Raw genomic sequence first — 60,814 nt, forward strand, 5'->3', positions numbered from 1 at the left:
GCGTTGCCAAGGTGCCCGCGCGGGGGCCACCCTGCGCAGGCCGGGTACGTGGAGCGTGTGGAGCGTTCGGTGCGCTTCCCCGAAGGGCGCATCTGCCTCCCGAAGCCCCCTTCCTTCCTATCAACGCCATTCTCTCGCGCTTCTTTTTGCCGGGGAGCCACAGCATTCCCCATTTACCCGTGGCCGCCCTCGCCCTTTTTCTCTCCTCCTGACCCTCCCCCGGTTCGCCCCTCCCTCAGCAGCCCACCTTCACCCCGCTCCTCCGCGCGCTCCCGGGTCCTTGCCCCTCATCCCCAGCCTCCCCTCGCCGGCCCCGCGGCCCCCTCCCCGCCCCCCTCGAGGCGGCGGCGGCGGCGGCGGTCCCTTTCACAATAGCGCCGCCCGCCTCCCTCTTCTGCGCTCCCGGTTCGCTCCCGCCCGCTTCCCTCCCCGCGCATGCGTGCTCCGGTCGGCAGCGGCTGCGGCGGTGGCGGCTACGAGCGGCTCCGTTTTTTTAAAGGGAAACGCTGAGGCGCTGGGGGTGACTGTGGGGGAGGGGGACCCCGAGCCTCGGAGACCCCCGGGGGAGGCGACAGACCCCCTCCCCGAGTAGGAGGGCTTTGGGCGGACCCATCCCTCCCACCCCCTCCTGAGGAGGAGGGGGGGGAAATGGAGGCTCGGGGCGGCTGAGGCGAGCTCCGGGGCGGGGGGCCGGGGCGGGGAAGGGGGGGTGTGGGGTGGGGAGACGAGGCGGGCCCGGCCGGGCCAGGGGGGGCCGAAGCGAGCTCCGGGGATGAGCTCGGGGGCGGCTGGGTGCGAGCTCCTGCCTCTGAGGCGAAGGCGGCGGCGGCGGCAGCAGAGGCGGCGGCGAGGCCCCCATGGGCCGGCGGCGGGCCTCAGCCGCGGCCTCCACTTCTCCGCACGCCGGCGGGATGGCGCCCGGGCTCCGGAGGAGCCGCGCTAGCGGAGGCCTGCTGCCGCGCTGCTGAGGCGAGCCCGCCAAACTCCCCTCCCCCTCCTCCGTCCTCGACCCCCCGCACCTCGCCCCTTCCCCACCCCCTCCTCCGTCTCGGTCCCCGGCGCTGCTCCGGACCACTATGACCATGAGATCCGCAGTGTTCAAGGCGGCCGCGGCCCCTGCCGGCGGCAACCCTGAGCAGCGACTGGACTACGAGCGGGCTGCGGCGCTCGGCGGGCCCGAGGACGAGCCCGGGGCGGCCGAAGCCCACTTCCTCCCCCGGCACCGTAAGCTCAAGGAGCCGGGGCCCCCGCTGGCCTCCTCTCAGGGCGGGAGCCCCGCGCCTTCCCCGGCCGGCTGCGGCGGCAAGGGCCGGGGCTTGTTACTCCCGGCCGGGGCGGCCCCAGGGCAGCAGGAAGAGAGCTGGGGTGGTTCGGTGCCCTTGCCCTGTCCACCCCCGGCTACCAAACAAGCCGGCATTGGTGGGGAGCCAGCCGCGGCCGGAGCCGGCTGCAGCCCCCGGCCCAAGTATCAGGCGGTGCTGCCCATTCAGACGGGCTCTCTCGTGGCGGCGGCCAAAGAGCCTACGCCCTGGGCCGGGGACAAGGGTGGGGCGGCTTCCCCAGCTGCCACCGCCTCGGACCCGGCGGGACCCCCACCACTACCTCTGCCCGGGCCGCCACCCCTCGCGCCCACCGCCACCGCCGGGACCCTGGCGGCCAGCGAGGGCAGATGGAAGAGTATGAGGAAGAGCCCTCTCGGGGGTGGCGGCGGCTCGGGAGCCTCCAGTCAGGCCGCCTGCCTCAAACAGATCCTTCTGCTGCAATTGGACCTCATCGAACAGCAGCAGCAGCAGCTGCAGGCCAAGGAAAAGGAGATCGAGGAGCTGAAGTCAGAGAGAGATACGGTACGGGAGGGGTTAATCTGCATTCGGGACGAGGAGCGAGTTTTGCGCATGCTCGGGGGAAGGGGTGCTGTAGGAGGTTAAGGTACCCCCTGGTTAGGAAAGAAGGTTGGCCACAAGCAAAGGAGTATCTTGGGTGCTGGGTCTGGGAGCCAAGCTTACACACACGTTGAGTTGTAGGGAAGGGTTAAAGGGCAAGCTCCCAGTGGGAGGGGGAGGGGAGTTTCAGGTGCCAAAGGGTTAATTTAAAATGACAGTCCCAGACTTGTGGGAAAGACGTTTAGAGTGGGAAAAGACCTGATTTGTGAGGGGTTAAAAATGAAAGGGTGGGGTGCATATGTGGTGGCTTTATGGAAGGGGTTAAATTAAAGAGCTGTTGCGTTAGAAATGCATTGTGGAGCAGAGGGACAGAGCAGCTGTTGCTCTAACCACTGCTGCAGCATCTTTAGATAGGAGGGTAGTAGGCCTTTTAGTGGGCAGAGGGGTAGAGGTGTTTTACATGGAAGCCTATTTTAGTTTTCTTAAATGATATTAAGAGAATTGCTGCCTTTGATTTCAGACAGTTTTTAATAGGAATCTAAGTTATAAAACACAACCCACTGACCAGGTCCCTTGTATAAGCATGGTGTTTGAAGCTTGAAGATTTTAAGGTATCAGGGGAAAGTAAGCTTATTAAATGTTTTAAGTAGACCTCTCCCAAAATCTCTTTCAGAATCTTAAGGTAGTAGGGATGTCGTTTATTATTTCTTTGTATTTCTGAGGAGCGTGACTACATAGGATTATTTTTACTGCATCAGTAGTTAAGAGCACCTCCATGTTAAAACATATTCCTCAGATACCAGGGAAGCTGGGGTGGTGGGGTATTACTGTGCGAGCATACCTTACAGCTGCCTAAAAATAAACATGGTTTCTACAATTGTTGTGTTCAGGCTGCAGCAGTCTCTCTCTCTCTGTTTCTCAGTCTCTCTCTCTCTCTCTCTCTCTCTCTCTCTCTCTCTCTCTCTCTCTCTCTCTCTCTCTGTGCGCCAAGGGCTGAGCAAGGGAGCAGAGGGCTATTCATTTTGTTTGCTTTCCAAATGAATCGCATCAGGCAGCTGTCTTATTGGAGAATGCATTCTGCAAGGTGGAATGGGAGCTGGGGCAGGTCTTATTAAAATATCTCATGGTGTTGATTTGTGGAAGTTACTCAACATGGAGGTGGCATTGCTCAGCTACTGTACTGCAGTCTAAGGGTATGATGGTACTGTAATTACAACACATCATATCCTTACATGGGGGTATAGGTGGGAAGAGGAGGACCAGTGAAGGAGAAGAAATCAAGGAAATGTCACCCACAAACCGTGGTTAAGTAATGCTAACGCTGTGAATCAAAACAGATATAAGGAGATGAAATGAGAGTATGGCTGACAGGAGGGGCTCTCTGCTGGTTGTAGAGGTTTCTTCTCAGCTCCTGAGGTAATGGCCCCTTTGCAGGCTTTCCTAGGCAGAGAAAGTGGGGTGACTTAAGGATAGAGTGTCAGTCTGAACTTGGTATTTACTGCTTCTGTTGTGTATTGCAGTCTTTATGTTGGTTAAGCTTGTTTCTCTTATTCCAGTTGTTGTTTGGCCTTGACTGAAATCCATGCAATGAATGTAATGAAGGCAGCATTAATGTCACTGTCTAACCCAGATAGAATTCTTGTAATAGGGTATAAGTAGCACAGTGAGCACCTTTTCTCAAAACTAAACTAATGAAGTTTTCAATGATAATAAACTTCCATTTTCTGTTTTATGTAGTTCTCCCTTTTAATTAAATTGAAAGGACTTTGATTTTAATAAATATTTACATAAATAGGTGTAATTTTTTTCTGCTATTTCAAATGCAAAGCAATATGTATATGTCATGATTTATAGGTACTGATTTGTATTATAATTTATCCAAATGGAGTGTTCATTGTTTTAAAAGTCCCCCACCTCATCACTTTCAAATAACACTGCCATCCCTAATGGTACTATGATTTCTTAATTCTTTCTCAATGTATTGTTTGGACTTTGCCATCGTGTATAGAGTTTTGGAGTAGAAATAGAGAGGATAGAATTTGAACAACCTTAAGACCTCTTAAAAGAACATATATAAGGTTAATTCTGGAAACTTCCAAACCGACTTGGAGCCACATGGTTAGCAGTAACAGACACTATGCCATTAAAAGGCATGCCATGGCCATTTCTGGTGGAGAGGGTCTTCCTTCAGAAGACTGAACTGCAATTTCCCTTATGCCTCTTTCTATCTAGGTTAGCCCTTAAAATTAAAGTATATCTTATCTTCTCTATATTATTTAAAGAAAACTATTCAGATAATGCTTGCCTATTAAAAATAACTTGAATTGATGTGGTCCACAGAAAGAGGCAGAAGACTATACTCATTCCTAAATGGGGCTAAGTATCTGTGTTTAATTTTTTCGTATAAGTCTGCATTTTGCCACTCTCTCTTTTAGCTCCTTGCTCGGATTGAACGTATGGAAAGGCGGATGCAGCTGGTAAAGAAGGATAACGAAAAAGAAAGACACAAGCTGTTTCAGGGCTATGAGACTGAAGAGAGAGAGGAAACAGAGCTATCTGAGAAAATTAAACTGGAGTGCCAGCCGGAGCTTTCCGAGACATCCCAGACTTTGCCTCCCAAGCCTTTCTCGTGTGGGCGGAGTGGAAAGGGACACAAAAGGTGTGCTGATAACTTTGTTACACTGTCTGGACATAATGAGGACATGTTTTACCAATGACTAAGAGAGGGGATTGGGATTTATGAATTATTTTTATAGCAATATGATAATTCAACTACAGCCTGAATTATGAAGTCTTCTATACTGAGAAACTATCTTGAACATTCTTATGCAGGTTAAAAAAGTCTGTTAGGAACATTTTGGTCACAGTAATAATTACAGAGTGCAGAGTACATCATAAAGAGAATGGACATCAAATGTGACAGCTGAGTTTCTTACAGGAAAATGATAGCAGTTCACTTTAAGTTAAGAAGTGTTAAACTTCATTGTGTTGGACACTGGTAGACATGAAGTAAAACAGAACTGTCCTTGAACTCAAAGAAATTAGTCAAACTGTAAGGATGGGATTAATTTTGAAAACTCAGAATTCAAATGCAATAAAAAATATATATAAACTGATATAAACTAAGTTTATAAGATTTGAGGATATTAAAGATTATTCTGAGTTAGAACTGTGAAACTTTTAAGGAAGAGGTGAATCTTTGCCGAAAAACAAATATAAAGTTTAGGTTGGTAAAGAGGAAAGAAGCTGGCAGAGGGGAGAAGAGGGGAGGGAGAGGTGGCAGAAAGAGCCAGCAGACAGTAAGAAAAAAGAAATAGCCGGGCGCGGTGGCTCACGCCTGTAATCCTAGCTCTCTGGGAGGCCGAGGCGGGCGGATTGCTCGAGGTCAGGAGTTCAAAACCAGCCTGAGCAAGAGCGAGACCCCGTCTCTACTATAAATAGAAAGAAATTAATTGGCCAACTAATATATATACAAAAAAAAAAAAATTAGCCGGGCATGGTGGCGCATGCCTGTAGTCCCAGCTACTCGGGAGGCTAAGGCAGGAGGATTGCTTGAGCCAGGAGTTTGAGGTTGCTGTGAGCTAGTCTGACGCCATGGCACTCACTCTAGCCTGGGCAACAAAGTGAGACTCTGTCTCAAAAAAAAAAAAAAAAAAAGAAATAGAGATTGTAATTAATATGGCATAGGGTTGGGGGGAAAGTAGAGACTGATCTCTGGTTGACAGGAATGAAGTAGGTGGCAAAGAGTAGTGGCACTTAATGTTAAAGCACCTTGAATAGGAATCTTTTTAAATCTAGTAGGCAATAGGATACTATTAAAGATTCTTAATCATGGAGGCTCACTTGTTCCACAAACATTTACTAAGGGCCTCATATATATTATTAGTTAAGCAAGGGCTGTTTCTGCTCATGATTGCCAAATGAGCAGAACCAGATATTTAGGTACCTGAATACTGGTCATTTTGGGGCAAGAGAACAAGCTAGTTTTCTTGCCCCAAAATGTGTTCAGATTAGATTTTATTCAATAGTCAATAAATTTTTATAATGTTTTCTTCCCTATCTAATAGGAAATCCCCATTTGGAAGTACAGAAAGAAAGACTCCTGTTAAAAAGCTGGCTCCTGAATTTTCAAAAGTCAAAACAAAAACTCCTAAACATTCTCCTATTAAAGAGGAACCCTGTGGTTCCTTATCTGAAACTGTTTGTAAACGTGAATTGAGGAGCCAAGAAACCCCAGAAAAGCCCCGGTCTTCAGTGGACACCCCACCAAGACTCTCCACTCCCCAAAAGGGACCCAGCACCCATCCCAAGGAGAAAGCCTTCTCAAGTGAGATAGAAGATTTGCCGTACCTTTCCACCACAGAAATGTATTTGTGTCGTTGGCACCAGCCTCCCCCATCACCGTTACCATTACGGGAATCCTCTCCAAAGAAGGAGGAGACTGTAGCAAGTAAGGCATAGAGAACACTTGCTCTTATACCCTAGTGGTGGCGGTCAAGCTAACAAGTGTGAAAATGCCTTTGGCATTTTTTAAAAAGTGCAATCAATAAAGCAGAGTTCTGTCAAGAATGAGTAAGTTAACAGCCAGAGACAGACACTGTGCAGGCATTGCAAATAGATGGAATTACAGCAAAATGTGCTCAATGTATTTGCCTGCTTACAACACTGGGAGATGTGTTTGCCAGTAAGTTGCTCATCACAAGAGCACCAGACTTGGGGGTGTAATCTGCGGCAACTTGCATGCCCTCTGAAAGAAGGGTTTTCTGTGCTGTGAAATGCATAGAACTTATACTTTGCCATGCACGACTGTTCCTGCAATTGATATTGTGTGAAACCTGGGAGGGTGGTCTTTGGGTGTTCGCAGGGGCCAATGGTAATTTTTGGGTTGGGGAGCCAGCTTGGGGTGGGGAATTTCACCTGGGCCTCCGCTCTTTAACTATATAAACATTTATCTGTATCTCCATGTCCTGGTCTGGGGGGCAGGAGGAATCTGCCAAAGACTAACAGTCTTACTTTATCTTACTATAACTTCACAAAGGTTCTAAAATGTGAAGAGTTTACTTGGATTGCAGTAGCCCATTGGTTGTTCATATATTTAAATAAAATGGTCTACAAACTATTTTTCAAACAATAAGGACTATCTTGGGATATCTGAGCTGCTTGGGGAGGGTGTGGGGTGTGGGACCTTGGTCTTCATTCCCTTTTTTTTTCTTTATGGCTTCCACACAGAGATGCTCCCCTTATCTTCTACATCAACCAGTAACTGGAATGTGCCTTCAATCATGTAATATTAGTCTATGACAGTCACTGTGGGTACTGGGGTACTGGTGGGGGAGGCCTTCTTGGATAGAACCACAGTCCCGAGTTTCTACCACTGTGTCTTGCCCTAGCAGGATGGGGATGGAAATCTATTCCAATGAGACAAGAGTATTCTCCAGGCTTTGTTTGGCTGTTCTGGTGACAAAATTAAGTGGGAAAGCTAGATTATTCTTCTTAATTATTTAACATTTATTAGGCCTTACACTTGAGTACATGAGATAGACCAGGATCCTGATCTAGGTTCAGATTTTTTGTTGGTTCAGTCAGTTGAACAGGTTCATCCTTAATGGTTAACCTTTTGCTGCTATGGCAATGCTGTGTAACAACTTATGAGAAACTGAAGCAACTTCCCATCCGGGATTGAGAAATGGCTTGGTCCAGAGATGTTCTGTGTGACTGGCTGTTTTTGAAAACTGTATCTTCCCTAGTACAGAAAATTCCAAACACCTCTGAGATTGTGGGCATAGAAGTACGAAGGAGTCTGACTGGGGAGATCCCAGCCCCTTGAGGAGCCTGAGTTGTGAATAAACATGTGAATCCTTATTCTTGATGCCCCTATCTCAAGAGGCTTGTTCTAAGGAAGCCAAAGTCTTTGTGCATGTTGCTCAGGCTGGACCAGCAAGGTAGTTTGTTTGGTTGGAGGGAGGAGGGAGCTGTTTAAGAAGACTACATATGTAAGTTTTGAGAACGCTGATCTTTTATTTGAAAAATAGGGTCAACTTTTACTCACCTGCCATGTTCTGAGTTTAAGGTTTGATATCCTTGGCCATCAACTGTTGCAGGGAAACCACCCTAAATAATGAAGAAAAGAAGTCGTCTCAGTGTAAAAAAAAAAAGTGGTGGGCTTATTTTCTTTTCTTTTGTCTGTTGTTCCCTCTTCCCCTCCCCCAGAGAGAAATTCTCAAAAGAACAACTCAAAAAACAAAATGGCTTCCTAGTGAGAACTTCAGTGATGATCCTTTCCTCCATTTTGGGTATGGGCTTTTTTTCTTTTTACACTGAGATGATTCTTCTTTCCTGCATTATTTAGGGTGTCTGATGCCATCAAGTGTTGCAGGAGAAACTTCAGTCTTGGCTGGTGAGTAGAATAGGAATTGTGCTGGCTGGGCCTGGGATGGGGGTTGGTGGGATGGAGGATGGTTGGGAGCTGCGTTCCCCATCCGTTGGATGTGGGAGAGTGAGATTTCTTGGTGTGTGATTGATTACACTACTGTAGACTTCAAAATGACAACAAATTTCAGTTGTTTTTCAGGAACTGCAATAGCATCCATTATATGAATTGTCAGGTATTGGCTTAGGGTTTTGTGATCCTGAGTTTGGCAGACTGCAATGGCACTTTAGAATCTTTTATTGATACCATAGCAGGGACACTGAATATGGCTTCAGGCGAGGCCATAGAATGGATTCCTATCACTTGGTAACTTTGGCTTATCTGGGGAGAGACCTCTTGTCCTAGTGAATAGTTGTGCGACTTTGGATTTAAGAGTGGTTCCACCCCTCCTCCCTTTCTTTTTCTTTTTTTTTTTTTACAGTTCCTTCTTGGAGGGACCACTCAGTAGAGCCTCTAAGGGACCCAAATCCTTCAGACATTTTGGAGGTAGGTACCCAGGAGTTGTCGATGGAAGGGAGGAAGGGACTGAATAGAACATGGGACTGTAACTTCAATACATCATAGTACTATGGATGGGTTAAATAGAACTGAGGTCCAAGCTGGGCGTGGCAGCTCAAACCTGTAGTCCCACTACAGCCCTAGCTGTGGTAGGGTGTAGTCCCAAACCCTAGCTACTAGGGACTACTAGGCTAGACGTGAGAGGATTGCCTAAACCCAGGAGTTTGAGATTGCAGTGAGCTATGATGACGCCAGTGCACTCCAGCCTGGGCTGTTGACAGAGCCAGACCCTGTTTCTATAAAAACGAAAAGGAAGAAAAGGAAAGAAAACTGAGGTCCAGAGTGAGTAAGTGGCTTATTAAAAAATAAATAGGTAGATAGTGCTGAAAACAAAGGTAGATTTAATGCGAAGTAGAAAAGTTGGCATGTACCTCTCAGTAACAAAATTATATATTCCAAGCTCATTTGAGTCTTAAAAATTTGATATTTACTTTAAACTCAGACTATTATAGGAAGTATGGAGGTGGGGAGGGTTTATGGCAGTCTCAGGAGGTCAGTCTGATGTGATGTTTACCTTGGAAAATTATGGAAATGATTTTGAAATTGAGAGATTCTAAAAGGGTGAGGGTGGAGAAAGGAGTATGTGTTTTGTTGATTCTGTTACCAGGAGTTTCACATCATTTCATAGAACTCACAGACTCAGGTAGAACCTGAAGGTGAAAGATTTTATATTCCTGGAAGCTGGAAATTAGTTAGAATATGTGTGTAACATGGTGATAGATAGCTTATCAGCTGCTGTTCTTTACACAGAACCTGGATGACAGTGTGTTTTCGAAGCGGCATGCAAAACTGGAGCTGGATGAGAAGAGAAGGAAGAGGTGAGGCCAGAGATGTCCATCCTAGGAACAACTGATCCTGACCTCCCTCTTCCATGCTGTGGAGAATCATGGAATTCTTAACACTCTTATTAGCTTCCCAATTGGTTGAGTATTTTAGTTGGAAATGGTAGTTGTTGTAGGTAAACAGGTTTGGCCTCTTTTTCTTTGTGTGTGACCTTCCTCAGTTCCACTTTCTGTGGAACACCAACATATGATCTGGACCAGTAGACCTAAACAGCTCTTCCCTAACCAGGCAGTCATTTCTTTTTACTCTGTCTAAAGGAGTCAGCAAGGATCTTCCTAGCATCTGGATTGTGTGAGTTGCTTTTATATAGCAGATTTTGGGTAAGCGGTAATGTTGGGTTTGTTTGTTTTGTTTGTCTGGTTTGTTTTTCCCAGATGGGATATTCAGAGGATCAGGGAACAAAGAATTTTACAGCGACTGCAGCTCAGAATGTATAAAAAGAAAGGAATTCAGGAATCTGAGCCTGAGGTTACCTCATTTTTCCCTGAGCCAGATGATGGTAAGTTTTGTCTATTTAAAAAAGTAGGTTTTTCAAAGAAGAAAATGGTTCGAGGTGCCAGAATACAGCTTGCTCTGAATGAATGAACTGTATTTTGGAAGCAGATATAGTTAGACATTTCCCATCTATGTCATTAACAAGGTCCCATTTTATTTTCTTCCATAGTTGAAAGTTTGATGATTACCCCCTTCTTGCCTGTTGTAGCATTTGGACGACCATTACCAAAATTAACTCCACAGTAAGTATAAAGTTTTTTTCCTCCTCTCTCAGGAAGTCTGCACCTCCTTTTCCAGACTTTAAGGAAGCCTAGATAGAAGGTAGAACCATGTGGCTTAGGGATAGCCATGGGGCTACCTGGGCCAGGTGCAGTGGTGTGCACCTGTAATCCCAGTGATGGGAGGCTGAGGTGGGAGAATTGCTTGAGCCTAGGAGTTCAAGGTTGCAGTGAGATAAGATTGTGCCATAGCACTCCATCCTGGGTGAGAAAGCAAGACCTTGTCTCTTAAAAAAAAAAAAAAAAAAAAAAGGAAAGAGATAATACTACTTAGGCAGCTAGCTTTTTGCAATGATAAGATTCCCAAACCAGGAATTAGGATTGCTTTTTGAATTAGAAATAGATTATTCCATTACTTTAATGGTACACTGTTGCTCTGGCTTTGAGGCAGGAGAGACACTCTAAATTTGGGACTTAGGAGTTGGAGCTAGGAGTAGTGAAGGACATGCTGACATTTTTGGAGTTGTTGTCATGTCCACAATGAATCTCTTTTAGTTTTGCAAGTTGATTTCCTCATCCTTTTTTGCCAGGAATTTTGAGCTGCCCTGGTTGGATGAGCGTAGCCGATGCAGGTTGGAGATCCAGAAGAAGCAAACACCTCACCGAACGTGTAGGAAATAGCTGTACTGGCAAGAACCCTCTGTCTTCAGATAGTTGTAGCATGCCATTCCCAGAGAGTGGCAGAGACCTGTATATGTGACCTGTGTCCTCATGTATGTTATTCACTGATAATGCCCTTCCATACTTCCTTGATTTTGGTTTTGTTTTCATCGCTCTGATTTCACAAAAACTCTTTCATTGGGCTAATTGTGAATTATGGAGGGTGACTGGGATTTCTTTTCTCTTTTTAGGGAAATGAGCTCTTAAGCTAAATCTATTGAATGGCAGATTTGAAAGTTTCAGGGGTCTGCTTCTATACATTTGCCTATGTTAAAGGGGTAAAAGGGCTTTCTTCATTAGACATGTGGAAGATGAAGCAAACCCTGCCTTTAGAGCTGTGCCTGCATGGCACTCTTCTTGCCCTGGTGTACCCTCCTTATAGTTTGGGCATAGTGGTTTTTACCCTATAATAAAACAAAAAAACCTCACCATGAGCTTTAGGACCAGATGAGGAATAACAAGTGAAGTGATGAAGCACGTCATCTTCACAGAGTAGAGATTGGAGAATTGGTAGGTAAATGTCTGAAAGGATAGTTGTTCTCTTAAAACTATTCAGTGATACAGCCATATGGGAAGGGATGTTTGACTGCAGTTATTTTCTTAGTTAATGGGTAACTGAATTTCTTCCTCCACCCCATAAAAATAATATCTTTGGAAAAGAGAATGGGGATAATTAGTTTGGGACAAGTTACAGCTGTAAAGAGAAGCAATTGGTATTTGGGATGGCATGCCAGAACCTGTATAGATGCCCTTGTATCACATCACTTCTCAAGTATTCCTTTTAGCTGAGCTCTTGGTGGTAGGGTAGAGATTTAGGGAGGGTTGGGGGAAAAGTGGAAATATGTGCTTCCTTTGGCTGGCAAATGTCTACATCTTGAAACAAACAAATGTACCTAATGAGCTTCTCCATTCACTTTGTAAAAATAGATTTATGTGTACCGTTGTGATCCTACCTCCCCCCCTTCCCATACCCAGTTTTGTTAAAATGTCAGGACAGCACTCCCAGGCCACTTTGGTCTCAGTGTAAGATCCCTGTTAACTATCTGAAAGGAAACTAGAGCCAAGACCTCTGGTCTTAAATATATAGGAATTGCCTTTCTTTAGTCTTCAGGACTATTGTGTGAAAACAAGTAGGGGTCTAATCTCCTAGAAGGTAGGGGCTTTTATCCTTGACGAGAATATGTCCCCATATTATTAGCACTTTTAGAGGAGAAGCCAAGGTATGTAGGATGTGTGGCCGGCCCATCAGTGGAGCATGAGAGAGAATGGGGATACCATTGTGGGAAGAGAAGAAAAGTTCCTCAGGGGCCTCCCACTGCTAAAGCTTTTTGTGAGATGTTGATCTGTGCTCCCTGGATTTGACTTTTAAAGGAATTACTCCGGCAGCACATGTAGTATTCTTGGATGATCTTGCTGCTCTTATTTCTCCTTTTTTGTGTGTGTGTGGCTATGGGTTTTCATTTATAACTCCATCTGCTTAGGAGAGTGGGCTCTCTATAAGGGAACCTTCTGTGAACGTCATTGCAGCAAGGATGTAGAGAGAAATAGGACTTATTCCACTAGGGGCTCTCATCTCACACCTTAAGGAGAAGATTTCTAGAAAAACTGGGCCAGATTTTCTTTGTTCTTCATCATTTTAATGTGGCAAGCTGTTTTGCTTTCCTACTCTACCTATGTTATGTTCCTTTATAATGTGCCCCAAAAGATAAAAGACCCCAATCAGTGTCTCTTGACTTTGTTCCTTGATCCCTCTCAGTTTCTACTTGATTTCAGCATTTGTTGGATTCCTAATTTTGGATATGGGTTAGCAAATTTAACTTTATGTTTGTGCCCTGCCCAGGGGACTCCTCAGATTCTGACTTGAACTAGACTGAGAGGAATCCATGAGGTGCTATCTGGCCAGACTTTAGTGGATTCTGTTTTCTTGGTTCTCCCTCTCCCTGAGGACCTCTTATTTTATTGTCCCTTCTTCTAGATCAATTCTCCTTTGATTTGGATGTCTTGAGGTTTGTTGAGAAGGAGCTTGGAGAGTAGATTAGCAAAGTTCCAAGAGGGAAATTACAGTGTGCTTGAGCGTGAGGGGAAAATTAGTCTTATTTTTCCCTACATGGGATACAACACTGTGAAATTCAATCTTCAACTGAAAGCCCTGCAGTTCTCCTAAAACATAGTTCTTTGTTTTTCTTTAACAAAGTTTAAGCTAGTGTTAATAAATTAAAAAGAGAAATTGCTTGTCTGTCTACTTCAGCTTTGTTTTATGCTCATTTCATATTGTTGTCTGTGTTGTAATTCATACTTTTGATACCATTTCTGATGTGTAAAATTGGTTGTCTTGTAAATATCTTATAAAGAGTTCAATTGTAAATAAACTATTGTGGCTGTTAATTTTTGAACTTCTGCTTCAGTTTATTAGATTTATTGGCAAGCATTAAGCAATTCTGATTGTATTTGAAAGAATGGGAAAAGAAATCCATTTTCACAATTAAATAGAATAACACGTTATTTTCCCCTTTATATAAGGTACTCACTTCCATTTGTGTATAGGCACAATATATTTTCAGCTCTTTTTTGTCCAGCGTACTTCCTTATACATATTGACAGCTTTAAAAACAGGAGATCGAGCCGGGCATGGTGGCTCACGCCTGTAATCCTAGCTCTCTGGGAGGCTGAGGTGGGCGGATTGTTTGAGCTCAGGAGTTCCAGACCAACCTGAGCAAGAGCAAGACCCCATCTCTACTATAAATAGAAAGAAATTAATTGGCCAACTAATATATATAGAAAAAATTAGCCAGGCATGGTGGCGCATGCCTGTAGTCCCAGCTACTTGGGAGGCCTCAGGCAGGAGGATTGCTTGAGCCCAGGAGTTTGAGGTTGCTGTGAGCTAGGCTGACACCATGGCACTCACTCTAGCCTGGGCAACAAAGCGAAACTCTGTCTCAAAAAACAAACAAACAACAACCAAAAAAACCCCAGGAGATCGTACTATACTTGGTACCTAATGTCTAAGTTAATAAAATCTTAACAGCTGGAAAGGCCTGAGCAGTCATCTAGTCTGACCCCTGATAGATGATTTCCCCTTGACAACATTCCAGACAAATGAATGCTTCCAACTTCTGCTTCAAAACTTTGTTTTTTCCTAAATATATTTTTCCTAAATGTTTGAAAATCCTTCCTTGTTGACAAAATCTTACCTCTTGTAACTTGAACCTATTGGTTTAACGCTTTACCTTCCAGGATGCTGGAAAAAAATCAATCCCTTATTTTTCCTCACAGTCCCTCTAATAGCTAAATATTGGTGTGGCTATCCCAAGTCTTCTCTTCATGCTAAACATTTACAGATCTTACAATTGTTCCTCAAAAGAAAAGATTCTAGTTTTTCAGTTCCCTCTGGATGAGTGAGCAATTTGCCCATGTCCATTTAAAAATTGGAACTAGACCAAACAACTGAAGGACAAAGTGGCAGACTATCACTTTCCTTATTTAGACACTAAATGTGGCAGCCTTATTTGCACCAACTTAGTTTGTGATCGATGAGATCCTCCAGGTCTCTTTCTTTAACACTTATTAAATCATACATCCCTATTTTGAACTCAGGCAATTGGTTTTTAAAGCTGGACTTAAAAGTTGTCACATTTGGCCACTTGTCTAACCAGTTGAGATTGTTTGGATACTGACTCAATCTCTGAAAGCAATCAATTCCTTCTAGTTTCACACCATCTACAACTTTTGATAATCATCAGGATCCTTCCTTAACCATATCACTTACAAAAATATTACTCAGGACAGAATCCTATATATACTATGCCATAGTGACTTTCATCTGTTTGATATGTATTATTAATGTGCACTCCTGTAGATGCACTAACTTAACTCAGGCATCTTGTATATCATCATGGTCCAGAGAAAATATTCTTTTCATTGCTAACAAATGCCCTGCCAAAAGAAAAGCATTTTCCTCTGGTAACCCTATCATGACAGGATTTTGAACCAACAATAGTTTCTACTGACCATCTATTTTTATCTAAATCAGTTTAAAATCTTGATATGACTGGCATCATACCAGCCGGCACTTCTGGGGCGAAATCATGGCTGGGGTGGGAAGAAACATGAAGATGGAAAAGGAAATACGGACACAAGGAAAATGCTGCAACAATAAGTCCTCTGACTTCACTGCAGACGACTGGTTTCTCCTTCACCCTTCAGCTTAAACTGGGCTACTGTGGCAATTCTGACGCAGCACTACGGCTTTAGACATTTACCTTGATTCGTGATTTCACCAATCGAATGCAGTAGACTGACCTGCCTCAAATTAGGTAATAACGAGAAATGGAACTAGAAAAGCATGAAACTGCCCCAATGCTGCAGTGAAGCTGTGACAGGTCGACGCCTCCCACTCAGAATGCCCAAGATGGCCGAGCGAGAACCCAGGAGGCCGCAGAACTCCAACTCCCCTCGCCCTGGGCCTGCCCAAGGGAAGTCAGGAGCCACGCCACGCCCCTTACGTCATCGACAGCCGTATCCCCGCTCGCCTGCAAACGTGCCGCAGGGCGCAGACCCCGCCCTCAGCCCCGCCTTCCGAAAAACGGGGCGGCCAAGTGCAGCACGTGAAGCATGCCGGGACCAGTTTTCGAGCCTCCCAGCAGCCACCGCGACGGGCGCGGTGCGGTGCGTAAGTAGCTAGCCGGCGGTGGCCGTTCTCCGTAAGATGGCGGACCGGCGGCGGCAGCGCGCTTCGCAGGACACAGAGGACGAAGAATCGGGTGCTTCGGGCTCAGACAGCGGCGGCTCCTTGGCGCGGGGCGGCGGGAGCTGCAGCGGTAGTGCTGGAGGCGGCGGCGGCGGCTCTTTGCTTTCACAGCGCGGAGGCCGAGGCGGGGCCCTTCATCTGCGGCGGGCGGAGAGCGGGGGCGCCAAGAGCGCCGATGAGGAGTCGGAGTGTGTGAGTGCGCGCGCGCGGGCGGGGCGGGGCGGGGAGGGGGCCGGGCGACTAGCCGGCCGGGGGGCGGGGTGTAGGTGAGGTGGGAGGCTGGGAGTTGATGTAGATGCTGGGGTTTATTTTGTTAGAGGAGTTATCCCAGTACGGGTTTGCATCCGGAGCCCCGAGGGAAGAAGAAGTAAAGGTTGGGGGTTCTGGGAAGAGGGCAGTGCCATTGCGGGTGGAAAGCAGATGTTTGTTCAGAAATTGGGGTTGGGGATGAAGAGACCTGACCTGTCTAGGATACTTCTTGTTAAGGATTTACCATTCCGCATCTCCCTATTCAACCATTTTGTGTTGTCTTCTTTCCACCTACATTTCTTCATTGGGCTCTCCACCTCTGGAAATCACAGAACTAACCCATATCTTTTTTCCTTTAGGAGAGTGAAGATGGCATTGAGGGCGATGGTGAGTATCCTCTTTTACCCCATCATGACAGGATTTTTCTGCCCATAAACTCAGGTTACCTGTTTTCAACAGTGACATTCTCTTAGATTGTTAAGGATTTAGGGCCACAAAAGAGCTTTTTATAGCATGATGAATAAGACTATAGGTTTTAGCGCTATGATCTTAGGTAAGTGACTCTTTGAGTCTGTTTTTCCATTAAATTATGGGGCTTATAGTTTTATCTACCTTATAGGTTGATGTCAGAATTAAATGAGTGTCTTAATCTGACCCACAGTAAGTAGGCAGAAAATGGATTATAGTTTCTGGGGTTTTTTTTTTCACACATGTCTGTTTTCTTTCAGCTGTTCTCTCGGATTATGAAAGTGCAGAAGACTCAGAAGTGAGTGTGATAGGTTCTTTTTCTTATGGTATATGTTAGAAAATGCATTTTTAAAACGCATGCTGCAGATGTACCATGCCCTACTTGTTCCTCTTGTGCGTTCTTCATTTGTGCTTCTGCAAAACTGTAACAGAAGTCTTATGCAGTTAGAGTGAGGGAAAATTTGGGGCAAGCCTCTTCAAGCCACAGGTGTTACACTGTTAGTAGTTGGCTTTTCTCCCTATCTGAAGAAAATAAGTTTCCAAATAAGAGAATGACAACATCCTGAAGTCCTCCACAAGATGTTTGGCAGTTCATTTTATGCAGCCTCGGTTGAGAAGCCAACCAGTTGGATATTTTTTTCCAGATTTGTCTGAACACTTTGCAAGGGCAGGATTCCAGGTGGTTTGCGCCAAAAACATCCCTTATATCATAGATGGGGCTTTCTCTGTGTCTTTAGGTGAAAGTTTCCCAAAGGCAGGCTCTTCTGAGCTTGTTTTGATTGGATAAACTACTGGAGATGTCATCAGAGTAGTTATTTCCTGTGTTGTTGATTAGAGTCCCTAGTTCTGGATTTTGGTGATGGGATTATATACAGAGAGAATTAGATGGTAGGGCAAAGTTTTAACTTTATAAATTTTATAGAACTATTACTACACTGTAGCCGCTGTTAAACCCTTGAAGATGGAACAATGAACACTATAATAAAATTTCTGTCTTTAGAGATCTTATAACTTATTAAAGAAGCCAGATGAACATTCAGGCAGTCATACTACTTGGTGACAGTTGCTGAGATAGGGCTAAATCGAGTGTTATGGCTAGGCACTGGATCTAAGGCAGTCAGAAAAGAGTAAGTTAGAGTTAGCTAAGCAAAACATGTAGGCAGAGAGAACAACAGTCAAGAAAGCCCACAGACAGGAGAGAAAATGGAGCATTTGGGAACTTGGAGTATTATAGTTTGGTGTGTCTGGAGCATTGTTTTTTGTTTGTTTGTTTTTCTTCTTTTTTTTTTTTTTTCTTTTTAAGTTAAATCAGATCTGAGGATGTTTGTTTGTTTTTGAGACAGAGTCTTGCTTTGTTGCCCAGGTTAGAGTGAGTGCTGTGGTGTCAGCCTAGCTCTAGCTCACAACAACGTCAAACTCCTGGGCTCAAGCAGTCCTGCTGCCTCAGCCTCCCGAGTAGCTGGGACTACAGGCATGTGCCACCATGCCCAGCTAATTATTTTTTTCTATATATATTAGTTGGCCAGTTAATTTCTTTCTATTTATAGTAGAGACAGGGTCTTGCTCTTGCTAAGGCTGGTTTCGAACTCCTGACCTCAAGCAATCCACCCACCTCGGCCTCCCAGAGTACTAGGATTACAGGTGTGAGCCACCTCGCCCAGCCTTGGAGCATTGTTGAGACAGGATGGTTGCCAGAAATACGGGCACATTGGTGAGCAGGAGCCAAATCATGAAGGGGCTTACTTGTTCCTTCTCTTTATTAAGTACCTGCTCTGTGTTAGGAGCTGTACCAGACACTGGGTAAAAGAGATGTGGTTCTCCTCTTGAGTTTACATTCTGGATGAGAGGAGGAAAATAGTTAAGTACTTAGAATAATATTTAGTAAGTGCCATGATATTGGAAGGATAGGGTCCTTTGGGAGCACATACCAGGGGTAGCTAATTGGGTTTAGGTTGTTTGGAAACACTTAAGAGAATGGGGTGTTTAAATAGAGACATGAAGAATGGTTGGGAGTTAGCCAGGCAGAGAGTTTTGTAAGCATGTGGAACATTGGGAAGAAGGTCTAGAGAGATGGATTGCATGGTGAGTTGGAGGATGTGAAATATTTAATATGATTAGTACATAGGAGGGCAAGGAAGGGAGGTGTTAAGACATGAGTCCGAGTCCAAATCTTCAAGTACCTTGTAAACCAGGTTACAAAGTATTTCAATTTTATTCTAAGGAATTGAAAAACTATAAAAGTGTTTTAAACAAAAATGTGATATGATTAGACTTAGATTTTAAAGCAGTGTTTGTCAGGTTTAGAGGATACTTGCATAAGAAAATCTAGTCCCTACTGAAACAGTATCTTGGGAGGGAGAAGGGGGACTCAGACATTTATATGTTAGCAAGATCCCAGGTTGATGCTTATGTACAGTAAAATTTGAGAATATTTTACAACAGTTATATTGTATGCATTGAGGAGAATTGATCAAGAGGAGCAAGATTGGAGACAGAAAAGCTAGTTAAGAGAGCTACTGTGGAACTCTAGGCAAGCAGTGTGTGGCAGGGAGTAGATTGGTGGCAATGAAAACAGAAGTGGACAGAATGGAAAATTACAAGAGGTTTTTGGGGTAGAGAATATTTGCAGTACAGATGCTTTTCAATTTACGCTGTAGTTACGTCTAGTCCTGATAAACCCATGATTAAGTTGAAAATACATAAGTTAAAAATGGGAGCTGCAGCGTGCTGCTACTGCCCAGCATCTCAAGAAGAATATGGTTCCTAAGGAATGTGTATTGTTTTTGCATCGTCATAAAGTTGAAAAATTGTAAGTTGAACCATCATAAGTCAGGGACCATCTGTAGTTAGTGGAGAGTGAAAACACTGGAAAAACTGCCAGGCAGTATGGAGTGTTCAGTGAGGTTTGGGGATTATGATTTTATAGTGGCTCACCATTCTGTGTGTAAAGGAGTTTGGATATCCTAATTGGCAAGGAAAGAAATGCCACTGAAGGCCTAAGTGTGGAAGATGAATATGGGCAAGGCATGAGGCAAGACTATAGGCAGTAGGGTTGTTAAGAAGTTGTTAGGCCAGGCGCGGTGGCTCATGCCTGTAATCCTAGCACTCTGGGAGGCCGAGGCGGGCGGATTGCTCAAGGTCAGGAGTTCAAAACCAGCCTGAGCGAGACCCCGTCTCTACCATAAAAATAGAAATTAATTGGCCAACTGATATATATATATATATGTCAGCCGGGCATGGTGGCTCGTGCCTGTAGTCCCAGCTACTCGGGAGGCTGAGGCAGGAGGATCGCTTGAGCCCAGGAGTTTGAGGTTACTGTGAGCTAGGCTGACGCCATGGCACTCACTCTAGCCTAGGCAAGAAAGCAAGACTCTGTCTCAAAAAAAAAAAAAAAAAAGAAGTTGTTAGGATAGTCCAAGGAGCATGACGATGGTACCCTAAAGAAGGAGATGTAAACATAGATTTGAGAGGTATTCTGGTGTTACTAACAGAATCCCTTTGTGGATTGAATGTGGAACCTGAATTAATACGTCAAAGGGATGTCCAGGTTGATGAATATAGTTAATAAGAAAGGGACAACAGGCCGGGCGCTGTGGCTCACGCCTGTAATCCTAGCTCTTGGGAGGCCGAGGCGGGCGGATTGCTCAAGGTCAGGAGTTCAAAACCAGCCTGAGCAAGAGCGAGACCCCGTCTCTACTATAAATAGAAAGAAATTAATTGGCCAACTGATATATATATAAAAAATTAGCCGGGCATGGTGGCACATGCCTGTAGTCCCAGCTACTCGGGAGGCTGAGGCAGGAGGATCGCTTGAGCCCAGGAGTTTGAGGTTGCTGTGAGCTAGGCTGACGCCATGGCACTCACTCTAGCCAGGGCAACAAAGTGAGACTCTGTCTCAAAAAAAAAAAAAAAAAAGAAAGGGACAACAGAGGGAGGAGATTGCAAATATCTTTCTGAGTTTTCTTTTCATTTTTGAGTTTTTCTAATTCTTATTGATAATGTCTTTTTAGCTAATTTTGAAATAGTTGCAGTTTTTTTTTTTTTGCTTTTTTCTTTAAACACACCGTAGATGTGAGGAGTTGCAATTTTGATGATATGCATATGTCTTTCTGGCATGCTTTCATTGGAGGAATGCTATTCTTTTTTTTAATCTTCATATGGGGTACAACTTCTATAGTTTCTGTTCATTTTTATGTAAAATTAGTTTTCCTGCTAAGTTTATAGAACTCCCTCTTCTGTTGTTTTCCTGTGATGTTAAAAAATATGGTGGCTTGCTTTCTGAGAATTACTGCCTTTGTTCCCCTCCCCAACTTTTTGGGGACTTTCCCTGTCCTGCTCAATTTGATTCTCCTCTCAACAGTTTGTCTTCAGTATGAGACCCTGTCCTAGAAGGAAGGGAGTCCTGGCAGTCAGGTCCGTTTCACCCCATTCAGATCTACCTACCATAGGTCTTTATATTCATTTGGTAAAAACCCTCCTAGTTTCAACTGCTGTTCTCAGTTTTGCCTCTTGTGCTTTCTGTTGCCTACCTATTGATTATTTCAGGGTTCTCCTGTTCTCAGATCCCATTTGCTTCTATCTACCTAATTCTACACGGATACCAACAATACTATGCAGGTCTTGTGGCTGTTGGTACTTTGCTCTTATTTGCTGCTTCTATATTTAGAGGTTTGAGTGATACTTTATAACCTAGTTTTGTTGTAAATGTTCTCTGAACATTGGCTTTTGCTGTCCAGATTCTGTGTCAAGATTTGAAGAGAGGTCAAAAATTATGCTGCCACCATTTTCACAGAATCCTCCAAGAAACTTTTTAAAGAAACTTGACTATCTGGCCGGGCGCTGTGGCTCACGCCTGTAATCCTAGCTCTTGGGAGGCCGAGGCGGGCGGATTGCTCAAGGTCAGGAGTTCAAAACCAGCCTGAGCAAGAGCGAGACCCCGTCTCTACTATAAATAGAAAGAAATTAATTGGCCAACTGATATATATAAAAAAAAAAAAAAAAAAAAATTAGCCGGGCATGGTGGCGCATGCCTGTAGTCCCAGCTACTCGGGAGGCTGAGGCAGGAGGATCGCTTGAGCCCAGGAGTTTGAGGTTGCTGTGAGCTAGGCTGACGCCACGGCACTCACTCTAGCCTGGACAACAAAGTGAGACTCTGTCTCAAAAAAAAAAAAAAAAAGAAACTTGACTATGTTCTTTTTTTTTTTTTTTTTGAGACAGAGTCTCACTGTCTTTCCCAGGCTTGAGTGCCATGGTGTCAGCCTAGCTCACAGCAACCTCAAACTCCTGGGCTCAAGCAGTCCTCCTGCCTCAGCCTCCCAAGTAGCTGGGACTATTAACCATGCCCGGCTAATTTTTTCTATATATTTTTAGTTGTCCAGCTAATTTGTTTCTATATTTTTTTTAGTAGAGACGGGATCTCACTCTTGCTCAGGCTAGTCTAAAACTCCTGAGCTTAAAGGATCCTCCTGCCTTGGCCTCCCAGAGGGCTAGGATTATAGGCATGAACCACTATCCCCGACCAAGAAACTTAGCTATGAAGAGAAGCCTGGAGAGATGGTAGGTAGAGTGGAAAGCTTTGAGATCAAGAGGTGATTTGGTGGTTTTGTTTTGTTTTGTTTTGTTTTGTTTTGTTTTGTTTTGTTTTGAGACATAGTCTCGCTTTGTTGCCCAGGCTACAGTGAATGCTGTGGCTATCAGCCTAGCTCACAGCAACCTCAAACTCCTGGGCTCAAGCAATCCTGCTGCCTCAGCCTCCCAAGTAGCTGGGACTACAGGCATGCGCCACCATGCCCGGCTAAGTTTTTCTATATATATTAGTTGGCCAATTAATGTCTTTCTATTTATAGTAGAGACGGGGTCTCGCTCTTGCTCAGGCTGGTTTTGAACTCCTGACCTTGAGCAATTTGAGCAATCCGCCCGCCTCGGCCTCCCAGAGTGCTAGGATTACAGGCGTGAGCCACCGCGCTTGGCCTTGGTGTTTGTTTTTAAAGTTGGGAGGGTCTCAAGAATTTTTAAAGATTGAAGAAATGTGTAGAGTAGAAGGGGAAAGAAAAGAGAGGAAATAGATAATACGTGTACTGGTGTTCTTGACTATGTAAGAGATAGGAACCAGACAAGAGAATCATCTTTCATCGTATTTATAGAGAGGTGAAAAGGAAGCGTATGTGCAGAGGAAGCTGGTATTAACTTTGTTTTCTTTGTGAAATTGAAGGCTTTCCTTTTAGAAGTAGGGTTTGTGGAGAGGCAAGGTAGGAACTGTGAGACTAAAGGAAGTTCGAGTGGTTGAGGTTGGAAATAGCATTGATCTGTGAAGTTGTGTGTATATGTTCAACCCCTTCAGCAATGGAATCATCTGGTGTAGGCCAGCCTAGAGAAAGCAGACATTTAAGTTGATCCTGTCCCAGGCACATGGGAGTGACAAGGGAATTAAGGACATTACTAGCAGTGATTGCAATAAATGGGCAGTGAGTCTAGATGGAGAAGAAAGTGAATGTGAGAAAGGAATGATGGATAGGCCAAAGGTAGAGGATCGAGAGGGAGTGGATGTCTTAAGTCAGAGCTGGGCATGGTGGTGCATGCCTATAGTCCTAGCTGCTCTGGAGGCTGAGAGGCAGGAGAATACTTGAGCCCAGAAGTTTGAATCCAGCCTGGGCAACATAGTGAGACCCTATCTCTAAAAGAAAAAAACATACATATAAAATTTTTTTTAAAGTTAGAGATGAGAGAGGAAGGGAACAACTAAGATAAGGAATAAGAGGTAGGGTTAAGTATATAATTCAGTGAATTTTAGTATATTCACAGATATGTGCAACCATTACCACAGTGGGTTTCAGAACATTTCATCACCTCAAAAAGAAACACTGTACCCTTTAGCCATCAACTCCCCAATTCCCCATCTTCCTAAGCAACCACAAATCTACTTTCTGTTTGTACATATTGTATATGTTTTTGGTTGTGGGGTTGTTTGTTTGAGACAATCTCACTCTATTGCCCTGGTACAGTGCAATGGTATCATCATAGCTCACTGCAACCTCAAACTCCTGGGCTCAAGTGATCCTCTTGCTTCCGCCTCCTAAGTAGTTTCCCACTATTATAATACAGGCTTGCTTCATGGCACCCAGCTAATTTTTAATGTATAAGTTTTTGTGTGGACTTATGTTTTTACTTCTCTTGTGTATGTACCTAGGAATGGAATTACTGAGTCATATGGTAACTCTGCATTTAAGCATTTGAGGAACTGCCAAACTTTTCCCAAGTACTGCGCCATTTTACATTCTCAGCAGTAGGGTATGGGATTTCCAATTTCTCTACATCCTGGACAGCCCTTGTTACTATCTTTTTTTTTTTTTTGTAAGACAGGGTCTTGCTCTGTTACCTGGGCTGGAATACAGTGGAGCAATGACAGCTTACAGCAACCTCTGACTCTTGGGCTCAAGCAATACTCCCATCTTAGCTTCCCAAGTAGCTTGGACTACAAGCACGTACCACCACATTTGGCTAATTCTTTAATTTTTTGTAGCGGTAGGGTCTCACCATGTTGCCTAGGCTGGTCTCAAACTCCTGGCCTCAAGTGATCATCCTGCCTCGGCCTCCCAAAATGCTAGGATTACAGGCATGACCCACTGTGCCTGGCCTGTCTGATTTCTTGATTCTAGCCATGCTAATAGGTGTGAAACAGTTTCTCATTTTGATTTGCATTTCTCTGATGACTAATGATGTTGAGCATTTTTTTCTTGTGCTCATTGACCATTTGTCTATCTCCCTTGAAATGACTATTTTGATACTTTGCTCATTTTTTTTTTTTTTTTTTTTTTTTTTTTTTTTTGAGACAGAGTCTCGCTTTGTTGCCCAGGCTAGAGTGAGTGCCATGGTGTCAGCCTAGCTCATAGCAACCTCAAACTCCTGGCTCAAGCAATCCTCCTGCCTCAGCCTCCCGAGTAGCTGGGACTACAGGCATTCGCCACCATGCCTGGCTAATTTTTTTTTGTATATATATTAGTTGGCCAATTAATTTCTTTCTATTTTATACTTTGCTCATTTTTAATTGGATTATTTGTTGAGTTGTAAGAGTTTTTGGTGTATTTTAGATATAAGTCCCTTATCAGATATATGATTTGTGGCCTGGCATGATGGCTCACACCTGTAATCCTAGCACTTTGGGAGGCCAAGGTGGGAGGATTGCTTGAGGCCATGAGTTTGAGACTAGCCTGGGCAACATGGCAAGACCCTGTCTCTACAAAAACAGAAAAATTAGCCGGGGGTGGTGGTGTGTGCCTGTGGTCTACTTGGGAGGCTGAGACAAGAGGATTGCTTGAACCCAGGAATTCTAGGCTGCAGTGAGCTATGATCCTGCCATTGTACTCTAGCCTGGGTGACAGAGGAGGACCCTGTCTCAAAACAAAAGGATATATGATTTGTAAATATTTATTTCCGTTCTGTGGATTGTTCATCTTCTTGATGATGTTCTTTCAAGCATAATGGTTTTAACTGTGGTAAAGTCCGGTTTATCTGTTTTTCCTTTTGTTGGTTGTGTTCTTGGTGTTATATCTAAGAATCCTTTGCCAAATTCAACATTATGAATATTTATTCCTGTGGTTTCTTCTATGACTTTTATAGATTTAGCTCTTATATTTAGGTCTTTGATCCATTTTGAGTTAATTTTTGTATGTGGGGTAAGGTAAAGGTTTGATTTCATTTCTTTTGCATGTAACAGTTTTAGTCAAGACCTGGGGTATTTAAGACTTTAAAAACCAGCCGGTTTACTTAAAAAAAAAATGCGTAGCATTTCCAGGTAAGACTTTGGAGTGGTGGCTGAAGTGAAGGTGAAGACTGTGACCTCACTGCCAAAGTCTTCAAGTCAATGATAGAGTGGGTCCACGGCCTCAGGGGATGGGGGTTTAAAATGAGGCTGAGGGAGTTAGATCTGGAAGAGAGATTGAGAATAAGGAAGACACTAACTCTAGCTCTTACTCTGAAATATGTGGGGAGTAGAAGAATGAGGTAAAACTTCTGCATGAAAAGTCTTTAAGGAAAGCAGTTCCTCTAGAGGAGAGCCAGTAAGAGTTGGAAACAGTTCACTGAAGTGGTGAGTGATGTAGGGGCTTTGTCTCCTTAGAAAAGGGTTTTTTTTGTTTTTTGAGACAGAGTCTCGCTTTGTTGCCTGGGCTAGGGTGAGTGCTGTGGCATCAGCCTAGCTCACAGCAACCTCAAACTCCTGGACTCAGGCAATCCTCCTGCCTCAGCATCCCGAGTAGCTGGGACTACAGGCATGTGCCACCATGCCCGGCTAATTTTTTCTATATATATTAGTTGGCCAATTAATTTGTTTTTATTTATAGTAGAGTCGGGCTCTCGCTCTTGCTCAGGCTGATTTCGAACTCCTGACCTTGAGCAATCCGCCCGCCTTGGCCTCCCAGAGTGCTAGGATTACAGGTGTGTGCCACCGTGCCCGGCCCTAGAAGAGGGTTTTGATGACATCCCTTAGCCAAAGCAGTGTGACCCTAGGGTAGCACCTTGGCTTCAGTTAGACCAAGCTTGACTCTGATTTGGAGTCTTCTCAGCACTGTGCTATTTGTGTCTTTCTTTTCTGCCCTGGAAACAAAATTAGTTTCTCCCTTGGAATAAAAAAGTTGCCTCATTTGACATTCTACCACAGACTAGATGGGGTGGAGCATAAAACAAAGTTCCCTTATTAATCATGCTGGTACTATTTTAAGATGTTTGAATTCAGTCAGTATGTGTGGTGGGGAGAGTAATGAATTAAAGTCACATACACACACCAAGTAAGTTCTTATAATTTCTGCTTCAAAATCTGTAGGGAACATAGGATCAAGGAAAGAATGGGGTGGTTACCACCCACCTATCCTCATCTCCAGAGGAGGGAAAACTTAATATAATTGAGGAAAATGGGAAGAATCAAGGATAGTTGGTTGTTAAAATGCTGTATAGACTTGGTTCTCAGAGTGTGGGGGTAGTCAAGCAGTCTCCCTCACTTCTCTGTTACTTTTCTGAGAATCTTAACCCAAAAACACTTTGAGGCCAAAATACAGTTGACCCTGAACCATTCAGATCTTATCTCCACAGCTGACAGGGAAACTTTTTTCAGGGTGAAGAAGAGGAATACAGTGAAGAGGAAAACTCCAAAGTGGAGCTGAAATCAGAAGCTAATGATGCAGTTAATTCTTCAGCAAAAGAAGAGAAGGGAGAAGAAAAACCTGATAGCAAAGGCACTGTGACTGGAGAGAGGCAAAGTGGGGATGGACAGGTCAGTACACATCACAGTCCTCCATGCTGGGGACTACAGTCGGGGGCCGCAGCCTTGGAGGAATAAGGAGCCCTTTATCTGTCCTCCAGGAGAGCACAGAGCCTGTGGAGAACAAAGTGGGTAAAAAGGGGCCTAAGCATTTGGATGATGACGAGGATCGGAAGAATCCAGCCTACATACCCCGGAAAGGGCTCTTCTTTGAGCATGATCTTCGAGGGCAAACTCAGGATGAGGAAGTCAGGTAACAGCCACTTGCTGCTGCTGCTGCTGTCCAGCATGTATTTAGTGCTTACTGTATGCCAGACACTTTGCTAAGTATTTTACCTGTATTATCTCAGTGACTGCTCACAACATTTTAGGGTAAATATTATGATTATCCCTCTTGGACAAATGACAAAAGTGAGGCTTAGAATATTTGGTAACTCTAGGTGGGGCAGCTGGGATCCAGACCCAGGGCAGTCTGTCTCCAGAACCCTTCTTCTCTTAATCATTACACTTTTGTCTGCCTTCATCTGAGGCTCAAACCCTATAAGATGTGAAGTATTTGCATAGGCTGCCTTTTAGGATAGAGTTGTTTCAGAGGTACTGAATGACTTGAAGTCTTTTCTCATTTCGATTTTTGTTGTATTTGAGCCCAGCAGGCCCTGCTGTGATTCATTCTTGCTTTTGGGGGTCCTGTTTTGTATGATCTGGAGAGAAGGAGAGATTACATGAAGTTCCTGCTATCTTCCTACCTGCCTCTGTTTGTTTCATGAACGTCTCCACTTGGCAGATTCTGCTGACCTAAGACACTTTTCCTTGGTTTTGTCCAGACCCAAAGGGCGTCAACGAAAACTATGGAAGGATGAGGGCCGCTGGGAACATGACAAGTTCCGGGAAGATGAGCAGGCCCCAAAGTCCCGACAGGAACTCATTGCTCTTTATGGCTATGATATCCGCTCAGCTCACAGTCCTGATGACATCAGACCCCGAAGAATCCGGAAACCCCGGTGAGGAAATTTTGGAGCCCAGACTTTTTTTTTTCTTAAGGCCTAGGCTATTGACATTTTTAGAAAGAACTCCCTTCCCAGCTAGTAAGTGAATGGGTGAGGAATATGGGAAGTCTCCTTGACTGTCAGTTTATATGTCTAGTGATCTCTTATGTCATTTTCTTAACAGTTTCTGCCTTCCATTTCTTAGATTTGGGAGTCCTCCACAAAGAGATCCAAACTGGAATGGTGAGCGGCTAAACAAGTCCCATCGCCACCAGGGTCCTGGGGGCAGCCTACCACCAAGGACATTTATTAACAGGAATGCTGCAGGTACTGGCCGCATGTCTGCACCCAGGAATTACTCTCGATCTGGGGGCTTCAAGGAAGGTCGTGCTGGTTTTAGGCCTATGGAGGCTGGTGGGCAGCATGGTGGCCGGTCTGGTGAAACTGTTAAGCATGAAACCAGTTACCGGTCACGGCGCCTGGAACAGACTCCTATGAGGGACCCATCTCCAGAAGCAGATGCTCCGGTGCTTGGCAGTCCTGAGAAGGAAGAGGCAGTCTCAGAGACACCTGCTGCTGCTCCTGACATTGCACCACCAGCCCCTGACAGGCCCATTGAGAAGAAATCCTATTCCCGGGCAAGAAGAACCCGAACCAAAGTTGGAGATGCAGTCAAGGTTGCAGAGGAGATGCCCCCTCCACCTGAAGGGCTTATCCCAGCACCTCAAGTCCCAGAAACTGCCCCTGCTCCACCTAAGACTGGGAACTGGGAGGCTCCTGTGGATTCTACTACAGGTGGACTGGAGCAAGACATGGCACAATTAAATATAGCAGAACAGAATTGGAGTCCAGGGCAGCCTCCTTTCCTGCAACCACGAGAACTTCGAGGTAGGAATCTTAAGGTTGGTGGCTAGCTTTTCCCCCTTTGCATCACCAAATTTAGGGGAAAGGGACTTAAGGCTCTCAGGAAAGTGGTATCTAACAAATACCTACCTTTTCACTAACTGAGTGAAAAAGATGGATCTATTGGTACATTCATCCAGTCCTCAAAGTGGTTTTATCTATTACCCAAGACTGTCCCTCTGTTTTGCCGATTAACTAATCAGTTGCCTGTTAACTAATCATTCATCATCATTGAGCTCCTGAGTACAGAATCCTTTTCTACTCTACAGAAAAAGTGAAAGAAGTCATTGTTGTTATTATTTAAGCTAATTCTTAAATATTTGAAGGCAAAAACTTATTGATTTGAATTTAGATCTAATCTCTTTGAAAGGAAAACCTCTAATTTCTTTAATCTTCCAGTGACAGACTGCCCAATAGAACTTTCCATAATGATGGTGCTTTTTTGTTTTGTTTGTAGAGATGGGGGTCTCACTATCTTGTCCTGGCTGGTCTCAAACTCCTTTGCCCACGTGATCCTCCCACCTCAATCCTGAGCAGCTAAGATTATAGGCATGCACCACTGTACCTGCCTATTGGTGCTTTTGAATACTTGAAATATGGCCGGAGTGAGGGATTTAGCTTTTAATTTTTTTTTTTTTTCTTTTGAGACAGAGTCTTGCTTTGTTGTCCAGGCTAGAGTGAGTGCCGTGGCGTCAGCCTAGCTCACAGCAACCTCAATCTCCTGGGCTCAAGTGATGCTCCTGCCTCAGCCTCCCGAGTAGCTGGGACTACAGGCATGTGCCACCATGCCCAGCCAATTTTTTCTATATATATTAGTTGGCTGATTAATTTCTTTCTATTTATAGTAGAGATGGGGTCTCACTCTTGCTCAGGCTGGCTTCGAACTCCTGACCTCAAGCATTCCGCCTGCCTCGGCCTCCCAGCGATGGGAGTGCTAGGATTACAGGCGTGAGCTACAGTGCCTGGCCTGAGCTTTTAATTTTAATTAATTGAAATTTAAATAGCCACATGTGGCTAGTTGGTATCATGTTGGATAGTATAATTTTGAAGAGTAGGATCTACGTATCATACTTTTTGCTCATTCTCCTTTATCTTCCACCAACCAAATAGATTGAGGGATCTTTCCTTAGTTTCCAAAATAGAACTTAAAGATTAGAAATCTTTGTACAGTGTTTCAGCATCCTTCGTTGGTGGGGGTGATTTTTGAACACCAAAAACAAATGTAGCATAAATTGGACCTGGACTTGATCTCCGGTTAGAGGAATATACCCTCCTGCTGATTTTACCATTGGAAGACAGTCTCTAGAACATTCCTTTTTGTCTTGAGTTATTTTTAGCCAGAGCAGAATCTCTTCTCAAACTTTGAACCCAGACTTCTGTAACTAGGATAAAATCAAGTAGATTTACAGAACATCTCTCCCCTGTGCGACTGTTGCTCAGAAACTCTTGGACTGAGATTTTTTCAATATGTTTGATAACACGATGTGCTAATTATAATCTCCCAGGGTATTCTGTGCAGGGAAGAATTTGTTAGGAAAAATTTGAACTTGAGTTTTTTCACTGAAGTCATTTTTTTCATGTTCAGGGGCTTTATTGCTGTATTAAAATGGCAGTGGGGGCAAATTTTCAAATCATGGTGTTGACAGGAAGCAGAGATAATTTAAAAGGAATTTTGTTTGTTTAAAAGAAGAAAGACATTCCCCCTGTTGACTCTTCAACCTGTCATTTTGTTGATGGCTTCTGAGTCCCATTCACATATGTCTGCTCTGCAGCAGTGACTTTTTTGGTATATTACAGGTATGCCTAACCATATACACATGGGAGCAGGACCACCACCTCATTTTAACCGGATGGAAGAAATGGTATAAAATGGGAAAGGGAGTAGATTGGGGGAGGCTACAAATTATAGCTTGTTCATTGTTTAAACCAAGATAAGATATTGAAGTCAGTTTTCCCATCGCTTCCCGAAATTTCTTTTAATTTGGGATCAGAAATATAAAGTAGAAGGTTTAGGTTCAAGTCTTGATGTTTTTTATTGATATTTCAATTCACTTTCCAAATACTTATTAAACACCTGCCACGTACCAGGTGTTTTGCAGCACCTAAAGAAAGGTAGGACTTGATATGCCAGTCAGCCCTCTGGAAGTTTTATTCGGGCTTCTCTCTCTGTCTCAGGGTGTCCAAGGTGGTCGAGCCAAACGCTATTCGTCTCAGCGGCAAAGACCTGTGCCCGAGCCCCCTGCCCCTCCTGTGCATATCAGTATCATGGAAGGACATTACTATGATCCACGTGAGTTTTTTATTATTGTTGGGGTACCTTTCTTGGCAGGGTGAAGTGAATTAAGAGACCAGCCTCCTGCCTCCTGAATTTCCCTTCTGATTTTTCACAGTGGTTATCAAACGTTGTCTGGTTGCTGTTTTCTTCACATGGAAAACTGAGAACATCTTTTAAAGGGTTTGGGGGACAAGGAGACTTGTCTATGTGATATGAAGAGTGAGGGTTTATGAGAGTCCCAATGTGATATCTTACAGTGCAGTTCCAGGGACCAATCTATACCCATGGTGACAGCCCTGCCCCACTGCCTCCACAGGGCATGATTGTGCAGCCAGAAATGCACCTTCCCCACCCAGGTAAGCTTTGTGCCTCTACTTGTATGCTTCCAGTACATGAGGATATATGTTTGGGGCTCCACAGACCCCATCTTCCTGAGCTCTGTGCTGCTAGCCTATGAGGCTGGCCATCGTGGCTGCTTGGGCAACAAGACTCCTCTTGTGTCCATCCTGGGGCTTCCATCCTGAGCCTGTTTGTGCTGAGCAGTCCAGCCAGGCCATCCCATGGAAATGGTATTATCTTCTTTTTCAATTTTTGTTTTTCTCTCCTTGTCCAGGTTTACATCCCCACCAGACACCGGCGCCTCTGCCCAATCCAGGCCTGTATCCCCCACCAGTGTCCATGAATCCAGGACAACCACCACCTCAGCAATTGCTTGCTCCTACTTACTTTTCTGCTCCAGGCGTCATGAACTTTGGTAATCCCAGTTATCCTTATGCTCCAGGAGCACTGCCTCCCCCTCCACCTCCTCATCTGTATCCTAATGCACAGGTGAGATGGCTAAGGAGCATATTTTTCTAGGTACACCTCCTTTAATTCAGACTGGAATGTGGTATGGGGAGAATGCTAAAGGAATTCGAGAGAACATTTCAATTCCACTGATATAATATATGGTACCAGGACGCCTCTTGGTGGTCAGGAGCTGGAAATGCAGCTTATGTAATGCCTATCATCTGTTTATTCTCTTCAGTTTCTTAAATATTTCATTTGAGTGCTGTAGTACATCATAGGCCACAACATCTGCCATTTATTCAACTGCATAAAGAAGTTGTGTTCTACTCCTTATTAGCCCTACCCCTGTCCTGCTTAACTTCCAACAACAGGTTGACACCATCAGGTTGCTGGAGTGTCCACCATTGAGCTCATCCTTGTCAGCTGATGGTGGGAATTAGAGAAAGCTTGGCAGTACTTTGAAGAAATTAGAACCAGAGTCTAATAAATTCCCCAATATTCTTATTTTTGTGTCTCAGTAATATTTGTTATTCATCATAGGTTGGGTAAATTAATTGCTAACTTTTTCTCCTTCTGGCTTGTGGGGTCCTAGGCTCCATCACAGGTATATGGAGGCGTGACATACTATAACCCCGCCCAGCAGCAGGTGCAGCCAAAGCCCTCCCCACCCCGGAGGACTCCCCAGCCAGTCACCATCAAGCCCCCTCCACCTGAGGTATGAGAGTTCCTTCCCATATTTAAGGCATATGCTACGTCAGTGGGCTTTTCCTTTTCCACAGAGGATTTCCCTCCTTTTCTGGGTGTGTTTCTATAGAAAAAGTCTTTTGAGTAATGCCTAATAACAAATTCCAACTTTATTATTTCAGGTTGTAAGCAGGGGTTCCAGTTAATATGAGTTTCTGAATATTTTAATCTAACATCATATAAAAGTAAGTGCACAATTTACTGACTCCTATTCTTAAAACTAAATGCTCACACTTACTTTACAAACAAAATCACCTAATTAATGCTTTAAGTTATAATTTTGGTATATCTCAGGAGAGGCTCCTTTAAAGGAGTCCTGAAATTTGCTGGTTTATTTTGCACTTATCATGTAGGATTGAAATAGAAACCATGGTTAATATGACAATTTCTTTTTTTTGAGACAGAGGCTCACTCTGTTGCCCGGGCTAGAGTGCCATGGCGTCAGCCTAGCTCATAGGAACGTCAAACTCCTGGGCTCAAGCGATCCTACCGCCTCAGCCTCCCGAATAGCTGGGACTACAGACATGCACCACCATGCCCAGCTAATTTTTTCTATGTATTTTTAGTTGGCCAACTAATTTCTTTCTATTTTTAGTAGAGACGGGGGTCTCACTCTTGCTCAGGCTGGTTTCAAACTCCTGACCTCAAGCGATCCTCCCCGCCTTGGCTTCCCAGAGTGCTAGGATTACAGGCGTGAGCCACCATGCCCAGCCAATATGACAATTTCAGTTGGGAAGCTACAAGGAAAAAATACAGGATGACGGTCTTAAACTTGATTGAGAAAAGAAGAAATCTAAATTTGAGGTGTTACAGCAGAAAGAGCCAATTCTAAAGATCATAAGAGGAGAAAAACTGCAGGATTCTTTGTTGCTGCTGTTTTATTTAAGGACATTACTTTAAAACACATTATTTAGAAACGTGGCTTTTTGAAAACAGCTTGTAAATGCCCAGAAGGTCCACTAACACTTTGGTGGTTCTTCCCTTTTCCCAACCCCTATCAGAACAGCAGAGGTGAGAACTCAGGAGAGAAGAGAAATACAACTGGCTATCTACTACCAGGAGGGCTTCAAAGATAGAGGTTGGCTCCTACCAGCAAACAGCTGAAAGAGGAGGACCCCTGCCTTCCTCTGAGGACAGGCTTTGTTGGAGAGAGGAGAAACAAGTGGACTTCTTCCCATCTCCACCCTTCAGTTGAGTTGGCTGTGTTCAGGGGAGCAGAGATCCAGACAGCCCAGCTTCTGAGTCTAGATCCAGAAGCCCGTGTCTTTTGCTCTTCTTCGCTTTCTCCTGGGAAATTCAAGTGTCTTCTGTTCCCAGGGAAGTTCCTTCCTGTTTGTTTTGTTTTCTAAGATGTTCATTTTTAAAGCCTGGCTTGTTATTCTTAAATTAATATTCTTTTAGTTCTCTCTCTCTGCCTTTAAATGAAACTTGTTCATTCTTCTGGTTTGCCGGCTTCTCTGGGTTCCCTTTTGACTCTTCCGTGCATCCCAAATAATGGAGAATATATAAGCCAGCCTTCCTCCACCAAGTCTAAAAAGACCTGGCTTTTCACTTTTGGTTGCCATTTGTAACTCTCATATACTTGGATTCTCTTAACTCCTCTAACCTTGTGGAAGCATAGCTGTCTGCACAGAGTTGTGCAGAAAAACTCAGAGTAGATGGGTAGGAGCCCTTCTTTTTGACTTAGGTTTTTAGGAGTCGGAGCTTCCATCATTACCTGTACTCTCTAGTGGGCTTCAGTCCTCTACTGAGGGCAAAGTCTCCACTGTGGGGAGAGATGGCAGGCCAGTTGCTTTTGTGAGAAAAGGAGGATGGAGTGAGAACCTTTGCACCTTAGGAGTATGTATTCACATAGTCCCCTCAGGGCTCAGTCTTTGAGGTAAGTGGAATTAGAGGGCCCTGCTTCTCTTCTTTTCTATTCCTTTTACCATACCCCCTTTCCAGTTGCTGTGGACCAATGCTTCTCTCTAGAAGCAAATATTATCCAGCAAACAATCTACCCTGTACTTTACAATTGCTCTTCTCCACATCTTTCCTGCTACAAGTGTTTTAGATGTTGCTATCTTATGTTCCCTAAATTTTACTCTTGTCCTTGCAAACAGAAGATACCACACCTAGGCTTAAGGCCTAAGGAAGCCAGTCACCTTCTGGGCAAAGGCTCCTCTTTTCTTTCCTTCCTATTCATGGCACTGAACCACTCACCTGCTGCCTCTGCAGAAGAGATTCCTGTTACTGCAGCACTTCTGTCTGCCAGGGATAACTTGGCCACTGTCCCTGTCCTTCTACAGAACCTGAGGGAGAAAGTGGTGGCTGTGTCTCTCCCCAAGTAATGTCACTGTCTTCTTTTATTCTTTCTCTCCCACAGGTGACCTAACTACTCTGAGTCACAGGTGTGGGATGGGGAGTAGGGAGAGGCACTTAAGCTGTAACCCCCAGAAGGAAATAGCTAAGAGATTCTTCCAGGGGTAGCTGGTGGTTGTGCCTTTTGTAGGTTGTTCCCTTTGCCTTAAACCTGAAGATGTCTCCTCAAGCCGGTGGGCAGCATGCCCAGAGTCCCAGACCTTAAGACACTGTGACAGTTGTCTCTGTTGGTCCGCTGTGTTTAGTTGCAAGGATTTCTCCATGTGTTTTGTTTTTGTTACTGTTTTAAAGGGTGCACATTTGTGATCAGCATTGTGACTTGGAGATAATAAAATTTAGACTATAAACTTGGCTCCTTTGCCAGTGTTTTGCATGAGTCTTTTTTTAAAACATCCCGCTGGTAGACAAATGCATGAGTCTTGATTTGGGAGGGAAGGAAGGAGGGAAAAGGACTCCCTAATTCCTCCACAGGGTCACAGTTACAACTCGAGCCAGCTCAGACTTGTGAAATGAAAGACCAGAGAGGTTAGGGGCTGCTATGAGGCCATAAATGTGTCTGTACTCCTCATAAATTATTTTTTTAACCACATTGCCACATAGATACTGGGATATCACACAAGCCCTTAGATTGGAAGTGTCAGGGACAGAAAAACTAGTAAGATGCAGCTTATCCACTAAAACATCCAGTATCCCTTATGCCTTTCTTTGTGTTTGGCAAGTAAGCTTCCCAAGGTAATATGCCATTAAATGTCAGCATAACTGTGTACCAGGTCCTGGACAAGAGGAGAGATGCAGGTAGCTCTCTTTCTTGAAAAGTAAAGACACTGGCAGTAAAGTGTTATTTTAAAGACCACAGTATAAGGGAGAAGCTCCTATTCATCTTACTACAGGTAAGGGGAAGGGAAATTAAAAGACCACACCAACTGTGGCGCAAGTTGCAGTTTACCTAGGCCACTTACAGGGCAATTCTCAGCTTTGAACTGACTGTTCCCTCCAGGTCCTGGGTGGGATGGAAGTTTACTATAGAGGCTTTCCCTGGTATGGGAGAGCAACTGAGTTTAATGTGGCATTGAAGCCCAGCATTTATTCTTGGGTTTTGCAAATCCATACACTGGAGAGGTGGGCATCAAGGTGTATCTTAAAATGATACTCCACCACACACCCCTTGATGCTGCTGCTACAGCCAGAGGGCCATAACTTTTCTGACCCCCATCCCCAATTCCTCTCTAAGTCATGTCAGTTTGTTTCTCCTCCCCCACAGGGTGACGGGTTACTATAGGCCCGGTCTCCTGGGGTCATGAAAAGAATGCCAACCAGCCAAAAAAGAAAGAATGCCAACCAGCCTTGTGGGTGGGTTACTGGCAGGAGGAATGAGAGTGTTAAGATGCTTCCCCCTCACCCCTGCCTCTTGCTTCCCCAGTCCTGCAGTTAGATCCCATTGCTCTCTCTGTTGCCTTGGTAACCAGCTCAGCAAGAAGAAACTCAAGCTCAGCAAAGCCCCCAGGTTCTCTCTGCCCTCCTGGCCTGCCTCGTGGTGGGCAGAAAGAAGGGGAGTGAAAGGGGCAGACAGATCAGCCTTAGGTGGCCGTGCCCAGTCCCGTTCTTGAAGCCCATGGGCTGGGTTCTCAAAGCTTTTTTACCCCCATCTCCTCATAGTTGTTATTCATACCACCCTGCCTTCGTCTCTTATTTCTTCCATAAGGAGGGAACAGTCAATTTGAAGCTGAGAATTGCCCTGTAAGTGGCCTAGGTAAACTGCAACACGTGCCACAGTTGGTGGTCTTTTAATTTCCCTTCCCCTTACCTGTAGTAAGATGAATAGGAGCTTCTCCCTTAGACTGTGGTCCTTAAAATAACACTTTACTGCCAGTGTCTTTACTTTTCAAGAAAGAAAACTACCTGCATCTCTCTTGTCCAGGACCTGGTACACAGTTATGCTGACATTTAATGGCATATTACCTTGGAGTGCAGGTTCCCTGCCAACCCTATTCCCTTCAGGATTAGCACACAGGCCTGCTACCTTGTGGGGCAATTTAGAACAGCAAGGACTTGAAATTCCAGAGTCATCTCCCAACATCTGCAGCCCACTTGGGTTGTCCCACTAGGGTAGTGATTTTCAACCCTGCCTGTTTGAATCAACTGGGAAGCTTTTCAAAAATACCATAAGCCTTGGCCCTGCCTCAGATATATGATTTAATTTGGATGTGGCCTGGGCATCAGTATTTCTGAAAAGCTGTGATTCCAGTGTGCAGTCAGGATGAAAACCACTGCTGCTCTAGGAGGACCATAACTTGAGGCTTCCTTCCCTGATTCAAGGTTTTGAACTTAGTCTCTACCTGATAACCTTGAGTAGTTGGAGGCGTGTGGGGGTCCTGTTCCCTAAGCTTCTAGTTTTTAGAAGTCTCAGCACTTTTATTTCTAACCCCCACACCCTTCACACTCCCTAATTCTTCACCCTTCCTAACCAACAATCCCAAATCCTGCCCAGAGAGGAGGTTGCCAAGGCAACCGGCTTAATCTGGTAACTGTGGCATGTGCTGGGAGAGATGCCCTCCTATCTTCCTATTTGGTTCATAAAATGCTCCCTGGGGAGCTCTAAGCCACTCCAGCCATTTCCCTTTCAACCCTGAGGATGTTGGGGTGTCAATAAAGGGGGTGCAGGAAGCTGATTCTCAGACTTCTAATCCAGCTTCTTAGCCAAAATTGTGCTTACTGTTCCCTTTCCAAATTCACAGATGGGTGTGCAAAGCTTTAATTTCTGTGAATACATGCTCTAGCGCACATGGGACTAGATCTACACATACAGTAACATGTATGTAGTACACACCCTATTCAGTTTTACCACCACTCCCAGCCATTCACATTCCTGTCCCTGCCTGGTTGGTACACAGTAAACAGGGGTGGGGCATTGTTGAGGGCAGCCTCAACCCATCTGGAACCTGGTGCCACTTTCTGCACTTTGTAAGCCTAACCTAGATGTGCTCACACTAAACATGCCTTTATACCCCCTGCTCCTCCTGGGGCAGTGTACTCAAAGACAGAATGCTTCTGGCATGGGCATCAGGAATAAGGATTATTTAGAGTGCTATTTTGGCACCACTCTGCCCACTCCATGGCTACGTATGCTCTGGGCTCAATGCTTGAAGATGTTAGTTGGCAGTTCTGGGGCTTGTCACCTATTTCCATGGCCCTGCTTCCTTCTGCTGCCAGCTGGGATCAGGTACCCTTGTGCCCCTTGTCTCCTCTCCCTGCCTACTATCTCCTCCTCACCCCAACAAGACCTGCCACAACCTGCTGCTCTCTGCCTGGCTCCTACCTGCCTGCCAGTACCTGCCTTACAGACCAGGCCCACACCACCTATTGTGCCCTACCAGAGAGGGCCAATGGGCACACCCCCCTCCCCCCAGTGCCAATGCCAATCCATCCAAGAGGCCTTCCCTCACAGAAAGATGATAAAGACTTATTCCTGTGGGTATGGCTCAGGGTTCAGCAATCTTTGTAGGCCTTACCTGGGTACAAGGTAAGTGAGTCAAGGTGCGCAAGCCACAGGCCTGTCCTGGCTCTTTGATGCTAAGAGACCTGAGAATCGCTTGAGCCAGGAATCTCTCTCCATTGGTGAATCACTGCCTCACCTTTGCCCTTAATTTCTCTGACCCACGTCCCTCACTGTTCCCCCCCAGGTCAGCCCCAGTGCCCAAGTTCAAGCCTCGAGGGGGCCAAGGGGTCCCGGCAACCCGGCCCAGAAAGGGCAGGGGCGGGGACTGGGCGGGGACTGAAGGAGGGGGCGCGGTCTCAGTTCTGCCACCTTCCCCCCGGCCAGGAGCGCAGCCGTCGCCGCCGCCACCACCGCCGCCGCCGCCGCCGCCGCCGCCGCGTCCGCTCATCCTTGCTCTCCGCCCGCTGCCTCTGTCGCCGCAGCCCAGCCCAGGAGCGCAGAGCCGGGGGCACCGGCCCCACAGCCTGCCCACGCTTCGGGCCGCGTGCCGGCTGCAGCCGGCATGGGGGGCTGCTGAGAGCGGGGACTCCTTCCCTCTGGCACCTCCCCCGGCCACTGGCCACTGGACTCTGGCCAGGGAGCCTTGGGCACCTCTGGCCCCCAGTCCGGCGCCTGGCACGGCCCTCCGCTCTGCTCCTCCGGCTCTGAGCATCGTGTCCCCGCCCCCCCCGCCCGCGCCCGGGACACCTGGGTCCCCCGGCGGCCCCTAGGAGAGGGGCGGGGGGGGGCATGAAGCCACTGGAGAAATTTCTGAAGAAACAGACATCGCAGCTGGCCGGCCGAACGGTGGCGGGAGGTCCCGGCGGGGGTTTGGGGAGCTGCGGCGGGCCTGGAGGGGGTGGGGGACCTGGCGGGGGCGGCGGTCCAACCGGGGGACCGCGGCCGCTGCAGCGGCGTCAGAGCGTGTCTCGCCTGCTGCTCCCAGCTTTCCTCCGGGAGCCCCCGGCGGAGCCCGGACTGGAGCCACCCCCTGAGGAGGAAGGGGGAGAGCCGGTGGGGGTCGCGGAGGAGACGAGCAGCGGGGGACCCTGTTGGCTGCAGCTAGAGGAAGTGCCGGGCCCCGGGCAGCTTGGGGGAGGGGGGCCCCTGCGCTCCCCTTCCTCGTACTCCTCAGACGAGCTGTCCCCGGGCGAGCCCTTGACGTCGCCGCCCTGGGCCCCCCTGGGCGCCCCCGAGCGGCCGGAGCATCTTCTGAACCGGGTTCTGGAGAGGCTGGCCGGAGGGGCCACCAGGGACAGCGCCGCCTCAGGTAGGGAGTCTGCGGGCTCATCCATCCCGGAGCAGGGGGGTGTCCGGGTTCCTCCTCCTTGCCCTTGGAGAATGAGGGTAGTGCTGGGGCCAGGGTGTGGGGTCGAATGGTCCCCCGAAGTGGGCAGGGGCCTAGCTGAGGACAGACCCTCCAGCAGAAGAGACGCGCAGTGCCCATCTTCCTCCCTGTAGCAGCCTCACCCGCCACTGGAGAAGAAGCTGAGCCCCTCTCCTTAAGCCACCCTTCCTTTCCCCTGGACATTTTAGCCACAGACTGCCATGGGTCCCTGATGTTGCCTACCTCCTCCTGTGGCCTCAAATTAGGGCCCGACATACTAAGATGGAAGCTGCCCAGCGCAGCTGTGCCATGCTCCAGAGGTGCCCAAGCCCTGAAAACCTTGACAGGAGTCCCTGACTCTGTTTAGAAGCCCCCAGAGCACAGGCTGGCCCACTCAGGGCCCAGGCTGCCCTTTGGGATTGAGCGAAGGGATACATTGTCCTTAGCAGTTTGGTGGGGAGATGGCATTCTACTTGGGGGTGGACTCAGAAGGTGTCTGTGAGGGGAGATGTGGTTGGGCAGGCATCGGGGCCCTGCAGCATCTAGGGGTTCCTGAGCCTCTCCAGCTCCCACCCTTCCGGTGGCAGGCCTCAGCACACAGCCTCTTTAAAAAATAATAACCACACCCTAAATGATGCTTATTTCTTAAATGAGGATACTATTTCACCACTCCCCACGAGCACCCCAACTAATCGTCCTTTGAGGAAACTGAGGCTCCAAGTTGCTGGTTAGTGGCTGAAGTATAAGACGTAGGGGTCTTTAGGTCCAGCTCTCGGCATTACACTAAACCCAGGAGGGTCTGAGGTTTGGGAGGGCTCACTGATGCCCTAACGATGGGGGCTTTCACACTTTGCTCTCAGCTCTCTGCAGGGAACTCCATCCTAGGTGTGGGGAGTGGGGCTCCACTTCCCAGATTTTTCTCAAGACCTGAGTCCTCTCCTTTGGCTCAGGCTGTAGTTGCCCTGGGGAGCTGACACCTTTTGGATTTAATTAGAAAAATATCAGACACACTGCTCTCCTAACCATAACTTCCCGCCTACACCACACACCCTGTGTCTTTATGACACATTCCCTGGGGAGGCTGTGCGTTGGACCACAGCCTGCCTGGGAAGACACAGATGCCAAACTGTAGCCCCCATACCAGCATCTCCCCCACTCTGCCCGGAGATCCTCTTCCTTTGCTCTGGCTTAGCTTTCCTGTGAGATAAGGAGTCTAGGCAGGGTGTCATGCATCTCTATGCCTGTCCCCATCCCTGGAGCTGGGGGGTGAGCGCTGGGGGCTCTCTGACTCACTTTAAGAACAGAGCAGGGTAGCTAGGCGGAGAGGAAAAAGGAGAAACTATCTTTCCCTTCCACGGGGATCTGGTGCTACACACTCTGTTCAGTCTCCCCTGGAGTAAGACTCTTGAATTCATTGTCACTCATATTATCTGGCAGGCTGGATCCCCAGAGTAACTGGTTTGGGAAACCCCAAACCAGTCCCAGAGTGAATGAGAATCAGCTTAACCTGCCACTCTGATATTCTCCAATATAACCAATGTTCTTAAGCCGTCTCGGTTTCCTCCCAGGGTGTGTGGGAGGAGGGAACTCAGAAGGTACTCTAAACCTAGCCAAAGCCTCTTAAACATCTAAGCAGCTCCATCTGACCACTAGGTTCTACCCTGACACCCTGTTTGCCTCAGGCATATTGAGAACCGTACAAACACTCAGGATTCTGGGTTTTTATTCTAGCTCCAGGCAAGTCCCTCCCAGCTTTGGGCCTCTGAAATGTTTCTCTGAAATGAAATAGTTGAAGTAGATGGTCTTGTGTTGGTTCTCCTACACCTTCATGGCTAGAATGGACCACCAGGGGATGGTTAGCCAAGGGCCATCAGAAGCTGTAGTTTTGTCCTGGGGCAGTGCCTGGGGACCTGGCCCTAACCTGTTCTAGGGAGGACACCTGGTTCCCTCCCTGCACCTTGTCTGTTTGTGTGTGCCAGGCAGCCCTGCCCCACCCCGGGGCTGGCTGCAAGTCAGGGCGACCTTGTACCTGGCGGACTGGCTGAGCCAGGCCCAGACAGGGGTGCGGAGGGGAAAGGGGTGGTGAGAGGAGCCACTCCCCTTCACCCTTCCATCATTAACCCTTCTGTCTCTGGACACCCAAAGGACACAGGGTTTCTATTTAAAGACTCTGGGATCAAAGAGATGGTAGTCTCTCCCTTTCCCTTTTAATGGGGCTGGTTCCCACCTGCCTAGTTGGAACTCAAAGCTGTTAGGTAGGGAGTAGGGAGGGGAGAGGGGCACACACACACACTGGTGCTAACCTTTGTGTTTAGAAGTCCTCTCTGTCTAGAGACCCCGTGGGGCTACTTCTTTTTTGGGGGGCAGATCTCAAACTTGGTGTTATCTGACAACTTCCCACATACACTGAGCAATGCACATGGCCATCAGAGGCACGCCCCCCTCTTCCCTTCAGCTGCCTTGGCAGCTGCCAACCCCACCCCCGCAGCGGCTGCCCAGAACCTTTACACATGTGTGTGTGCACGTGTGCAAAGCATGACGGGGCAGGTGGCTGGGGCTCCAGCCTGGCTAAAGAGCAGTCGCCCTCAGGGGCAAGAGAGGGAGGTGGGAGGTACTGGGTTTCCAGTCTGGTTCTGGAAATGCCCTCCTGACATCCGTGGCACCCACTTATCTCTACAGATATCCTGCTGGATGACATCGTCCTCACCCATTCTCTCTTCCTTCCGACTGAGAAATTTCTGCAGGAGCTACACCAGTAATATCCTTTTGTGGAGCTTGTAAAAGGAGAGGTCAGGAGGGAGCCACTCCCTCCACCCCATACACAATGTCTGAGCCTGAGCTCTCACCTAGAAAACACACCTGAGTTTCAGTCCCAGCTTTTCTGCTCACCAGCTGTGTGACCTTGGGCAGGTCACCTAACCTCCTGGGGCCTCAGTTTCCACTTCTATAAAATGGAAGTAAATGGCACCTGCCCTACCTACCTATGCTATGAGGCTGCTGTGAAGATCAATCCGATAGCAGCTGTGGGAGTACTTTGGACACTGCAGAGCCTTGTGTGAATATAAGGTGTTATTATTCTATTAAGGTGCCTCTCCTCCCCGACCCCCACCACTGAATTATTGCTCTAAATATCTGGTTGCCAAGTGTGTTATTATAGGGTCTGATGTAAACATTAGGCCATGGCTGTGCTTCAGGAGGGTTTGCTAGAGACGAGCCACTGTCTGGGCTCTTCGTAGGGTCTCATGTTAGCATAGGCCCTCCCACTGAGTTATTTTAGGACCTAATTGTAAATGTCAGGCCACTGAATAGAATGTCACAGGCCCTCTTAGAAACATCAGGCTTTACAATGAGGTACAGTCAGATTTTCATTAAGCACTATCAGCCTTTATCAGCTGCACTGTGAGCTGTGGGCCCTGGGCTGGCCAGAGGTTAGATGCATTTGGGCAGGGCCGGGCGTCCTCAAATCTAACAGACAAGAGCTGGATGTGGTCAAGTGGGTGCCACTGTTAACTACTCTAAGCAAAAACTTGGTCTGGGGCATGAGCAGGTCTTGGAGGTAGGATCCCTAAATCTCCTTTCTCTCTGGCCCCAAATCCAGAGAATATTTGGAGGTAATTTAGCTTTGCACCTTCCTTCTCTGTTCCTCAGGTCTGCCTGCTCAGAGATTTTTCTTAACTTAGGGGTCAGCTTTGTTTGGGCAGGGGGCATGGAGGGCCCTGAGGGGCTGGGCCGGAAACAAGCCTGTCTAGCCATGCTTCTCCATTTCTTGGACACCTACCAGGGGCTGCTGCAGGAGGAAGAGGGGGCCGGCCACATCATCAAGGTGGGCCTGGGGCAAGAGAAGGTGGGTGGGCAGGTTGTTAGCTCTGTAGCTGTGGAGGGGAGCCCTTTAAAGGAGCCATACTTCCCAACCTGAGTACCTGGAAGGAAAAGATGCCAGTGGGCCTTAGCTTGTATGGTTCTGCTATGCTCAAACGCTTGAAGACCCTACCCCAGCCGTTGCAGAGAGTGGTCCTTGGGATGAGACCCCTGTCTTCACCTTCTCTGTCCTCCTCTCCCCAGGATCTGTACCTGCTAATTATGAAGGATGAGTCCCTTTACCAGGACCTCCGAGAGGACACTCTGAGGCTGCACCAGCTCGTGGAGACAGTGGAGCTAAAGTGAGGGGGAATGAGTTGGGGGAGGAGACAGGAAAGTGGTCCCCAGGGTTCCTCTATTACAGGGCCTGCCTCTGGCCTTTTGGCTCCAATATTGTTTTATTTCAGCTCCTCTCTCTTACTGAAGGGTAGCACAAAGCACTCTCTCCAGTCACTTTTTTGTCCACTCTCCCATGAATTTGTCTGTCAATCCAGTGGTGTACTGGTAAATATTTAACAAGCAGCGCTTCAGGAGGAAGAGCCCCAGTTTGTAGCTTTTGCTGATTCCCAAGGTGTAAATTCTCTCACCATGGCTGATTTCAAGCTACTGACATGACATCACTGAATGCAGAGTTGGGAAGAGATGTGCAGTAGCGGGCTGGGTTGTAGTGTTTCCACCATACAAATATAGTAGGCGTCAATAACCCCAGGAGCATAGATAAAACAATTAGGAAACTATCTTTTTTGTAATAATTTATTTGATGATGAGTTTATAAAACATATATGCTTATTTATATATATTTTCATAGCTGTTTGAAAACCAGTTGGCAAAATTCCCCAAAACTTAACAATCTGTTCCTGTGAGCCAGTGTGAACCAGCTTCAGGACACCACTGCAGCCATCCATCTGTCCATCCATTCATCCATGTATCCCTTCCACCCTTTCTGTCTCTCTCCTCTCCATCCCTACCAGCACAACCCTTATTTGGGCTCATTATCTCTCACCTGGTTTATTTGCTGCAGCCTCCTGTCCAGGGCTTCAGCTTGTGGTCCTGTGTCCTCTCCTTTCCCTCTCTTCTCTATCATGACACCAGAGGGATCTTTCAAACTTCCAGAAATGATGCCATCAGCATCCATGCTCCTCATTGCCTCCAAGACAAAGTTAAACATCCCAGCATAGCATTCAACACCCTTCCCTTTCTGCCCTCTACTGTTTCTTGCAATCTCTTCCCCCTGTTTCCCTCTACCCATGACATGCCCTATACATCCCATCATTCTCTTAACTCCTTTGCTTTCCAACTAACTTCCTGTTGTCAGTTACATTGTCCACCCCAGAATGCCCTTCTTCCACCCTCTTCTCTTCCTGTTGTCCTCCAAGGTCCAGGTCAAATGCCATCTTCTCAATGAAAACTTCCCAGATCCTCCTTTTAGGAATAGCTTTCTCCCTCCCCCACACCAACATAACTGTCCTGGTACCTTTGTTATATCAGCAACACCTCCTGCCTCGTGTTAGAAGTAGCTGTGTGCATGTCTGGCTCCCTCCCAGACTGTGAAGTTCTTGTTGGCAAAATTCAGCAAACAGTTGATGACCTACTACCTACCATGTGCGAAGCAGTATGCTAGGCCCTGGAGGATGAAAAAAAATTCAGTAAGAACCAATCCCAGTCCTCAAAAGCTCTTGATCTTGTAGAAGAGATAAGACATGAACACAAGTATCTCAATGTTCTTTAGCAGTTGAGGCAAGAAAGTGACCTTTCCTGGTGGGTGTGGTGGGTCAGAGACGAATTCATGGAAAAAGTGGCATTTGATTTGGGTCACTTGGACAGTTGTCCCATGCTGGTCATTGTCCTGTCTTCTGACTCCCTTAACCACCTTCTGAAACTGGTGCTGGTGCATCCTTGACCCACTTCTGATATTGCTGCTTGATGCTGCCTGCCTGGTGCTCTGTATACCTGGCAGGGCTTGCTGATGCCCAGCTGTGTCCCTGCCAGGATTCCAGAGGAGAACCAGCCACCCAGCAAGCAGGTGAAGCCACTCTTCCGCCACTTCCGCCGGATAGACTCCTGTCTACAGACCCGAGTGGCCTTCCGGGGCTCTGATGAGAGTGAGTGTGGGCATTAGGAGGGGCAGGGCACCCTGAGTGGCTCAAGAGGACAGGTGGGGTCTCTGGGTCTTGGGCACCTTTCAGTGCTGTCCCCCTGTGTAGTAGAACTCACCACTTTCACAGCACCTTGTTCAGAGGGCAGCCTCTGGTGGGGAACAGAGGTAACCTGGAGGGGACTGTGCCATGCTGCCACTCTGCCCTCTGTTGAAAAGCTGCTTTCTGTCTCTGTCCAGTCTTCTGCCGGGTCTACATGCCTGACCACTCTTATGTGACCATACGTAGCCGCCTTTCAGCATCTGTGCAGGACATTCTGGGCTCTGTGACGGAGAAACTGCAGTACTCGGAGGAGCCCGCAGGGCGTGAGGAATCCCTCATCCTGGTAGCTGTGGCCTCCTCTGGAGGTGAGGGTCAGGAAGAACCGGGCTGATGGCCTGAAGAGGAGAAACTCACAAGCTCAGTGCCCTGGGGCAGGGGTAAAGACTGAATTCTAGGCCCTTTGCTACTCAAAGTGTGGTCCTGGAACCAGCCTCATGTGCAGCACCTGGGAGCTTGTTAAAAATGTAGCATCTGAACACTCTGGGAGGCCGAGGCGGGCAGATTGCTCGAGGCCAGAAGTTCGAAACCAGCCTGAGCAAGAGCGAGACCCCGTCTCTACTATAAATAGAAAGAAATTAATTGGCCAACTAATATATATAGAAAAAATTAGCCGGGCATGGTGGTGCATACCTGTAGTCCCAGCTACTTGGGAGGCTTAGGCAGGAGGATTGCTTGAGCCCAGGAGATTGAGGTTGCTGTGAGCTAGGCTGACGCCATGGCACTCACTTTAGCCTGGGCAACAAAGCAAGATTCTGTCTCAAAAAAAAAAAAAAAAAAAATGTAGCATCTGAAGCCAGGTGCAGTGGCGCATGCCTGTAGTCCTAGCCACCTGGGGGAGGCTGAGGTAGGAGGATCACTTGAGCCCAGGAGTTTGGGGCTGTCGCGTGCTATGATTGCACCTGTGAGTAGCCACTGCCCTCCAGTGTGGGCAACATAGTCAGACAGCATCTCTAAAAAACAAAGAAACAAACAAATAAACAAACAAAACAACTACAGCATCTGAGATCCCAGCCCAGACCTGCTGGATCAGAATTGGCATTTGAACAAGACTCCCAGGGATTCCTATGCACATTAAAATTTGGGAACAGTGGTCCGCAGCTCCCGGGTTCTGATCTGGGTGCCGCCTCACTCACCTGTCGATTGTGTTCTGGTCCTTTAGTGTCTCTGTGCATCTAAGGATGCTATATTTTTCAGGCTAAAGACACAGGGTGGGTCACTAATCATAAAGCCAGCAATGTAGCCACAGCCTTATTTTCCTCTAAGTTGGGAAAAAAATTCCTGCCTTTCCAATGTCACAGAGACAATATAGAATAAGAGAAGAGCTGTAAAAGAACATTAGGGGTTAAAAAAAGGTTATAAATACAAAATAAATCATCATTTGACAAATTTCAGATAAATATGGCATAAACTGGTGATGAGTCCCGTTAGTCTAGAATATGTCATTGTGGGGTTAGGAGTTTCTGGAAAGGATGGTGACAGTGCTGGGGTGTGGGAGGGGGCAGGTGGCTGGGGCTGAGGCTGAGCAGCTTGTTCTCCTGCAGAGAAGGTCCTTCTCCAGCCGACTGAGGACTGTGTTTTCACCACACTGGGCATCAACAGCCACCTGTTTGCCTGTACCCGGGACAGCTATGAGGCCCTGGTAAGAACTCCTTCCCAAGGCTTTGGCTAGGAGCAGGGAGGGCTGAGGGGGTCTGTGAGCAGTCCTTCGCCCTGCCACTGGAAGCCCAGCCCCTGTACCCCTGCCTGCCACCAGGTGCCCCTCCCGGAGGAGATCCAGGTCTCCCCTGGAGACACAGAGATCCACCGAGTGGAGCCTGAGGACATTGCCAACCACCTTACTGCCTTCCACTGGGAGCTGTTCCGCTGTGTGCACGAGGTGGGGACTGAAGTGGGTGCTGGGCTTGGGGACCGGAGGGAGAAATGTGCCCATGGCAGACAGTATCTGCACAGAGCGTCCTGTTAGAAGGCTCACTTGCAGCGTGCCCTTGGGCACTGCATGGCCATAACTGCTCTAAGCCTTTGTCCCTTCATCTGAAAAAATGGCAAAGAGAGAGTCCCTATAGCAGAATGGTTCAGGGCCCAAGTCCTCCTTACACAGAATCTCACCTGGGGTTAGTATTTTTTAAATAGTCATCACTATTAGGCCAGGCGAGGTGGCTCACACCTGTAATCCTAGCACTCTGGGAGGCCAAGGCAGGAGGATTGCTCGAGGCCAGGAGTTCAAAACCAGCCTGAGCAATAGCGAGACCCCATCTCTACTATAAATAGAAAGAAATTAATTGGCCAACTAATATATATAGGAAAAAAATTAGCCTGGCACAGTGGCACATGCCTGTAGTCCCAGCTACTCGGGAGGCTGAGGCAGGAAGATCGCTTGAGCCCAGGAGATTGAGGTTGCTGTGAGCTAGGCTGACACCATGGCACTCACTCTAGCCTGGGCAACAGAGTGAGACTCTGTCTCAAAATAAATAAATAAATAAAATAAAATAGTCACTATTAAAGAAATAAAATAAGACAGTGACAATAATGTCTACCAGATGGTTGTCTTGAGGATAAGTCAGCCTTCAGCAAGTGCCTGGCACCTAGTAAGCGCTCAATAGACGTGGAATATTGTTAATGTTGGCTGTTTGTTCCCCCCATCTCTGTTGCATCCCATCCTGTCTCGTTCTTCTATTTTCCACCCCTTCCGCCCCCGCCCTCCTGCCTTTCCCTCCTCTCCGCCTTGCGCTGCCACCGCCCCACCCACGCCCCGGCGCCTTGGCCGCCCCTCCGCACCGTGGGTGCAGCTGGAGTTCGTGGACTACGTGTTCCACGGGGAGCGCGGCCGCCGGGAGACGGCCAACCTGGAGCTGCTGCTGCAGCGCTGCAGCGAGGTCACGCACTGGGTGGCCACCGAGGTCCTGCTCTGCGAGGCCCCGGGCAAGCGCGCGCAGCTGCTCAAGAAGTTTATCAAGATCGCGGCCATGTGAGTGCGGCGGGCGGCGGGAGGGGGGCGCTGAGGCCCACGGCTAGACCGGCTGTTGCCAGACAGCCCGCTGACCCCGCATCCCACCCCGCAGCTGCAAGCAGAACCAGGACCTGCTGTCCTTCTATGCCGTGGTCATGGGGCTGGATAACGCCGCCGTCAGCCGCCTGCGGCTCACCTGGGAGGTGATGAGACCCCTCCCTTTCCTATCTGGGGATCTTGGCATCCGGGGCGCCCCCTGGGACGCGGCTAGCCTGTAAGGAGTCCTCGTGCCCGTGGGAAGGGGGCGCCCTCTTCTGGCAGACACGGCGGGTACACAGCGTGGCTAATGGACCCTGTCTTTGTGTAAATTAGTGCAAAGCCGGATCCCCACCTGCGAGGGGGCAGGCAGCCCTCCGCCGGGTTACAGACTTGGCGGGAGTTGGGCTGAGTTTCAGCCGCACTCAGTGGGGCCACCTCTGTGCATGGCACACGCATAAGCAGAGGTCTGGCTTTCCCCCAGAATGATCGATTCCTCTGGACTGTTTCTAGCTCCTCCACCTTACTGCCCACCCCCCCACACACACCGCAAGACAGGCAGACCCTTACCCTCTCTAACACCTGGGATTAGTCAGGAGCTCCCATGTAACCCAAGAAGCTCTACTCTGATGTCCGTTCTCCCTCCTTCAAACTCTCTGCAGAAGCTGCCGGGGAAATTCAAGAACTTGTTCCGCAAATTTGAGAACCTGACAGTGAGTGGGTTTGGCTCTTTCATCTATCTTTGGACCTACACCCCAGAAACCTTCTGTTCCCAGAAACTCTCTTCCTCAAGCTTCCTTTTCAAGATTTTTAGTGCCTGGGACTCCCACCCTCCCCACCATGCTGGGAGGGGAAGGGTGGAAGGATTGCTACCCTGTTTTCCCTGGAGGAGTCAAGCTCCTCCCCACCACACCCCCAGCTAGACACTTACACACATCCCTGTCTGGTGGGGATGTATGTAGGGCAGGGGGACGGGGGAGGGTGGTGGGGGATGGCTTCTGGGTACAATGGGCCCATCTGTCCTTTGATCCCTCTTCTGTCCAATGCTAGGACCCCTGCAGGAACCACAAAAGCTACCGAGAAGTGATCTCTAAAATGAAGCCCCCCGTGATTCCCTTTGTGCCTCTGATCCTCAAAGGTGAGAGTTACTCCCAGGTTGTGGCTCTTCTATCTACATTCTCCTTTTCCTATGGCCCAGTTCTCTCAGTCCCCTCTTGACTAGCCCTGAGTGCCCGCCTGGAGAGGGACACCCCCAGACTGGAGTGGGTTCTGCGGGAGGGGAAGGTCCTCTTCTCTTAGCCTTTCCTTACACCGGATTCCCTCCTCCTCCCCTAGACCTGACATTCCTGCATGAGGGGAGTAAGACCCTTGTGGATGGTTTGGTGAACATTGAGAAGCTGGTGAGTGGCACTGCCAACCCCTAGTCCCATGAGTGGTGGGCCTGCATCCTCCCCCTCTCTCCTGTCACCTCCCTAAAAATAGCAGCCTTCCTCCATGGTGCCCAGCTTGCCTAACAGACTCTTGACTGTCTCCCTGGTGGCATCACTGTGGCAACCCACCCACAAGTGGCAAAGCTGACAGGCAGTTTGGGGGCAACTCTGCCTCCCCCTCGCCTGGCGCCCTGTTACACCCCTTCCTTTGGTCCTTCAGAGAGGGACTGGAGGGAGCAAAACCAAAAGAGTTGGTGAATGGAGGAGGGGGAGCGGAAAAGGGGGAGCATCTTTCTGTGCCCTTTTCAGGGCTCATTCCTTGTCATCTCCCAGCATTCAGTGGCTGAAAAAGTGAGGACAATCCGCAAATACCGGAGCCGGCCGCTTTGTGAGTACCCAGGGTTCTGAGCGCATTACAGGTAGAGAACTCCCTGCTCAAATATGGATTTCTGTACACTTGTCAGTTCTCCATTCTCTCCCTGGCCTCCCCAAAGGCCCTCCTCCCAACACCTGTCCCATTCCACAGCCTTATTCTCTGCCCAGTGAGTGTGCAGAGGACAAAGGGAGGCTGGGAACCTGACTGCCTCTCCTGTCTTACACCCAGGCCTGGACATGGAGGCATCCCCTCATCACCTGCAGACCAAGGCCTACGTGCGCCAGTTCCAGGTCATCGACAACCAGAACCTCCTCTTCGAGCTCTCCTACAAGCTGGAGGCAAATAGTCAGTGAGAAGGGAGGTTCTGGTCAGCCCCCACCAGGGTCTTTGGGCACCTGGCACTCAAGCACTTTGAACGATGCCCTAACCCACATCTGACATCTTTCCCCGGAGCAACTTCCCACCCCATGGGGAAGAGCTGGATGGACTTAGCCCTGGACTCACAAGCCTGTTCATCCTGCTGACATCCTCTTTCAAGTCAAGACCACACTTTGCTGGTTCCTGCCCTCTCTGGGAAAGGGGGTAGAGTTCCTCTGTCCCCTCCCATCGTGAAGTTTCTAACTTCCTTTTCCCAAGCAGGAAAGAAAGCTGCCCACCCGCCCATCTCGCAGAGTGGAATTGTGGGAGGGATCGGCAGCCTTCTCCTCCACCCCCTGTCCACCTGTCCTGCTTCTCCCTGGTCAGGGCTGGGCCCCCTGGATATGCTCCTGTGAATATTATATTACCCTCTGTGTGTGTGTGTGTGTGTGTGTGTGTGTGTGTGTGTGTGTGTATGTCCCCTTTTAGGGAGCAGGAGTGCATCTGGTAATCGAGGGGTGGTATTGTGTGTGCTGGGGGGGGTCCTTCTGTTCGGTGCTACTCTGCCCCTGGGACGTGCGGGGTGCTTCCCCCACCCCCACCACTCCCTGCTAAGCTCCTCACGCTGCCCTGCGTGCCCAGGCTTGTGGGCCAAACTGCTTTAAGGGCAGGGAGCAGCAGCAGGCAAGAGGAGTGACCCAACAGCCCTTGCAAGTCCCCCACTCAGGCCTCCCGAAGGTCCCCGGGTGAACCTCGATGAGAGGGTGAAAGATGCTCAGGGAAACACAGGCCTAAGCTGCCTAAAGGACCCTCCCTCTGCTTTGCAATGGGGTGGGGGCAGCGGTATCAGGAGTTAAGGGTGCCTGCTGCCCGCACTCCTGCTTTTTGGGGTGTCTCACTGCTAAGGAGGGAGTTGGCATCCCCTTCTGGCTCCTGTGTCTACACCAGTAACATGGTCTCTGTCCCTCTCCCTGTCTTGACTTCCCTTTTGTCCTCCCCGTGGAGCTGGGGTGGGGTGGATCCCTGTACTGGGGCAGGCAGCCCCCCCAAAAGTGGGGTTGGGGGATAGCAGAGACCATAAAGGCGAAACTGGACTCTGACAAGGCCTTTATTGCCTCTGCTCCCTCCTCCTCCCACCATGGGCCTCCAGGGCTGAGGGGTGCAGGGGCTCCTGGCAGCTACTGGGTGAGGTTTCCTGGTGCAGCCTCGCCCTCCTTTCTGGCACCTCCTCTTTCCCTCTTGAAGAGGCAGCAGCAGCAGCAGCAGTAGCAAAAGCCACGGCTGCTCCTGCTCCAAGGGTGTATATATTTTTTACCCAAAGCTCTGGAATTGTAAATTTATTTTTTAAAACTCAAAGAGGGAAAGAGCCTTGTATCATATGTAAACATTGTATAATAGGTAATGTTGTACAGTCCCTTTTATACAGCAGTCTGTCTTTTTCCTGCTACAAAAAATGTCTATGGACATACGCAGGCGCTGTGACACCCCCCCTCCGCCCTCCGGCTCCCCGATGCCTCCCTGCTACTGCTGATGATGCCTGTCCTGTGCCCTCAGCCCTGACTTCCCGCCCTTCCTCCTCAGCTCTCAGCAGCCATCTCACTCCAGCTTCCCCTACCCTCCTTGAATGCCGGGACCCACCAGCCCAGTCTTGGCTGCCACTCGCCCTGTGCCCTGACGCTGTGCCCAGGGCCCCCCAGCCCCCTTCCGTGCCCCACAGCTTTAACAGAGTGAACCATGCGTGTTGTACAGGCTCAGTTGTCATTGCAGAAACCACTGGGTGGAGAAAAAGCAGATAAAGTCTATGAATCAACCTGCCTGCTGTTCTCCATTCTGTTCCTTTGAGGCTGGGGAAGGGCTGGGGGAGGGGAGCGGGGTGGCTTCAGTGCTCCCAGGCCTCAGCAGGGCTGTTCTGGATGCCTTTAAAAAAGTGAGTGAGAGGAAAAGGTGCCAGCCTCACATAGCGCTGGGATGTGTTAGTGCTCTCGTGTTCCAGGTGGTATAAATATGCGATTTCGTTTCATTCTAACTCTGTAAGGTAGAAGACAGAGGCTGAGTGGTCCCAGCATAAGGTCCAAGCTACAAGGTGTGGGAGGGGGCAGCACTGGTCCCCTGACCCAGGTCTGTCCACTGCAGCTGGCATGCACGATCCACACAACTGATATTTACCAATTCTACTAAGAGATGGGGCACACAGAGTCTACTGCTAGGCTGTAATCATAGCCTAAGTTCTAGCAGGCAGCATGTACTCAAATAGCCACAAAGAAGTCCTCAATCTTTCCCTGACCCCCATCTGTTCCTTCCTTAATCTTCTGCATCTAAGAAAACGGTCCTCTCATCCACCCTGGTTTTCAAGGCAAAAATCTAGGACTCAACCTTGATGCCTCCTTCTCCCGTCTCTCATTCATCTCATTAGCCAGTCCCATCAGCTACAATTCCAGAGCATATGCTCACTGAGCCACTCCATGGCTCCCCTATGACCATCCTAGTCCAAACCACCTTCATATCTTCCCTGGATGGCTACACTGGCCTCCTTCCGGGTCTCTTGGCTTCCTCTCTCCAACCCACTCCTAGCTGCTACCAGTGGGTCTCCACACTACAGCCAGGGTGCTCTTTTTAAAACCCCAATCTGTAATCCCAGTGCTTTGGGAGACCAAGGCAGGAGGATCATTTGAGCCCAGAAGTTTGAGGCCAGCCTGGGCAACATAGCAAGACCCTGTCTCTTAAACAGGTGTGGTGATGCACACCTGTAGTCCCAGCTACTAAGGAGGCTGAGTTTGGGGCTGCAATGAGCTCTGATGATTCCATTGCATTCCAGCCTGGGTGTCAGAGACCCTGTCTCTGAACAAGTAAACAAACAAACAAAAACCCCAATCAGATCACATATGGCTAAGTTTAAAAAGACTGGCAAGGCCGGGCACGGTGGCTCACGCCTGTAATCCTAGCACTCTGGGAGGCCGAGGCAGGTTGATCGCTCAAGATCAGGAGTTCGAAACCAGCCTGAGCAAGAGCGAGACCCTGTCTCTACTAAAAATAGAAACAAATTAATTGGCCAACTAAAAATATATAGAAAAAATTAGCTGGGCACAGTGGCGCATGCCTGTAGTCCCAGCTATTCGAGAGGCTGAGGCAAGCAGGATTGCCTGAGCCCAGGAGTTTGAGGTTGCTGTGAGCTAGGCTGATGGCACAGCACTCACTCTAGCCTGGGCAACAAAGCGAGACTCTGTCTCAAAAAAAAAAAAAACGACTGGCAATATCAAGTGTCAGTGAGGATGTGGAACAACTGGAACATTCATACATTGCTGGTGGGACTGTAAAGTGGTACAACCACTTTAGAAAACTGCTTGCTAATACTATTAAAACTAAATGTACACCTAACCTATGACCTAGCATTTCCACTTCTAGGTGTACACTCAAGAGAAATTAGCACTTGTATCCACCAGACACATACAGCAATGATCATAGCAGATTTGTGTGTGTGTGTGTGTTGTTTTTTGTTTTTGAGACAGAGTCTCACTCTGTTGCCTGGGCTAGAGTGCTGTGGCGTCAGCCTAGCTCACAGCAACCTCAAACTCCTGGGCTCAAGCAATCCTCCTGCCTCAGCCTCCCTAGTGGCTGGGACTACAGGCATGTGCCACCATGCCCAGCTAATTTTATATATATATATATATATATATATATTTAGTTGGCTAATTAATTTCTTTCTATTTTCTTTAATATTGTTTTTTTTGAGACAGAGTCTCGCTTTGTTGCCCAGGCTAGAGTGAGTGCCGTGGCGTCAGCCTAGCTCACAGCAACCTCAAACTCCTGGGCTGGAGTGATCCTTCTGCCTCAGCCTCCCAGGTAGCTGGGACTACAGGCATGCGCCACCATGCCCAGCTAATTTTTTATATATATATCAGTTGGCCAATTAATTTGTTTCTATTTATAGTAGAGACGGGGTCTCGCTCTTGCTCAGGCTGGTTTTGAACTCCTGACCTTGAGCAATCCGCCCGCCTCGGCCTCCCAAGAGCTAGGATTACAGGCGTGAGCCACAGCGCCCGGCCTAATTTCTTTCTATTTTTATAGTAGAAATGGGGTCTCGCTCTTGCTCAGGCTGGTTTCGAACTCCTGACCTTGATCTATCCACCCGCCTCAGCCTCCCAGAGGGCTAGGATTACAGCCACTGCGCCCGGCTGAGTAACCACTATTTTTACTTCTATCCTGGCAGATTAATTTTCCCTGTTCTTGAACTTCTTTTACATGGAATAATACAGTATAATGATTCAATATTCTTCTTTTACTCAATATCAAGTCTGTCCCAGGTGTTGTGGCACCTGCCTGTAGTTCCAGCTTCTTGGGAGGCTGAAGCAAGAGGACTGTTTGAACCCAGGAGTTTGAAGCTGTAGTGAGCTATGATAGAAACACTGTACTGCAGCCTGGGCAACAGAGCAAGACCTCAACCCTAAAAATAAAATAATAACATAAAATAAAATAATATAGCTGGGCATAGTGATGCATGCCTGTAGTCCCAGCTACTTGGGAGGCTGAGGAAGGAGGATAACTTGAGGCCAAGAGTTTGAGGTTGCTGTGAGCCAGGCTGACGCCACGCGGCACTGTAGCCTGGGCAACAGAGTGAGACTCTGTCTCAAAATAATAATAATAATAATAAGAAGAAAATAAAATAAATGAAAATTTAAGTCTGGGCTGCGTACAGTGGCTCACACCTGTAATCCTAGCACTCTGGGAGGCCAAACTAGGAAGATCGCTTGAGCAAGAGCAAGACCCCATCTCTACTAAGAAATAGAGAAAATTAGCTGGGCAACTAAAAATAGAAAAAAAATTAGCCGGGCATACTGGTGTGCACCTATAGTCCCAACTACTAAGGAAGCTGAGGAAGGAGGATCATTTAAGCCCAGAAGTTTGAGGTTGCTGTGAGCGAGGCTGATGCCACGGCACTCTAGCCAGGGCAACAGAGTGAGACTCTGTCTCAAAAAAAAAAAAAAAAAGTTAAGTCTGTGAGATTTATTCATGCAGGTAACAATCCTTTGTTCCTTTTTTTTGCTATATAGTATTCCATTGTATGAATTCCAGTGCCGTGGCTGTCAGCCTAGCTCACATGGTATTCCATTGTATGCCCCAACTTATTTGTCCATTCACCTGTTGAAGGACACAGAGTTTTTGTCCAATTTATTTTTATCATCAATAAAACTGCTATAGGCTGGGCGTGGTGGCTCATGCCTGTAATCCTAGCACTCTGGGAGGCCAAGGTGGATGGATTGCTCAAGGTCAGGAGTTCGAAACCAGCTTGAGCGAGACCCTGTCTCTACTAAAAAAATCGAAAGAAACTAATTGACCAATTAAAAATATATATATACAAAAAATTAGCCAGACATGGTGGCACATGTCTATAGTCCCAGCTACTCGGGAGGCTGAGGCAGGAGGATCGCTTGAGCCTAGGAGTTTAAGGTTGCTGTGAGCTAGGCTGATACCACGGCACTCACCCTAGCCTGGGCAACAAAGTAAGACTCTGTCTCAAAATAAATAAATAAATAAATAAATAAATAAATAAATAAATAAATAAATAAAACTGCTATGATCGGCTGGATGCAGTGGCTCACACCTGTAATCCTAGCACTCTGGGAGGCCGAGGCAGGTTGATCACTCAAGGTCAGGAGTTCAAAACCAGCCTGAGCAAGAGCGAGATCCCGTCTCTATTAAAAATAGAAAGAAATTAATTGGCCAACTAAAAAATACATAGAAAAAATTAGCCGGGTGTGGTGGTGCGTGCCTGTAGTCCCAGCTACTCGGGAGGCTGAGGCAGGAGGATTGCAAAAAAAAAAATTAGTGGTTACTCAATGGGATGGGAGAAAGTATTGACTGGGAAGAACCATGAGGAAGCCCTCTGGGGTGATAGAAATGCTCTATATGGTGACCTGGGGGTGGTCACCACACAGGGTTTGTATTTGCTCATTGAGTTGTTCATGCAAAATTTATATATCTTATTGTGGCTATGCTATATCTCAATAAAAGCAATTCAGATTCTAACACTCAGTTTTCAATAACAGAGTAAAAATCAAAATCCTCCCTCCCTGATCCCCTCTCCTATCCCTTTGCCCATCACTAACTCCACTCCAGCCACTGACCATTTTACTGTTCCTAAAACACATAACACTCATTCTTGTCCCTGGGGTTTTGCCTTTGCTGACCACTCTGATGAGAAGATCCCACCCACCCCTCACTCTCTGTCCCCCTTACCCTCCTCTATTTTCTTCAAGGTGCCCATCACTACCTGGCAGCACATTTATTTCTTTGTGTATTTGCTTAGTGTCTACCTCTTCCACCAGAATGTTAGCTGCGGGAGTCTATCTTGCTCGCCATCCAGCACCTGGCACAGAGAAGGCACTCGATACATATCTGTTGAATGAATAAATTAGGTTGTTTGAAACAGGAGCCATAGAATGAAACAAGACACAAGATGATGAGTGCTCTCGGAATTGAGCCAAGGAGATCCACTGCTAGTCTGGGGATGGGGGGAGGGAGCGAAAACTTCTTGGAAGAGATGACCCAGGCCTCGAAGCAGGAATAGGGTTTGACACCTAAAGAGTGGAAGTGGGAAGTCAGGGATGAGGCACTGGGAGTCGCTTGGGAATTGGGCCTTGATCAGCATGGAGAGTTGCCCCTGCCCTATTGAGCTGGTTGCTAGGGGAGCCAGAAGTGCTGAGGTTGAGCAGATTCTGCCCTCCTCAAAGGGCATTGGTCACACCCTCAAGGACTTCATGCCCTCAAGCAGGATCATGGGGGCCCGCTCCTTGTCCTCCTGCCACAGCCTCTCGGCCACCTTCAGACCATCAATCATCTACTTCTCCAAAGTGATGATAAGTGTTGACCTTCCAGAGAGTGTACTTTGCCACTTGCTATGCTCGGCTTAATGTGCATTCTCTCATTTAGTTTTCCCCCAAAATCCATGTGGTTGGTTCTATCAGCTCCACTTTCCAGATGAGAAATTGAGGTCTTCAGAGATTTCTTGTGTATGTGTGTGGGGGGGGTGTTTTTGAGACAGAGTCTCACTCTGTTGCCTGGACTAGAGTGCAGTGGCATCAGCCTAGCTCACACCAACCTCAAACTCTTAGGCTCAAGCAATCCTCCTGCCTCAGCCTCCCAAGTAGCTGGAACTACAGGTACATACCAAAATGTCTAGCTAATTTTTCTTTCTATTTTTAGTGGCCCAGCTAATTTTTTCTATTTTTAGTAGAGACAGACTCTTGCTCTTGCTCAGGCTGCTCTCAAACTCCTGAGCTCAAGCCATCCTCCTGCCTCGGCCTCCCACAGTGCTAGGCTTACAGGTGCGAGCCACCGCGCCCATTATTAAGGTTTCTTAATAATGGAGACACAGCGAGGTCAAGTTCCCAGCCCTAGCCTTCACAGCCAGCAAGGACTCGGACACAGTTATTCTGACTGCGGAGCCCACGGTTCATACTCTGCAAATCCTGGGAACTAGAATAGCTGAGAAACATCCACTTTGTGCTCATGAGGCTGCAGGTCACCTGACTGCGTCTGGGGGACCACCTTTTCCGAGCCCTTGCTCCACCCTGCCTGTGTTTTACCAAGAAGTGGTAAAACAGCTCTGTGGGCATTGGGTGGAGAGGATGAGCTTACTTGGTACCATCACGCCTCCTACGCTGGTCTAGCAATGAACCCTGCGTCATAACGTGCCCTTTGATGCGGTGTACTATACACAGAGCGAAGGATTTAGGCAGTGCCCTTTTAATCCACTAGGTGGCACCACCAAGATTACTTTCTCAAGGCGCCTGGAGATGGGGACCAGGCTGCAGGACAGAGAAGAGGATAGAGCACTTCTTGCAGGAATCTTGAATACCCCTAAGTAGGTCTATCCACAAGCATTAGCCGTATTTGACCAGAAGAACTTGTTTCTTCAGTCTCTACCCCTGTACTGGCTCTTTCCCTTTTAGCATTAAAATCTCCTCCTCTCTGCCAGGCATGGTGGCTCACGCCTGCAATCCTACCTCTCTGGGAGGCTGAGCGGGCGGATTGCTGAAGGTCAGGGGTTCGAAACCAGCCTGAGCAAGAGCGAGACCCCGTCTCTACTATAAATAGAAAGAAATCAATTGGCCAACTCATATATATATAGAAAAAATTAGCCGGGCATGGTGGTGCATGCCTGTAGTCCCAGCTATTCGGGAGACTGAGGCAGCAGGATTGCTTGAGCCCAGGAGTTTGAGGTTGCTGTGAGCTAGGCTGACGCCATGGCACTCACTCTAGCCTGGGCAACAAAGTGAAACTCTGTCTCAAAAAACAACAACAACAAAAAAAAAACACTTCTCTCAAGTCTTTTTTTTTTTTTTTTTTTTTTTTGAGATGGAATCTCACTCTGTTGCCCAGGATGGAGTACAGTGGCATCATCATAGCTCACTGCAACCTTGAACTCCTGGACTCGAGCAATCCTGCTGCCTCAGCCTCCGCAGTAGCTGGGACTACAGGCACAGGCCACCACATGTGGTTAATGTCTTACAAAATGCCCCAAATTCTTGATTTGTCTGATTGTTTCCTCGTGGTGGTGTTTTTTTTTAGACAGAGTCTCACTTTGTTGCCCAGGCTAGGGTGAGTGCCATGGCTTCAGCCTAGCTCACAGCAACCTCAAACTCCTGGGCTCAAGCAATCCTCCTGCCTCAGCCTCCCAAGTAGCTGGGACTATAGGCATGCACCACCATGCCTGTCTAATTTTTTGTATATATATTTTTAGTTGGTCCATTAATTTCTTTCTATTTTTAGTAGAGACGGGGTCTCGCTCAGGCTGGTTTTGAACTCCTGACCTCAGCAATCCGCCCGCTTCGGCCTCCCAGAGTGCTAGGATTACAGGCATGAGCCACCGCGCCCGGCCACTCGTGGTGGTGTTTACTTGCACCTTCATCACCCCTACACAGGGAAAGCTGTAAGTTCTGCCCTCAGCAGCACTGTCCAATACAAATATGATGTGGGCCATATATGTAATTTAAATTTTCTAGTAGCCACATTAAAAAAGTAAAAAGAAACCGGTGAAATTAATTTTAATAACATTTTATTTAACTCAACATATCTGAAATAATACCTCAACACAGAAGAAATACAAATATATTAATGAGATATTTTATATTCTTCTTTGGGGTATTAAGCATTTGAAATCTGGTATGCAATTTATACTTACAGTATGTCTCAAATTGGACTAGTCACATTTTAATTGTTCAATAGCCACAAGTGGTTAGCAGCTCCCAAATTGGAGAGCATAGTTCTTGTGGTGTCTATAGCTTAAATACTCTAGGGAAGAACATTTTATAGATGATGCTGTTAAATTGCATTATAGTGGGAGGTGCATAACATCAGGTTGGCCCACATTAGTGATGGTTAAGTTTGACTCCTTAGATGGGGGGACTGCCAGATCTCTGCATTAAAAAGACACTTTTTCCCCCTCTCTGCTGTTAGTAGGTGGTGATTTTTGGCATCTTGCAAATAGCCTGTGAAATTGTCTCATTCACTCTGGTTAAAAATTTTTTATTTATTTATTTATTTATTTATTTAGAGACAGAGTCTCACTCTATTGCCCGGGCTAGAGTACCGTGGCATCAGCCTAGCTCACAGCAACCTCAAACTCCTGGGCTCAAGCAATCCTGCTGCCTCAGCCTCCCGAGTAGCTGGGACTACAGGCATGTGTCACCATGCCCGGCTAATTTTTTCTATGTATTTTTAGTTGGCCAATTAATTTCTTTCTATTTTTTTTGGTAGAGACAGGGTCTCAGCTCTTGCTCAGGCTGGTTTGGAACTCCTGACTTTGAGGGATCTGCCCACCTCAGCCTCAAGGAGTGCTATGATTACAGAGGTGAGCCACCACGCCTCCCTGGTTAAAAATATTTTTAAATGT

The 60,814-nt window shown here is 47.4% G+C and overlaps 3 protein-coding genes across 5 annotated transcripts; all 3 read left to right on the forward strand.

Moving 5' to 3' along the window:
- Nucleotides 1-435: 435 nt before the first annotated feature.
- On the forward strand, nt 436-13,529 carry MSL1 (MSL complex subunit 1). 3 transcript variants are annotated; one of them, XM_012765864.3, is made up of 9 exons: nt 436-1,844; nt 4,316-4,539; nt 5,948-6,330; nt 8,230-8,277; nt 8,732-8,796; nt 9,619-9,686; nt 10,086-10,210; nt 10,376-10,448; nt 11,015-13,529. In XM_012765864.3, the coding sequence occupies exons 1-9, from the start codon at nt 1,077-1,079 to the stop codon at nt 11,103-11,105; spliced, it is 1,845 nt and encodes a 614-aa protein (XP_012621318.1). In that variant the 5' UTR covers nt 436-1,076; the 3' UTR covers nt 11,106-13,529. The 3 variants fall into 3 exon arrangements, with proteins under 3 accessions (XP_012621318.1, XP_012621319.1, XP_075850662.1); XM_075994547.1 differs by lacking the exon at nt 436-1,844 and adding an exon at nt 3,037-3,296; XM_012765865.3 differs by lacking the exon at nt 8,230-8,277.
- Nucleotides 13,530-13,598: 69 nt separating this feature from the next.
- CASC3 (CASC3 exon junction complex subunit) lies at nt 13,599-35,265 on the forward strand. The gene is made up of 14 exons (XM_012765860.3): nt 13,599-16,083; nt 16,500-16,527; nt 16,869-16,906; nt 26,714-26,872; nt 26,962-27,113; nt 27,685-27,861; nt 28,052-28,734; nt 30,547-30,611; nt 30,925-31,039; nt 31,282-31,380; nt 31,638-31,852; nt 32,406-32,528; nt 32,680-32,742; nt 33,559-35,265. The coding sequence occupies exons 1-13, from the start codon at nt 15,850-15,852 to the stop codon at nt 32,701-32,703; spliced, it is 2,112 nt and encodes a 703-aa protein (XP_012621314.1). The 5' UTR covers nt 13,599-15,849; the 3' UTR covers nt 32,704-32,742; nt 33,559-35,265.
- A 3,526-nt stretch (nt 35,266-38,791) lies between these two features.
- RAPGEFL1 (Rap guanine nucleotide exchange factor like 1) lies at nt 38,792-52,732 on the forward strand. Its single transcript, XM_075994548.1, has 15 exons — nt 38,792-39,663; nt 42,400-42,475; nt 43,402-43,543; nt 43,783-43,880; nt 45,568-45,680; nt 45,914-46,081; nt 47,318-47,415; nt 47,530-47,652; nt 48,563-48,741; nt 48,836-48,926; nt 49,422-49,472; nt 49,810-49,897; nt 50,095-50,159; nt 50,523-50,577; nt 50,794-52,732. The coding sequence occupies exons 1-15, from the start codon at nt 39,144-39,146 to the stop codon at nt 50,916-50,918; spliced, it is 1,992 nt and encodes a 663-aa protein (XP_075850663.1). The 5' UTR covers nt 38,792-39,143; the 3' UTR covers nt 50,919-52,732.
- Nucleotides 52,733-60,814: the final 8,082 nt, after the last annotated feature.

The sequence above is a fragment of the Microcebus murinus genome, chromosome 18 (genome assembly GCF_040939455.1).
Source record: "Microcebus murinus isolate Inina chromosome 18, M.murinus_Inina_mat1.0, whole genome shotgun sequence".
Lineage (NCBI taxonomy): Eukaryota > Metazoa > Chordata > Mammalia > Primates > Cheirogaleidae > Microcebus > Microcebus murinus.

Bases quoted from the DNA above. Each gene is read 5' to 3' on its own strand.
- MSL1 (XM_012765864.3), top strand. From the start codon at position 1,077: ATGACCATGAGATCCGCAGTGTTCAAGGCGGCCGCGGCCCCTGCCGGC. The intron at 4,540-5,947 runs GTGTGCTGATAA...CCTATCTAATAG, and splicing joins AGTGGAAAGGGACACAAAAG to GAAATCCCCATTTGGAAGTA. The intron at 8,797-9,618 runs GTAGGTACCCAG...TTCTTTACACAG, and splicing joins ATCCTTCAGACATTTTGGAG to AACCTGGATGACAGTGTGTT.
- CASC3 (XM_012765860.3), top strand. From the start codon at position 15,850: ATGGCGGACCGGCGGCGGCAGCGCGCTTCGCAGGACACAGAGGACGAA. The intron at 28,735-30,546 runs GTAGGAATCTTA...GGTATATTACAG, and splicing joins GCAACCACGAGAACTTCGAG to GTATGCCTAACCATATACAC. The intron at 31,381-31,637 runs GTAAGCTTTGTG...CTCCTTGTCCAG, and splicing joins AATGCACCTTCCCCACCCAG to GTTTACATCCCCACCAGACA.
- RAPGEFL1 (XM_075994548.1), top strand. From the start codon at position 39,144: ATGAAGCCACTGGAGAAATTTCTGAAGAAACAGACATCGCAGCTGGCC. The intron at 46,082-47,317 runs GTGAGGGTCAGG...GTTCTCCTGCAG, and splicing joins AGCTGTGGCCTCCTCTGGAG to AGAAGGTCCTTCTCCAGCCG. The intron at 47,653-48,562 runs GTGGGGACTGAA...CCGTGGGTGCAG, and splicing joins TGTTCCGCTGTGTGCACGAG to CTGGAGTTCGTGGACTACGT.